The sequence below is a fragment of the Salvelinus alpinus genome, chromosome 10 (genome assembly GCF_045679555.1).
Source record: "Salvelinus alpinus chromosome 10, SLU_Salpinus.1, whole genome shotgun sequence".
Classification (NCBI taxonomy): Eukaryota; Metazoa; Chordata; class Actinopteri; order Salmoniformes; family Salmonidae; genus Salvelinus; species Salvelinus alpinus.
The window spans coordinates 70,760,163-70,832,251 of NC_092095.1; the positions used below are offsets into that span (position 1 = coordinate 70,760,163).

The 72,089-nt window shown below is 44.5% G+C and overlaps 2 protein-coding genes across 2 annotated transcripts; one reads left to right on the plus strand and one right to left on the minus strand.

The window, feature by feature from the left end:
• Positions 1 to 3,738: 3,738 nt before the first annotated feature.
• LOC139532793 (UPF0524 protein C3orf70 homolog A) lies at positions 3,739 to 37,745 on the plus strand. Its single transcript, XM_071330843.1, has 2 exons — positions 3,739 to 4,062; positions 36,926 to 37,745. The coding sequence occupies exons 1-2, from the start codon at positions 3,888 to 3,890 to the stop codon at positions 37,597 to 37,599; spliced, it is 849 nt and encodes a 282-aa protein (XP_071186944.1). The 5' UTR covers positions 3,739 to 3,887; the 3' UTR covers positions 37,600 to 37,745.
• On the minus strand, positions 34,658 to 35,735 carry LOC139531386 (glutamate-rich protein 6B-like). Its single transcript, XM_071327841.1, has one exon. The coding sequence runs from the start codon at positions 35,153 to 35,155 to the stop codon at positions 34,679 to 34,681; it is 477 nt and encodes a 158-aa protein (XP_071183942.1). The 5' UTR covers positions 35,156 to 35,735; the 3' UTR covers positions 34,658 to 34,678.
• Positions 37,746 to 72,089: the final 34,344 nt, after the last annotated feature.

Below are 72,089 nucleotides of genomic sequence, written 5' to 3' on the forward strand. Positions count from 1 at the left end.
CACCAATGCTCCTTAAAGGACACATCACTGCACTCTATATATATATTTTTTAATTGAACCTTTATTTAACTAGGCAGGAACAAATTCTTATTTACAATGATGGCCTACACCGACCAAACCCGGACGACGCTGGGCCAATTGTCTGCCACTCTATGGGACTCCCAATCCCGGCTGTTTGTGATACAGCCTGGATTCGAACCAGGGTGTCTGTAGTGACGCGTCAAGCACTGAGATGCAGTGCCTTAGACCGCTGCACCACTCGGGAGCCCTGTAAACTATACTCTTCTGTAAACTGGTCGTCTCTGTATACCCGTTGCAAGACCCACTGGTTGATACTATGTATAAAACACTCTTACTGTAGGCCTCACTGCCCCTTCCTGCAGCCCTCATCCTCCACATACAACATCCGTTCTGCCAGTCACATTCTGTTAAAGGTCCCCAAAGCACACACATCTCTGGGTCGCTCCTCTAGCGACTGGAACGAGCTGCAACAAACACTCAAACTGGACAGTTTTATCTCAATCTCTTCCTTCAAAGACTCAGTCATGGACACTCTTACTGACAGTTGTGGCTGCTTTGCGTGATGTATTGTTGTCTCTACCGTATTGCCCTTTGTGCTGTTGTCTGTGCCCAATAATGTTTGTACCATGGTTTGTGCTGCTACCATGTTGTGCTGCTGCCATGTTGTGCTGCTACCATGTTGTTGTCATGTTGTGTTGCTACCATGCTGTGTTGTCATGTGTTGCTGCCATGCTATGTTGTTGTCTTAGGTCTCTCTTTATGTAGGATTGTGGTGTCTCTCTTTATGTAGTGTTGTGGTGTCTCTCTTTATGTAGGATTGTGGTGTCTCTCTTTATGTAGGATGATGATGTCTCTCTTTATGTAGGATGGTGGTGTCTCTCTTTATGTAGTGTTGTGGTGTCTCTCTTTATGTAGTGTTGTGGTGTCTCTCTTTATGTAGGATTGTGGTGTCTCTCTTTATGTAGGATTGTGGTGTCTCTCTTTATGTAGGATTGTGGTGTCTCTCTTTATGTAGGATGGTGGTGTCTCTCTTTATGTAGGATGGTGGTGTCTCTCTTTATGTAGGATTGTGGTGTCTCTCTTTATGTAGTGTTGTGGTGTCTCTCTTTATGTAGGATGGTGGTGTCTCTCTTTATGTAGTGTTGTGGTGTCTCTCTTTATGTAGGATTGTGGTGTGTCTCTTTATGTAGTGTTGTGGTGTCTCTATGTAGGATGGTGGTGTCTCTCTTTATGTAGGATGGTGGTGTATCTCTTTATGTAGGATGGTGGTGGTCTCTCTTTATGTAGGATTGTGGTGTCTCTCTTTATGTAGTGTTGTGGTGTCTCTATGTAGGATGGTGGTGTCTCTCTTTATGTAGGATTGTGTTGTCTCTCTTTATGTAGGATTGTGGTGTCTCTCTTTATGTAGGATGGTGGTGTCTCTCTTTATGTAGGATTGTGGTGTCTCTCTTTATGTAGTGTTGTGTTGTCTCTCTTTATGTAGGATGGTGGTGTCTCTCTATATGTAGGATTTTGGTGTCTCTCTTTATGTAGGATTGTGGTGTCTCTCTTTATGTAGGATGGTGGTGTCTCTCTTTATGTAGTGTTGTGGTGTCTCTCTTTATGTAGGATGGTGGTGTCTCTCTTTATGTAGGATTGTGGTGTCTCTCTTTATGTAGGATTGTGGTGTCTCTCTTTATGTAGGATGGTGGTGTCTCTCTTTATGTAGTGTTGTGGTGTCTCTCTTTATGTAGGATGGTGGTGTCTCTCTTTATGTAGGATTGTGGTGTCTCTCTTTATGTAGGATTGTGGTGTCTCTCTTTATGTAGGATGGTGGAGTCTCTCTTTATGTAGTGTTGTGGTGTCTCTCTTTATGTAGGATGGTGGTGTCTCTCTTTATGTAGGATGGTGGAGTCTCTCTTTATGTAGGATGGTGGAGTCTCTCTTTATGTAGTGTTGTGGTGTCTCTATGTAGGATGGTGGTGTCTCTCTTTATGTAGGATTGTGTTGTCTCTCTTTATGTAGGATTGTGGTGTCTCTCTTTATGTAGGATGGTGATGTCTCTCTTTATGTAGGATTGTGGTGTCTCTCTTTATGTAGTGTTGTGTTGTCTCTCTTTATGTAGGATGGTGGTGTCTCTCTATATGTAGGATTGTGGTGTCTCTCTTTATGTAGTGTTGTGGTGTCTCTCTTTATGTAGGATGGTGGTGTCTCTCTTTATGTAGTGTTGTGGTGTCTCTCTTTATGTAGTGTTGTGGTGTCTCTATGTAGGATGGTGGTGTCTCTCTTTATGTAGTGTTGTGGTGTCTCTCTTTATGTAGGATGGTGGTGTCTCTCTTTATGTAGTGTTGTGGTGTCTCTCTTTATGTAGTGTTGTGGTGTCTCTCTTTATGTAGGATGGTGGTGTCTCTCTTTATGTAGGATGGTGGTGTCTCTCTTTATGTAGGATGGTGGAGTCTCTCTTTATGTAGGATGGTGGAGTCTCTCTTTATGTAGTGTTGTGGTGTCTCTCTTTATGTAGGATGGTGGTGTCTCTCTTTATGTAGGATGGTGGTGTCTCTCTTTATGTAGGATGGTGGAGTCTCTCTTTATGTAGGATGGTGGAGTCTCTCTTTATGTAGGATGGTGGAGTCTCTCTTTATGTAGGATGGTGGTGTCTCTCTTTATGTAGGATGGTGGAGTCTCTCTTTATGTAGGATGGTGGAGTCTCTCTTTATGTAGGATGGTGGAGTCTCTCTTTATGTAGGATGGTGGAGTCTCTCTTTATGTAGGATGGTGGAGTCTCTCTTTATGTAGTGTTGTGGTGTCTCTCTTTATGTAGGATGGTGGAGTCTCTCTTTATGTAGGATGGTGATGTCTCTCTTTATGTAGGATGGTGGTGTCTCTCTTTATGTAGGATGGTGGAGTCTCTCTTTATGTAGGATGGTGGAGTCTCTCTTTATGTAGGATGGTGGAGTCTCTCTATGTAGGATGGTGGAGTCTCTCTTTATGTAGTGTTGTGGTGTCTCTCTTTATGTAGGATGGTGGTGTCTCTCTTTATGTAGTGTTGTGGTGTCTCTCTGGTCATGATGTGTGTTTTGTCCTATATATTTTTTCTCACCTTATGTTAGGCCTTCATTGTAAATAAGATTTTTTTCTTTACTGATTGGCCTAGTTAAATAAAGGTTAAATTAATCAAATAAAAAAAATAAAAAATGAAGGATCCGTTAACAGAATTACCTATATTTATCTTGAAAAAGGTTGCTTCTGATTCAAATTATAGGCTTTGTTTACATGATTACTTTCATCTGAATCAGTCATGATTTCGGAGGAAAGGCTATTACAGCCAAAAATGAGGACAATAGACTAAATATCGGACTTCCTTTATGGCTGAGCCGAACTGGAGAGAGAGAAAGAGAGAGGAGGAGGGGATAGCCTAAGAGGAAGGAAACGGCGAGGGCTTCATCAACAGACAGAGGAGTCTCTTGTCAGGCTGATAGAAGGCTGGCTATATCAAATGAAAGCCTGACACGGGACACGCCACGGAAATCTCTCTGGCTGAGATAACCTAGTCGACGTTTACAGAAAATAATTCCAGCGGCTGGAGATCCAGATGTTTACGTAAAACAAGCTGTCAATCGTTCTTGGAACTGGAACTTTCATCGCATTTTGATTCTCTCTGTGCTGCTTGGGGGGGGGGGGGTGGCTACAACGGTGCCGCTACAACGGTGCCACATTTAACTCGTTTGCGTCACGCTTTGGAGTTTCCTCCCTGGTTAGACATTTGGCGTTTGCTGAGGTTTTGGGACCAAAACCGAAATTCCACACCATTTTTGGCTGGTGGGCTAAAGCTGCGTTCTCTGATGGGTTACATGGCGTGCGTTTGATCCTGGGGTGCGCGCTGCGCGATGGCCGCGTCGGGCGGACGGAAGAGCGAGAAGTTGGACGAGGCACAGGCGTTGGCCCGGAGCTGCGCGGGGAGACCGGACTTTCTCCCGTGCGACGGACTGTCCATCTGCGCAACACACAGCCACGGGAAGTGCTTCAAGCTCCACTGGTGCTGCCACTTGGGATGGTGTCACTGTAAGTAGCTTTGCTTAAAGCCCGTCGATGTCTCCCCCTTCTCTGGGTTCTCCATGTGCTTAGCTGTGCTCCCCTCACTCCCTGGTTGGAAGAAGAAATTCAATGTCTATAAATAGCCTGTTATATGGTCATGTTTACAAGAATAGCAGCCTAGCAGCCTATTGTTTGACTTCAGACAATTATACTGCCCTACCAAGCAAAAAGACAGTAACTGCTCATAGCGTGGAACTGAGAAAAATAGCTTTAATTTACGTTGGTTTCACAGTAACTTTATGCAGTTACTGCCAACATGACCCCTATTTTCTCCAAAACACAATAGAGGCAGGATACTTGTCCACATGATTAAGCATGTATTTAATGTAGCAATAATGACATTAACTCATTTTCGACCAAATGAGCAATTACTGCCTTTTTGCCCTCGTCCGTTTTTGTTGGCTTGTTGGAAACCAGACGTCCATCCCTTTAGCTGGATGGGACAAGTCACCACAGACATTCTGATTTGATAGACTACATATTTAAATGCACAGCCTAAATTCAGCTGATTAAAACCAGTAGCAGGCTAGAATATTGTTCCTAGTTATTCAATGTTGGCTCAGTGGTTCAGACAGACAGGCAGGCAGACAGACAGACAGACAGACAGACAGACAGACAGACAGACAGACAGACAGACAGACAGACAGACAGAGTGTGTAAGACAGACAGACAGACACGGACACACACGCACAGTATGATGAACCTCCCCCAGTGTACCATTCATGGACTGTCACCCTCACAGCTGGAAGCTGCTGATAGAGAGAGAATGAATGATGGTAACGATACTGAATTAATTCAACCTCTTATTCATCAACAGACCATGTCTGTCTTCCAGCTCAGCCTCAGCAGTGGGCTACGGAGATGACTAATAGACTACACTGTCTTACCATTTATAAGAATCTCATGACCACGTCTCCAAGAATTCAGACAGGACTGCCAGACTAGAGTACTGAGGATCTTTGTCTGGACCTTGATGTTATAAGCTACATTTGGCTCTCTCTACACCAAAATATGTTTTTGGGCAACAAACTTGTTTCTCTGCACTACACCAGACATTGCTGAAGGTATTATCTGGTTTCTCTGCACTACAACAGCTGGTGTATGATGAAGGTATTATTACATTGTTAATAATGTATTACAACACTACAACACCAAGTAGTGAAACTGTGTGAAGTTACACTCAGCCACCAGTAGAGGGCAGGCTCACTTCCTCACTGTCTGAAAGACCAGGTTACACGTGGTAAAAACAGGTGATAGAAGACCAAGCCAATACTGAGGGATAGAGAGAGCCTGTGTGTGTGTGTGTGTGTACATGTGTGTGTTGTGCGGTTGTGTGTGTGTGCGTGCCCAACATCCCCACTACACCTAATCATCAGACACACTGAACTTTATCAAGCGTCTACTGTACCTTCAGCAGCAAAGTGTTTGGAGTAAATATTACACTTTCAAAGGAGTGTCTGGAACTGTATCTGTCTAGACTAGCACCCATTAGAGTAGCATGTCTGGAACTGTATCTGTCTAGACTAGCACCCATTAGAGTAGCATGTCTGGAACTGTATCTGTCTAGACTAGCACCCATTAGAGTAGCATGTCTGGAACTGTATCTGTCTAGACTAGCACCCATTAGAGTAGCATGTCTGGAACTGTATCTGTCTAGACTAGCACCCATTAGAGTAGCATGTCTGGAACTGTATCTGTCTAGACTAGCACCCATTAGAGTAGCATGTCTGGAACTGTATCTGTCTAGACTAGCACCCATTAGAGTAGCATGTCTGGAACTGTATCTGTCTAGACTAGCCCCCATTAGAGTAGCATGTCTGGAACTGTATCTGTCTAGACTAGCACCCATTAGAGTAGCATGTCTGGAACTGTATCTGTCTAGACTAGCACCCATTAGAGTAGCATGTCTGGAACTGTATCTGTCTAGACTAGCACCCATTAGAGTAGCATGTCTGGAACTGTATCTGTCTAGACTAGCACCCATTAGAGTAGCATGTCTGGAACTGTATCTGTCTAGACTAGCACCCATTAGAGTAGAATGTCTGGAACTGTATCTGTCTAGACTAGCACCCATTAGAGTAGCATGTCTGGAACTGTATCTGTCTAGACTAGCACCCATTAGAGTAGCATGTCTGGAACTGTATCTGTCTAGACTAGCACCCATTAGAGTAGCATGTCTGGAACTGTATCTGTCTAGACTAGCACCCATTAGAGTAGAATGTCTGGAACTGTATCTGTCTAGACTAGCACCCATTAGAGTAGCATGTCTGGAACTGTATCTGTCTAGACTAGCACCCATTAGAGTAGCATGTCTGGAACTGTATCTGTCTAGACTAGCACCCATTAGAGTAGCATGTCTGGAACTGTATCTGTCTAGACTAGCACCCATTAGAGTAGCATGTCTGGAACTGTATCTGTCTAGACTAGCACCCATTAGAGTAGCATGGAGACTGAGTCCCAGAGAGTGTTTAGTTTTACTCAGTCAACTAGGGAGGGAGGGAGGGAGGGAGGGAGGGAGGGAGGGAGTGAGGAAGGGAGGGGAGGGAGGAAGAGGAGGGAGTGTTTAACCAGGGACCACAATGTGTGTGTGTGTGTGTGTGTGTGTGTGTGTGTGTGTGTGTGTGTGTGTGTGTGTGTGTGTGTGTGTGTGTGTGTGTGTGCGTCCGTGCCCGTGCGTCTTTGTCCATATGTATGTATGTTTTGGAGTAGTGAGACCCTAGAAAAGCCTGTGAAATGTGTTGTCAGTCAGTTTCCTGTATCAGTAACACAGTCATCAGTCCTGCCTCTTGACTTCACAGTACTGCTCAGTAACTGGTTGCTGCGTGGCTGTCAGCCTACATTCTCTGTAATGCTCCTCCATTCTCCTTTTGCTGCATTGTTATTGTGATGGGTAAAGTCAAGCAGGCCTGTATCTCCGGGCCGGCCGCCAAAACAACATTGAATTTGTGTCAAGCTTAAGTGACAGAGGATGGCATTTCAAAAAGTATCTCACAGTCAGACTGTATTCTATAGCCTGAACACACTAATGTTATACACAGAACACCAACACACAGCTCTCTGTGGGCTGACTGACTCTGGGCTGACCGACTCTGGGCTGACCGACTCTGGGCTGACCGACTCTGGGCTGACTGACTCTGGGCTGACTGTCTCTGGGCTGACTGTCTCTGGGCTGACTGACTCTGGGCTGACTGACTCTGGGCTGACTGACTCTGGGCTGACTGACTCTGGGCTGACTGACTCTGGGCTGACTGACTCTGGGCTGACTGTCTCTGGGCTGACTGTCTCTGGGCTGACTGTCTCTGGGCTGACTGACTCTGGTCTGACCGACTCTGGGCTGACCGACTGGGCTGACTGACTCTGGGCTGACTGACTCTGGGCTGAGTGATCACTGACAGGACAGTCTCTGGGCGGAGTGATCACTGAGAGGACAGTCTCTGGGCTGAGTGATCACTGAGAGGACAGTCTCTGGGCTGAGTGATCACTGAGAGAACAGGCAGAGAGGGGTCAGCCTCAGAAGTTATAGGTCAGCTGCCACTTGACCTCTCTGGTCCGTCAAGCCCTATCAAACCATCCGGCCCGTTGCCATTTGTGATCCCTCCACACCCAACCTCCGTCTCCTCCCATCCTAGATGATTCAGACCCTGCTGTCAGCATTAACAGAGGTATCCCACTGGGGGAAAGGAGGTATGGCAACAGCTCTCTCTCTCTCTCCTCCTATGGAAACAAACAGTGCTGAGGCTGTTACAGCCGTGTTTCCATCACCTCCACTGTTCATATTATATGAAGAGTGTCTATAGTTCTCCCGCCGCCGCCACCGCTGTTATACATAATATTATATGAAGAGTGTCTATAGTTCTCCCACCGCCGCCGCCGCTGTTATACATAATATTATATGAAGAGTGTCTATAGTTCTCCCACCACCGCCGCTGTTATACATAATATTATATGAAGAGTGTCTATAGTTCTCCCGCCGCCGCCACCGCTGTTATACATAATATTATATGAAGAGTGTCTATAGTTCTCCCACCGCCGCCGCCGCTGTTATACATAATATTATATGAAGAGTGTCTATAGTTCTCCCGCCGCCGCCACCGTTGTTATACATAATATTATATGAAGAGTGTCTATAGTTCTCCCACCGCCGCCGCCGCTGTTATACATAATATTATATGAAGAGTGTCTATAGTTCTCCCACCTCCGCCGCCGCTGTTATACATAATATTATATGAAGAGTGTCTATAGTTCTCCCACCGCCGCCGCCGCTGTTATACATAATATTATATGAAGAGTGTCTATAGTTCTCCCACCGCCGCCGCCGCTGTTATACATAATATTATATGAAGAGTGTCTATAGTTCTCCCACCGCCGCCGCCGCTGTTATACATAATATTATATGAAGAGTGTCTATAGTTCTCCCACCGCCGCCGCCGCTGTTATACATAATATTATATGAAGAGTGTCTATAGTTCTCCCACCACCGCCGTTGTTATACATAATATTATATGAAGAGTCTCTATAGTTCTCCCACCACCGCCGCTGTTATACATAATATTATATGAAGAGTGTCTATAGTTCTCCCACCGCCGCCGCCGCTGTTATACATAATATTATATGAAGAGTGTCTATAGTTCTCCCACCGCCGCCGCCGCTGTTATACATAATATTATATGAAGAGTGTCTATAGTTCTCCCACCGCCGCCGCCGCTGTTATACATAATATTATATGAAGAGTGTCTATAGTTCTCCCACCTCCGCTGTTATACATAATATTATATGAAGAGTGTCTATAGTTCTCCCACCGCCGCTGTTATACATAATATTATATGAAGAGTGTCTATAGTTCTCCCACCACCGCCGCTGTTATACATAATATTATATGAAGAGTGTCTATAGTTCTCCCACCGCCGCCGCCGCTGTTATACATAATATTATATGAAGAGTGTCTATAGTTCTCCCACCGCCGCCGCCGCTGTTATACATAATATTATATGAAGAGTGTCTATAGTTCTCCCACCTCCGCTGTTATACATAATATTATATGAAGAGTGTCTATAGTTCTCCCACCGCCGCTGTTATACATAATATTATATGAAGAGTGTCTATAGTTCTCCCACCGCCGCCGCCGCTGTTATACATAATATTATATGAAGAGTGTCTATAGTTCTCCCACCGCCCCCGTTGTTATACATAATATTATATGAAGAGTGTCTATAGTTCTCCCAACGCCACCGCTGTTATACATAATATTATATGAAGAGTGTCTATAGTTCTCCCACCGCCGCCGCTGTTATACATAATATTATATGAAGAGTGTCTATAGTTCTCCCACCGCCCCCGTTGTTATACATAATATTATATGAAGAGTGTCTATAGTTCTCCCAACGCCACCGCTGTTATACATAATATTATATGAAGAGTGTCTATAGTTCTCCCACCGCCGCCGTTGTTATACATAATATTATATGAAGAGTGTCTATAGTTCTCCCACCGCCGCCGCCGCTGTTATACATAATATTACATGAAGAGTGTCTATAGTTCTCCCACCGCCGCCGCCGCTGTTATACATAATATTACATGAAGAGTGTCTATAGTTCTCCCACCGCCCCCGTTGTTATACATAATATTATATGAAGAGTGTCTATAGTTCTCCCAACGCCACCGCTGTTATACATAATATTATATGAAGAGTGTCTATAGTTCTCCCACCGCCGCCGTTGTTATACATAATATTATATGAAGAGTGTCTATAGTTCTCCCACCGCCGCCGCTGTTATACATAATATTATATGAAGAGTGTCTATAGTTCTCCCACCGCCCCCGTTGTTATACATAATATTATATGAAGAGTGTCTATAGTTCTCCCACCGCCCCCGTTGTTATACATAATATTATATGAAGAGTGTCTATAGTTCTCCCACCGCCCCCGTTGTTATACATAATATTATATGAAGAGTGTCTATAGTTCTCCCACCGCCGCCGTTGTTATACATAATATTATATGAAGAGTGTCTATAGTTCTCCCACCGCCGCCGCTGTTATACATAATATTATATGAAGAGTGTCTATAGTTCTCCCACCGCCCCCGTTGTTATACATAATATTATATGAAGAGTGTCTATAGTTCTCCCACCGCCCCCGTTGTTATACATAATATTATATGAAGAGTGTCTATAGTTCTCCCACCGCCCCCGTTGTTATACATAATATTATATGAAGAGTGTCTATAGTTCTCCCACCGCCGCCGCTGTTATACATAATATTATATGAAGAGTGTCTATAGTTCTCCCACCGCCGCCGCTGTTATACATAATATTATATGAAGAGTGTCTATAGTTCTCCCACCACCGCCGCTGTTATACATAGTATTATATGAAGAGTGTCTATAGTTCTCCCACCACCGCCGCTGTTATACATAATATTATATGAAGAGTGTCTATAGTTCTCCCACCGCCGCCGCTGTTATACATAATATTATATGAAGAGTATGAAGTGTACATTAGACTGGGGTTATAGTTAATATAGGTCATTAATAATAAACAGGAAGTGTACATTAGACAGGGGTTATAGTTAATATAGGTCATTAATATTAAACAGGAAGTGTACATTAGACCGGGGTTATAGTTAATATAGGTCATTAATAATAAACAGGAAGTGTACATTAGACAGGGGTTATAGTTAATATAGGTCATTAATAATAAACAGGAAGTGTACATTAGACCGGGGTTATAGTTAATATAGGTCATTAATAATAAACAGGAAGTGTACATTAGACAGGGGTTATAGTTAATATAGGTCATTAATAATAAACAGGAAGTGTAAAATAGACAGGGTTATAGTTAATATAAATAATGAATAATGAATACAGCCATGAATAATAAATAGTGAATTAACAGTCTGAGAAGTAATGTGATAATAAACAGGAAGAGACATGATGTCCTCTGGGGGAGCAGGAAATGACACGTGTGTAGTTGTGTACTACTTCCTGCTTGCGTCTACAGGCTTAAAACCACCGTCTGTATGTCGTCATCCCAAATGGCACCCTATTACCTATTTAGTGCACTACCCCACGGGGCTTTTGACTCTGGTCAAAAGTGGGGGGGGGGGTGTATGTGTGTTGAGTGGGGATACCTGTCATCCTCTACATCACATATGTCAGAGTCAAGGCCCGCGAGAAGGTTTTTTACGGCCCCTGGGATGATCTTGATTTATTATTAGAACCGGCCCGCAGACCGCAGCAAGCCGGCAGCCCGCAGATCTTTTACACGCACCAATACTACATTTCCCACAATGCAACGGTGACGCACCGAGCAGTAGGCTGCTTCATTTCAATATTTATTGGCACAGCAGTCGTCAGCATCACAGTAAAATTAACTTTCAGATACCCATCAAAAATGGCAAAACGGAAGGTGGACACTGAGAACCGGGGGTTTCAAACAAGGTGGGAGTCGGAGTATATGTTCACGGAGGTAGCTGGAAAACCTGTGTGTCTTCTGTGTGGAGAAAGTGTGGCGGTACTGAAAGAGTATAATCTGAGACGACATTATGAAACGAAACACGCGGACAAAAACAAGAATATGGACATGGAACAAAGGCTACAAAAGGCAGAGGAATTAAAACGAGGCCTCAAATCTCGACAGGCTCTGTTCAAAAAAGCCAAATCACAAGGCCAGGCTGCTGTCAAGGCCAGTTTTATTTTGGCAGAAGAGATCGCTAAATCAGCCCGGCCATTTGCGGAGGGGGATTTCATCAAAAACTGCATGATTAAAGTTTGTGACGAAGTTTGCCCAGAAAAAAGGCAACTCTTTTTAAATGTGAGTCTGAGCAGAAACACCATTGCCGAGAGAGTAGACCCAGCTGCGCATCCAGGCTGCTCAAACGTTGTCTATGTTTGGCAGCACATACCTGTGTGAACAACTGTTTTCTTTGATGAACCTGAACAAAACATCACACAGAAGTCGACTTACTGCTGAACACCTCCACTCAATTCTGAGGATTTCCTCAGCTCAGAGCCTTACCCCGAACATTGATGAACTTGTGGAAAAGATGGGACACCACCAAGTATCACCCTCAACCTCAAACAAGTGAACATTACTGTGCAATCACATATTTAGAGTTTTTACTCAGTTCAAGTTTAAAAGTTCAAGTTTAATATTTGTTTTCACTGCATGTTACTTCTCCTTAAACAAAGTGTTGTTTTTGATTAATAGATTTTTGCACTTTATTTTATTGTATTTCAATCCAATTATATTTTAAAAATATTTCAGTTGAGTGGATGATAGAAAATTGCTATTATTGTTTTTTTCTTTGAAGTAAATTTAGCCCACTTTTGCTAAAATAGAAAATATAGGCTACTGATGGTGCCTTGAATACCGGTTTCTTTCATTTAATGTTCATGTTATGGGGATTTTTATATAAAGGAAATTTGTCTTTTGTGTCTGTTGAAAATTAAAGATTACTGACAGAGCCATAAGAAAATATTGCTTTATTTATCTGATCATATTGGAATATATTTGTTAGGTTTTCAGTAGGTTCAATTAGGTTCACTAGACTATATGCGTCATTTAAAAAAATTTCAATGAACATTCGAACAGTCCGGCCCTCGGCTTGTAGCTAAATTTTTTATTTGGCCCTCCGTCCATTTGACTTTGACACCCCTGCTCTACATGTACCTGTCATCCTCTACTCTACATGTACCTGTCATCCTCTACATGTACCTGTCATCCTCTACTCTACATGTACCTGTCATCCTCTACTCTACATGTAGCTGTCATCCTCTACTCTACATGTAGCTGTCATCCTCCTCTCTACATGTACCTGTCATCCTCTACTCTACATGTACCTGTCATCCTCTACTCTACATGTAGCTGTCATCCTCTACTCTACATGGAGCTGTCATCCTCTCCACTACATGTTCCTATCATCCTCTACTCTACATGTACCTGTCATCCTCTACATGTTCCTATCATCCTCTACTCTACATGTACCTGTCATCCTCTACATGTACCTGTCATCCTCTACTCTACATGTACCTGTCATCCTCTACTCTACATGTACCTGTCATCCACTACTCTACATGTACCTGTCATCCACTACTCTACATGTACCTGTCATCCTCTACATGTACCTGTCATCCTCTACTCTACATGTACCTGTCATCCTCTACTCTACATGTACCTGTCATCCACTACTCTACATGTACCTGTCATCCTCTACATGTACCTGTCATCCTCTACTCTACATGTACCTGTCATCCTCTACTCTACATGTACCTGTCATCCTCTACTCTACATGTACCTGTCATCCACTACTCTACATGTACCTGTCATCCACTACTCTACATGTACCTGTCATCCTCTACTCTACATGTAGCTGTCATCCTCTACAAGTACCTGTCATCCTCTCCTCTACATGCACCTGTCATCCTCTACATGCACCTGTCATCCTCTACATGTACCTGTCATCCTCTACATGTACCTGTCATCCTCTACTCTACATGTACCTGTCATCCTCTACATGTACCTGTCATCCTCTACTCTACATGTACCTGTCATCCTCTACTCTACAAGTACCTGTCATCCTCTCCTCTACATGTACCTGTCATCCTCTACATCAGGGGTGTCAGAGTCAAGGCCCGCGGGCCACATCCGGCCCACGAGAAGGTTTTTTACGGCCCCTGGGATGATCTTGATTTATTATTAGAACCGGCCCGCAGACCGCAGCAAGCCGGCAGCCCGCAGATCTTTTACACGCACCAATACTACATTTCCCACAATGCAACGGTGACGCACCGAGCAGTAGGCTGCTTCATTTCAATATTTATTGGCACAGCAGTCGTCAGCATCACAGTAAAATTAACTTTCAGATACCCATCAAAAATGGCAAAACGGAAGGTGGACACTGAGAACCGGGGGTTTCAAACAAGGTGGGAGTCGGAGTATATGTTCACGGAGGTAGCTGGAAAACCTGTGTGTCTTCTGTGTGGAGAAAGTGTGGCGGTACTGAAAGAGTATAATCTGAGACGACATTATGAAACGAAACACGCGGACAAAAACAAGAATATGGACATGGAACAAAGGCTACAAAAGGCAGAGGAATTAAAACGAGGCCTCAAATCTCGACAGGCTCTGTTCAAAAAAGCCAAATCACAAGGCCAGGCTGCTGTCAAGGCCAGTTTTATTTTGGCAGAAGAGATCGCTAAATCAGCCCGGCCATTTACGGAGGGGGATTTCATCAAAAACTGCATGATTAAAGTTTGTGACGAAGTTTGCCCAGAAAAAAGGCAACTCTTTTTAAATGTGAGTCTGAGCAGAAACACCATTGCCGAGAGAGTAGACCAGTTGTCCATCAATCTAAAAGAGCAGCTTGTGAAAAAGGGAAAAGATTTCATTGCATATTCCTTGGCTGTGGATGAGAGCACCGACATTTCTGACATTGCCCAGTTGTCAATTTTCATCCGCGGAGTGGACTCCAGCCTAAGCGTGACAGAGGAGTTTTTGGCTTTACGTCCTATGCATGGCACAACTACGGGGCATGATTTGTATGAAGAGGTGTCAAGATGTGTAAATGAGATGGAGCTGCCTTGGGAAAAACTCGTGGGTTTGACAACCGACGGAGCACCTGCGATGTGTGGACACAGGAGCGGACTGGTGGCGAAGATACGGGAAAAGATGCAAGAGGAAAACGCGACAGGTGAGCTGACAGCTTATCATTGTATCATACACCAGGAAGCGTTGTGCGGTAAAGCCTTGAAAATGGAGCATGTAATGAGCATCATCACGCGCACAGTTAACTTTATCAGAGCCAAAGGTTTGAATCACCGCCAGTTCAAGGCATTTCTGACGGAGTTAGAAACGGAGCATGGTGATTTGCCTTATCACACAGAGGTGCGATGGCTACTGTGCAATCACATATTTAGAGTTTTTACTCAGTTCAAGTTTAAAAGTTAAAGTTTAATATTTGTTTTCACTGCATGTTACTTCTCCTTAAACAAAGTGTTGTTTTTGATTAATAGATTTTTGCACTTTATTTTATTGTATTTCAATCCAATTATATTTTAAAAATATTTCAGTTGAGTGGATGATAGAAAATTGCTATTATTGTTTTTTTCTTTGAAGTAAATTTAGCCCACTTTTGCTAAAATAGAAAATATAGGCTACTGATGGTGCCTTGAATACCGGTTTCTTTCATTTAATGTTCATGTTATGGGGATTTTTATATAAAGGAAATTTGTCTTTTGTGTCTGTTGAAAATTAAAGATTACTGACAGAGCCATAAGAAAATATTGCTTTATTTATCTGATCATATTGGAATATATTTGTTAGGTTTTCAGTAGGTTCAATTAGGTTCACTAGACTATATGCGTCATTTAAAAATTTTTCAATGAACATTCGAACAGTCCGGCCCTCGGCTTGTAGCTAAATTTTTTATTTGGCCCTCCGTCCATTTGACTTTGACACCCCTGCTCTACATGTACCTGTCATCCTCTACTCTACATGTATCTGTCATCCTCTACTCTACATGTACCTGTCATCCTCTACTCTACATGTACCTGTCATCCCCTACTCTACATGTACCTGTCATCCACTACTCTACATGTACCTGTCATCCTCTACATGTACCTGTCATCCTCTACTCTACATGTACCTGTCATCCTCTACTCTACATGTACCTGTCATCCACTACTCTACATGTACCTGTCATCCTCTACTCTACATGTACCTGTCATCCTCTACTCTACATGTACCTGTCATCCTCTACATGTACCTGTCATCCTCTACTCTACATGTACCTGTCATCCTCTACTCTACATGTAGCTGTCATCCTCTACTCTACATGTAGCTGTCATCCTCCTCTCTACATGTACCTGTCATCCTCTACTCTACATGTACCTGTCATCCTCTACTCTACATGTAGCTGTCATCCTCTACTCTACATGTAGCTGTCATCCTCTCCACTACATGTTCCTATCATCCTCTACTCTACATGTACCTGTCATCCTCTACATGTTCCTATCATCCTCTACTCTACATGTACCTGTCATCCTCTACATGTACCTGTCATCCTCTACTCTACATGTACCTGTCATCCTCTACTCTACATGTACCTGTCATCCACTACTCTACATGTACCTGTCATCCACTACTCTACATGTACCTGTCATCCTCTACATGTACCTGTCATCCTCTACTCTACATGTACCTGTCATCCTCTACTCTACATGTACCTGTCATCCACTACTCTACATGTACCTGTCATCCTCTACATGTACCTGTCATCCTCTACTCTACATGTACCTGTCATCCTCTACTCTACATGTACCTGTCATCCTCTACTCTACATGTACCTGTCATCCACTACTCTACATGTACCTGTCATCCACTACTCTACATGTACCTGTCATCCTCTACATGTACCTGTCATCCTCTACTCTACATGTAGCTGTCATCCTCTACAAGTACCTGTCATCCTCTCCTCTACATGCACCTGTCATCCTCTACATGCACCTGTCATCCTCTACATGTACCTGTCATCCTCTACATGTACCTGTCATCCTCTACTCTACATGTACCTGTCATCCTCTACATGTACCTGTCATCCTCTACTCTACATGTACCTGTCATCCTCTACTCTACAAGTACCTGTCATCCTCTCCTCTACATGTACCTGTCATCCTCTACATGTACCTGTCATCCTCTACTCTACATGTATCTGTCATCCTCTACTCTACATGTACCTGTCATCCTCTACTCTACATGTACCTGTCATCCACTACTCTACATGTACCTGTCATCCACTACTCTACATGTACCTGTCATCCTCTACATGTACCTGTCATCCTCTACTCTACATGTACCTGTCATCCTCTACTCTACATGTACCTGTCATCCACTACTCTACATGTACCTGTCATCCACTACTCTACATGTACCTGTCATCCTCTACATGTACCTGTCATCCTCTACTCTACATGTAGCTGTCATCCTCTACAAGTACCTGTCATCCTCTCCTCTACATGCACCTGTCATCCTCTACATGTACCTGTCATCCTCTACATGTACCTGTCATCCTCTACTCTACATGTACCTGTCATCCTCTACATGTACCTGTCATCCTCTACAAGTACCTGTCATCCTCTACTCTACATGTACCTGTCATCCTCTACTCTACAAGTACCTGTCATCCTCTCCTCTACATGTACCTGTCATCCTCTACCTGTACCTGTCATCCTCTACTCTACATGTACCTGTCATCCTCTACATGTACCTGTCATCCTCTACTCTACATGTACCTGTATGTAGTCTAGTCCTGGTAGATACTGTATGTAGTCTAGTCCTGGTAGATACTGTACTGTATGTAATCTAGTCCTGTTAGATACTGTATGTAATCTAGTCCTGGTAGATACTGTATGTAGTCTAGTCCTGGTAGATACTGTATGTAGTCTAGTCCTGGTAGATACTGTATGTAGTCTAGTCCTGGTAGATACTGTACTGTATGTAGTCTAGTCCTGGTAGATACTGTATGTAATCTAGTCCTGGTAGATACTGTATGTAGTCTAGTCCTGGTAGATACTGTATGTAGTCTAGTCCTGGTAGATACTGTACTGTATGTAGTCTAGTCCTGGTAGATACTGTATGTAATCTAGTCCTGGTAGATACTGTATGTAGTCTAGTCCTGGTAGACACTGTATGTAGTCTAATCCTGGTAGATACTGTATGTAATCTAGTCCTGGTAGATACTGTATGTAATCTAGTCCTGGTAGATACTGTATGTAATCTAGTCCTGGTAGATACTGTATGTAGTCTAGTCCTGGTAGACACTGTATGTAGTCTAGTCCTGGTAGATACTGTATGTAGTCTAATCCTGGTAGATACTGTATGTAATCTAGTCCTGGTAGATACTGTATGTAGTCTAGTCCTGGTAGATACTGTACTGTATGTAGTCTAGTCCTGGTAGATACTGTATGTAGTCTAGTCCTGGTAGATACTGTATGTAGTCTAGTCCTGGTAGATACTGTATGTAGTCTAGTCCTGGTAGATACTGTACTGTATAAAGTCTAGTCCTGGTAGATACTGTATGTAATCTAGTCCTGGTAGATCCTGTATATAGTCTAGTCCTGGTAGATACTGTATGTAGTCTAGTCCTGGTAGATACTGTATGTAGTCTAGTCCTGGTAGATACTGTATGTAGTCTAGTCCTGGTAGATACTGTATGTAGTCTAGTCCTGGTAGATACTGTATGTAGTCTAGTCCTGGTAGATACTGTACTGTATGTAGTCTAGTCCTGGTAGATACTGTATGTAGTCTAGTCCTGGTAGATACTGTATGTAGTCTAGTCCTGGTAGATACTGTATGTCGTCTAGTCCTGGTAGATACTGTATGTCGTCTAGTCCTGGTAGATACTGTATGTAGTCTAGTCCTGGTAGATACTGTATGTAGTCTAGTCCTGGTAGATACTGTATGTAGTCTAGTCCTGGTAGATACTGTATGTAGTCTAGCCCTAGTAGATACTGTATGTAGTCTAGTCCTGGTAGATACTGTATGTAGTCTAGTCCTGGTAGATACTGTACTGTGTGTAGTCTAGTCCTGGTAGATACTGTATGTAATCTAGTCCTGGTAGATACTGTATGTAATCTAGTCCTGGTAGATACTGTACTGTGTGTAGTCTAGTCCTGGTAGATACTGTATGTAATCTAGTGCTGGTAGATACTGTATGTAATCTAGTCCTGGTAGATACTGTATATAGTCTAGTCCTGGTAGATACTGTATGTAGTCTAGTCCTGGTAGATACTGTACTGTATGTAGTCTAGTCCTGGTAGATACTGTATGTAGTCTAGTCCTGGTAGATACTGTATGTAGTCTAGTCCTGGTAGATACTGTATGTAGTCTAGTCCTGGTAGATACTGTATGTAGTCTAGTCCTGGTAGATACTGTACTGTATGTAGTCTAGTCCTGGTAGATACTGTACTGTGTGTAGTCTAGTCCTGGTAGATACTGTATGTCGTCTAGTCCTGGTAGATACTGTATGTAGTCTAGTCCTGGTAGATACTGTGTGTAGTCTAGTCCTGGTAGATACTGTATGTAGTCTAGTTCTGGTAGATACTGTTTTAACAGTCATTCTAGATGCTCTGTCTTGAGAGGAGCTAGCTACCTCACTGCTAGTGTAGGAAGTATGAATTATTGAACAGACAGAAAGACTGCACTGTCCACACTGACCCAGAACCAAGGGATTACCAAGGAAATTACCCAGAGAACCTAGGACAGGGGTGGGCAACTCCAGTCCTCGGGAGCCTGATTGGTGTCACAGTTTTGCTCCAGCTAACACACCTGACTCCAATAATCACCTAATCATGATCTTCAGTTCAGAATGCAATTAGTTTAATCAGCCGTCTTCGCTAGGGATGGGGGAAGTGGTTGACACCACTTCAGAGGTGAACTTGAACCCAACCTGAGAGCTACACCCTGAGAACTACACTCTGAGAGCTACACCCTGAGAACTACACCCTGAGAACTACACTCTGAGAGCTACACCCTGAGAACTACACTCTGAGAGCTACACTCTGAGAGCTACACTCTGAGAGCTACACCCTGAGAGCTACACTCTGAGAGCTACACCCTGAGAACTACACCCTGAGAGCTACACCCTGAGAGCTACACTCTGAGAGCTACACCCTGAGAGCTACACTCTGAGAGCTACACCCTGAGAACTACACCCTGAGAGCTACACTCTGAGAGCTACACTCTGAGAGCTACACCCTGAGAGCTACACCCTGAGAACTACACCCTGAGAGCTACACCCTGAGAGCTACACCCTGAGAGCTACACCCTGAGAGCTACACCCTGAGAGCTACACTCTGAGAGCTACACCCTGAGAGCTACACTCTGAGAGCTACACCCTGAGAGCTACACCCTGAGAGCTACACTCTGAGAGCTACACTCTGAGAGCTACACCCTGAGAGCTACACCCTGAGAGCTACACCCTGAGAGCTACACTCTGAGAGCTACACCCTGAGAGCTACACCCTGAGAGCTACACTCTGAGAGCTACACTCAGAGCTACACCCTGAGAGCTACACTCTGAGAGCTACACTCTGAGAGCTACACCCTGAGAGCTACACCCTGAAAGCTACACCCTGAGAGCTACACCCTGAGAGCTACACCCTGAGAACTACACTCTGAGAGCTACACCCTGAGAGCTACACCCTGAGAGCTACACTCTGAGAGCTACACTCTGAGAGCTACACTCTGAGAGCTACACCCTGAGAGCTACACCCTGAGAGCTACACTCTGAGAGCTACACCCTGAGAGCTACACCCTGAGAGCTACACTCTGAGAGCTACACTCCGAGAGCTACACCCTGAGAGCTACACCCTGAGAGCTACACCCTGAGAGCTACACTCTGAGAGCTACACCCTGAGAGCTACACCCTGAGAGCTACACTCTGAGAGCTACACTCTGAGAGCTACACCCTGAGAGCTACACTCTGAGAACTACACCCTGAGAGCTACACCCTGAGAGCTACACCCTGAGAGCTACACCCTGAGAGCTACACCCTGAGAGCTACACCCTGAGAGCTACACTCTGAGAGCTACACTCTGAGAGCTACACCCTGAGAGCTACACCCTGAAAGCTACACCCTGAGAGCTACACCCTGAGAGCTACACCCTGAGAACTACACTCTGAGAGCTACACCCTGAAAGCTACACCCTGAGAGCTACACTCTGAGAGCTACACCCTGAGAGCTACACCCTGAGAGCTACACCCTGAGAGCTACACCCTGAGAGCTAGAATAGAAATATATTCATACAGTGTGTATGTCTGTTTCCTTATTAGTCCCTGGAGGCTGGGTTGGAGTGGTTCTATGCATGTTCTCCTCTGCGATTACTCAGAGGGACAGGAAGTGAAACTAGGGCTGAAAATAGGAATGGATTTGGCACTCGTGGTTTTTGTGAATATTTTTTATTAAAAGTAAAAAAAAACTGTGGCCTCATTTTACATTAGAGTGTCTGAAATGTTTCATTCTGAAAACAGTTTTTCTACCCCTCTTCAAAAACAGTGGCCTCATTTTAAATTAGAGTGTCTGAAATGTTTCATTCTGAAAACAGTCACTACACAACTGTAGTTTTATGAAACCTGTAAGATGCAACAATTATGACAGTATTGTAAGTATTTCGGACTGTTTGTACTATACAATATGACATACAATACGTTCTGTCTCTACATGCGCTCCAGAGGTGTTTCCTCAACAACTTAATATGTTGTGTAATGTTCATGACTGTTGTTGAGATGGAAAGGGACCGTTGGTGAAGGACAATCACTCACAGCTAGTGATGTTAGATAGAAAGGGACCGTTGGTGAAGGACAATCACTCACAGCTGGTGATGTTAGAGAGAAAGGGACCGTTGGTGAAGGACAATCACTCACAGCTAGTGATGTTAGATAGAAAGGGACCGTTGGTGAAGGACAATCACTCACAGCTGGTGATGTTAGAGAGAAAGGGACCGTTGGTGAAGGACAATCACTCACAGCTGGTGATGTTAGATAGAAAGGGACCGTTGGTGAAGGACAATCACTCACAGCTAGTGATGTTAGATAGAAAGGGACATGTTGGTGAAGGACAATCACTCACAGCTGGTGATGTTAGATAGAAAGGGACCGTTGGTGAAGGACAATCACTCACAGCTGGTGATGTTAGAGAGAAAGGGACCGTTGGTGAAGGACAATCACTCACAGCTGGTGATGTTAGAGAGACAGGGACCGTTGGTGAAGGACAATCAGTCACAGCTGGTGATGTTAGATAGAAAGGGACCGTTGGTGAAGGACAATCACTCACAGCTGGTGATGTTAGATAGAAAGGGACATGTTGGTGAAGGACAATCACTCACAGCTGGTGATGTTAGATAGAAAGGGACCGTTGGTGAAGGACAATCACTCACAGCTGGTGATGTTAGAGAGACAGGGACCGTTGGTGAAGGACAATCACTCACAGCTGGTGATGTTAGATAGAAAGGGACATGTTGGTGAAGGACAATCAGTCACAGCTGGTGATGTTAGATAGAAAGGGACATGTTGGTGAAGGACAATCAGTCCCAGCTAGTGATGTTAGTCATGTCACCAGATCTGCATATTACTGGGACTTATCTGTTTAATGTCGCTGCCAGAGCCAATAGTGTATGTCATCTCTCATTAGACAGTGCGTATGTATGTGTCAAATCAAAGTTTATTGGGGTGTGCATGTGATTAGCAGAGGTAGATTCCCAGCTGTGCTTGAGAGCTCAGCCTAATCACCTGTAAATGTCTCTAAATACCACCAGTCCCTATGATGCATCTCTTCACAGCATCTCTGTGAATTCATTATTCATGACATAACATCCAATCAGGTGGGAGGGAGGCTGACGACCAGGAAACTCCCTGTTGAGGGTAACTGTCTCTGTATGTAGTGTCTATAGTATGACATTAGCATGTTTATAGCATGTATTACATCGCTAGCCCTGCACCCCTTTATGTGGGTTAAAATCCCTTTAGACGGCTAAGCGTAGCTAAGCTAACAACACTGAAACAGCCCCAGGAAGTCTTCAGTGGACCATCTGAAATGCTTCTTTAGCAGGCTATGAGTCTTCCTATAGTGCTCAAAGCCAAACTTCATATCCAACCTTTACATCCCATCTCAACTTATATGAATTGAGAGGCTAAGACCCTGAAATGCTGCCTTCCTGCCTGCCTGCCTGTCTGTCTGTCTGTCTGTCTGTCTGTCTGTCTGTCTGTCTGTCTGTCTGTCTGTCTGTCTGTCTGTCTGTCTGTCTGTCTGTCTGTCTGCCTGCCTGCCTGCCTGCCTTCCTGTCTGCCATCCTGCCTGCCTGCCTGCCTGCCTGCCTGCCTGCCTGCCTGCCTGCCTTCCTTCCTTCCTTCCTTCCTTCCTTCCTGTCTGCCATCCTGCCTTCCATCCGTGTCTCTCTGTGTGACTGACTCTGATCCTGGTAAACTGGAGGACTAGTGTTTTCCCAGACTCTCATCCATCTTACAGCTCCTCTGCAGCCCTGAACACACACACACACCACACACACCACACACCACACACACACACACACAGAGCAACCCTGAAAGTCGCAGCACATTCAGCCCAGAAAAGGACATTAGCAAAGTGGAGCGAAAAGCCAAAGTCTTCAACCTTCCACAATATACAGTACAATAACACACATCCACAATATACACTACAATAACACACATCCACAATATACAGTACAATAACACACATCCACACTATACAGTACAATAACACACATCCACAATATACAGTACAATAACACACATCCACAATATACAGTACAATAACACACATCCACAATATACAGTACAATAACACACATCCACAATATACAGTACAATAACACACATCCACAATATACAGTACAATAACACACATCCACAATATACAGTACAATAACACACATCCACAATATACAGTACAATAACACACATCCACAATATACAGTACAATAACACACATCCACAATATACAGCACAATAACACACATCCACAATATACAGCACAATAACACACATCCACAATATACAGTACAATAACACACATCCACAATATACAGTACAATAACACACATCCACAATATACAGTACAATAACACACATCCACAATATACAGTACAATAACACACATCCACAATATACAGTACAATAACACACATCCACAATATACAGTACCATAACACACATCCACAATATACAGTACAATAACACACATCCACAATATACAGTACAATAACACACATCCACAATATACAGTACAATAACACACATCCACAATATACAGTACAATAACACACATCCACAATATACAGTACAATAACACACATCCACAATATACAGTACAATAACACACATCCACAATATACAGTACCATAACACACATCCACAATATACAGTACATTAACACACATCCACAATATACAGTACATTAACACACATCCACAATATACAGTACAATAACACACATCCACAATATACAGTACAATAACACACATCCACAATATACAGTACAATAACACACATCCACAATATACAGTACAATAACACACATCCACAATATACAGTACAATAACACACATCCACAATATACAGTACAATAACACACATCCACAATATACAGTACCATAACACACATCCACAATATACAGTACATTAACACACATCCACAATATACAGTACATTAACACACATCCACAATATACAGCACAATAACACACATCCACAATATACAGCACAATAACACACATCCACAATATACAGTACCATAACACACATCCACAATATACAGTACATTAACACACATCCACAATATACAGTACAATAACACACATCCACAATATACAGTACCATAACACACATCCACAATATACAGTACCATAACACACATCCACAATATACAGTACAATAACACACATCCACAATATACAGTACAATAACACACATCCACAATATACAGTACAATAACACACATCCACAATATACAGTACAATAACACACATCCACAATATACAGTACATTAACACACATCCACAATATACAGTACAATAACACACATCCACAATATACAGTACCATAACACACATCCACAATATACAGTACCATAACACACATCCACAATATACAGTACATTAACACACATCCACAATATACAGTACAATAACACACATCCACAATATACAGTACAATAACACACATCCACAATATACAGTACAATAACACACATCCACAATATACAGTACAATAACACACATCCACAATATACAGTACATTAACACACATCCACAATATACAGTACCATAACACACATCCACAATATACAGTACAATAACACACATCCACAATATACAGTACAATAACACACATCCACAATATACAGTACCATAACACACATCCACAATATACAGTACAATAACACACATCCACAATATACAGTACAATAACACACATCCACAATATACAGTACATTAACACACATCCACAATATACAGTACCATAACACACATCCACAATATACAGTACCATAACACACATCCACAATATACAGTACAATAACACACATCCACAATATACAGTACCATAACACACATCCACAATATACAGTACAATAACACACATCCACAATATACAGTACAATAACACACATCCACAATATACAGTACATTAACACACATCCACAATATACAGTACAATAACACACATCCACAATATACAGTACCATAACACACATCCACAATATACAGTACCATAACACACATCCACAATATACAGTACAATAACACACATCCACAATATACAGTAAATTAACAGGCAAACATCTCCATGCCTTGTCCTTCAACACAATAAAACAGTGGTTGTCAGGAAACAGTCCCAGCCTTGGAACTTCCTGTCAGAGGAAAATCCCTGAGAGGGCCGTCTTCACACCGAGTGGATGGATGGATGGATGGATGGATGGATGGATGGATGGATGGATGGATAATTTGAATCTTATTTATTTTTGACAATAGATCAGGCTAGACATTTACATTTACATTTAAGTCATTTAGCAGACGCTCTTATCCAGAGCGACTTACAAATTGGTGCATTCACCTTATGATATCCAGTGGAACAACCACTTTACAATAGTGCATCTAACTCTTTTAAGGGGGAGGGGGGGGTTAGGAGGATTACTTTATCCTATCCTAGGTATTCCTTAAAGAGGTGGGGTTTCAGGTGTCTCCGGAAGGTGGTGATTGACTCCGCTGACCTGGCGTCGTGAGGGAGTTTGTTCCACCATTGGGGTGCCAGAGCAGCAAACAGTTTTGACTGGGCTGAGCGGGAACTGTACTTCCTCAGAGGTAGGGAGGCGAGCAGGTCAGAGGTGGATGAACGCAGTGCCCTTGTTGGGGTGTAGGGCCTGATCAGAGCCTGAAGGTACGGAGGTGCCGTTCCCCTCACAGCTCCGTAGGCAAGCACCATGGTCTTGTAGCGGATGCGAGCTTCAACTGGAAGCCAGTGGAGAGAGCGGAGGAGCGGGGTGACCTGAGAGAACTTGGGAAGGTTGAACACCAGACGGGCTGCGGCGTTCTGGATGAGTTGTAGGGGTTTAATGGCACAGGCAGGGAGCCCAGCCAGCAGCGAGTTGCAGTAATCCAGACGGGAGATGACAAGTGCCTGGATTAGGACCTGCGCCGCTTCCTGTGTGAGGCAGGGTCGTACTCTGCGAATGTTGTAGAGCATGAACCTACAGGAACGGGTCACCGCCTTGATGTGAGTTGAGAACGACAGGGTGTTGTCCAGGATCACGCCAAGGTTCTTAGCGCTCTGGGAGGAGGACACAATGGAGTTGTCAACCGTGATGGCGAGATCATGGAACGGGCAGTCCTTCCCCGGGAGGAAGAGCAGCTCCGTCTTGCCGAGGTTCAGCTTGAGGTGGTGATCCGTCATCCACACTGATATGTCTGCCAGACATGCAGAGATGCGATTCGCCACCTGGTTATCAGAGGGGGGAAAGGAGAAGATTAATTGTGTGTCGTCTGCATAGCAATGATAGGAGAGGCCATGTGAGGATATGACAGAGCCAAGTGACTTAGTGTATAGCGAGAATAGGAGAGGGCCTAGAACAGAGCCCTGGGGGACACCAGTGGTGAGAGCACGTGGTGCGGAGACAGATTCTCGCCACGCCACCTGGTAGGAGCGACCTGTCAGGTAGGATGCAATCCAAGCGTGGGCCGCGCCGGAGATGCCCAGCTCGGAGAGGGTGGAGAGGAGGATCTGATGGTTCACAGTATCAAAGGCAGCCGATAGGTCTAGAAGGATGAGAGCAGAGGAGAGAGAGTTAGCTTTAGCAGTGCGGAGCGCCTCCGTGACACAGAGAAGAGCAGTCTCAGTTGAATGACTAGTCTTGAAACCTGACTGATTTGGATCAAGAAGGTCATTCTGAGAGAGATAGCAGGAGAGCTGGCCAAGGACGGCACGTTCAAGAGTTTTGGAGAGAAAAGAAAGAAGGGATACTGGTCTGTAGTTGTTGACATCGGAGGGATCGAGTGTAGGTTTTTTCAGAAGGGGTGCAACTCTCGCTCTCTTGAAGACGGAAGGGACGTAGCCAGCGGTCAAGGATGAGTTGATGAGCGAGGTGAGGTAAGGGAGAAGGTCTCCGGAAATGGTCTGGAGAAGAGAGGAGGGGATAGGGTCAAGCGGGCAGGTTGTTGGGCGGCCGGCCGTCACAAGACGCGAGATTTCATCTGGAGAGAGAGGGGAGAAAGAGGTCAAAGCACAGGGTAGGGCAGTGTGAGCAGAACCAGCGGTGTCGTTTGACTTAGCAAACGAGGATCGGATGTCGTCGACCTTCTTTTCAAAATGGTTGACGAAGTCATCCTCAGAGAGGGAGGAGGGGGGAGGAGGGGGAGGAGGATTCAGGAGGGAGGAGAAGGTGGCAAAGAGCTTCCTAGGGTTAGAGGCAGATGCTTGGAATTTAGAGTGGTAGAAAGTGGCTTTAGCAGCAGAGACAGAAGAGGAGAATGTAGAGAGGAGGGAGTGAAAGGATGCCAGGTCCGCAGGGAGGCGAGTTTTCCTCCATTTCCGCTCGGCTGCCCGGAGCCCTGTTCTGTGAGCTCGCAGTGAGTCGTCGAGCCACGGAGCAGGAGGGGAGGACCGAGCCGGCCTGGAGGATAGGGGACATAGAGAGTCAAAGGATGCAGAAAGGGAGGAGAGGAGGGTTGAGGAGGCAGAATCAGGAGATAGGTTGGAGAAGGTTTGAGCAGAGGGAAGAGATGATAGGATGGAAGAGGAGAGAGTAGCGGGGGAGAGAGAGCGAAGGTTGGGACGGTGCGATACCATCCGAGTAGGGGCAGTGTGGGAAGTGTTGGATGAGAGCGAGAGGGAAAAGGATACAAGGTAGTGGTCGGAGACTTGGAGGGGAGTTGCAGTGAGATTAGTGGAAGAACAGCATCTAGTAAAGATGAGGTCAAGCGTATTGCCTGCCTTGTGAGTAGGGGGGGAAGGTGAGAGGGTGAGGTCAAAAGAGGAGAGGAGTGGAAAGAAGGAGGCAGAGAGGAATGAGTCAAAGGTAGACGTGGGGAGGTTAAAGTCACCCAGAACTGTGAGAGGTGAGCCATCCTCAGGAAAGGAACTTATCAGGGCGTCAAGCTCATTGATGAACTCTCCAAGGGAACCTGGAGGGCGATAAATGATAAGGATGTTAAGCTTGAAAGGGCTGGTAACTGTGACAGCATGGAATTCAAAGGAGGCGATAGACAGATGGGTCAGGGGAGAAAGAGAGAATGTCCACTTGGGAGAGATGAGGATCCCAGTGCCACCGCCCCGCTGACCAGAAGCTCTCGAGAAGGGTGGGTGTGATTGTATCACTGTGCTGCTAGTCAGTCAGTCAGACAGCCAATCAGCCAGCCAGTCAGTCAGTCAGCCAGTCAGCCAGCCAATCTGTCAGCCAGCCAATTAGCCAGCCAGTCATCCAGTAAGCCAGGCAGTCATCCAGTCAGCCAGCCAATCAGCCAGTCAGCCATTCAGCCAGCCAGTCATCCAGCCAGCCAGCCAATCAGTCAGCCAGTCAGAGGTGTGCTGCTCTCACACATAATGTTAACATGTGGGCAGTGAGTGTGACTGTGCATGAGCTACTGGTACAGTACGTAACATGGTGGGCAGTCGTGCTGACAGACATGAGCTACTGGTACAGTACGTAACATGGTGGGCAGTCGTGCTGACAGACATGAGCTCTCTCGCTCAATTTTCTTTTCAATTCAAATTGTTTTATTGGCATGATGTAACAATGTACAGTAACAGTCAAAAGTTTGGACACACCTACTCATTCAAGGGTTTTTCTTAATTCTTACTATTTTCTACATTGTAGAATAATAGTGAAGACATCAACACTATGAAATAACACACATGGAATTAATTTGTAACCAAAAAAGTGTTAAACAAATCTAAATATATTTGAGATTTGAGATTTTTCAAAGTAGCCACCATTTGCCTTGATGACAGCTTTGCACACACTTGGCATTCTCTCAACCAGCTTCACCTGGAATGCTTTTCCAACATGCTTGAAGGAGTTCCCACATATGCTGAGCACTGCTTTTCCTTCACTCTGCAGTCCAACTCATCCCAAACCATCTCAATTGGGTTGCGTTCGGGTGATTGTGGAGGCCAGGTCATCTGATGCAGCACTCCATCACTCTCCTTCTTGGTGAAATAGTCCTTACACAGCCTGGAGGTGCGTTGGGTCATTGTCCTATTGAAAAACAATAGGACAAAGCGCAAACCAGATGGGATGGCGTATCACTGCAGAATGCTGTGGTAGCCATGCTGGTTAAGTGTGCCTTGAATTCTAAATAAATCACTGACAGTGTCACCAGCAAAGCACCATCACACCTCCTCCTCCATGCTTCACGGTGGGAACCACACATGCAGAGATGATCTGCTCACCTACTCTGCATCTCACAAAGACACGGCGGTTGGAACCAAAAATCTAAAAAATCTCAGACCAAAGGACAGATTTCCACCGGTCTAATGTCCATTGCTCGTGTTTCTTGGCCCAAGCAAATCTCTTCTTATTATTGGTTTCTTTGCAGCAATTCGACCATGAAGGCCTGATTCACTCAGTCTCCTCTGAACAGATGATGTTGAGATGTGTCTGTTACTTGAACTCTGTGAAGCATTTATTTAGGCTGTAATTTCTGAGGCTGGTCACTCTAATGAGCTTATCCTCTGCAGCAGAGGTAACTCTGGGTCTTCCTTTCCTGTGGCGGTACTCATGAGAGACAGTTTCATCATAGCGCTTGATGGTTTTTGCGACTGCAATTGATGTAATGTTTCCAAAACGTAATTGCTATTTTTTGAGTTTTTATAATTAGTTGATATTGGCCTACTTCTGCCCTGCATGCATTGTTTGTAGTTTTCCTCTGGACATGTAGGAGAATCTTACAGAACTCTGCATGCAGGGTTTCAATGGGGTGTTTGTCCCATTGGGTGAAATCTTGTTTTGCAAGTGGACCCCACACCTCGCTGCCGTAAAGTGCAATTGGTTCAATGACACAATCAATTAGTTCTAGCCACATTTGTATAGGTATATTCCTTTGTATTTGTTTTTTAATGGCGTAGAATACCCTGCTTGCTTTCTCTCTCAGTTAATTTACTGCCTCATTTCGGTTTCCCTTTTAGCTTCATTTTAAACCTGATAGTGTGTGGGTATTTACTACCAGGGCCCAGGTCTGACAGGTCCAGGCTCTGCTGTAGGCCATGTGCTGTGGGTGACAGCAGGCACAGGTCATCTGGGTAGAGCAGGCATTTAACCTCTGCATTGTGGAGACTAACACCAGGGGCTGAGGATTCTACTAGAACAGTGACCAAGTCGTTGATGTACAGAGCCTTCAGAAAGTATTCAGGCCCCTTGACTTTTTCCACATTTTGTTAGGTTACAGCCTTATTCTAAAATGGATTAAATCGTTTTTTCTCCTCATCGATCTATACACAATACCCCATAATGACAAAGCATAAACAGGTTTTAGAAGTTTGAGTAAATGTGTTAAGAAAATATATTCAAATTTACATAAACATTCAGACCGTTTACTCAGTACTTTGTTGAAGAACCTTTGGCAGCGATTACAGCCTCGAGTCCTCTTGGTTATGATGCTACAAGCTTGGCACACCTGTATTCGGGGAGTTTCTCCCATTCTTCTCTACAAATCCTCTCAAGCTCTGTCAGGTTGGATGTGGAGTGTTGTTTCTCATGGTCTGAGATGCCTTTAGGTTCTTTGGCAAACTCCAAGCGGGCTGTCATGTGCCTTTTACTGAGGAGTGGCTTCCGTCTGGCCACTCTACCATAAAGGACTGTTGGAGTGCTGCAGAGATGGTTGTCCTTCTGGAACGTTCTCCCATCTCCACAGAGGAACTCTGGAGCTCTGTCATAGTGACCTTCGGGTTCTTGGTCACCTCCCTGACCAAGGCCCTTCTCCCCCGATTGCTCAGTTTGACTGAGCGCCAGCTGTAGGAAGAGTCTTGGTGGTTCCAAACTTCTTCCATTAAAGAATGATGGAGGCCACTGTGTTCTTGGGGACCTTCAATGCTGCAGGAATGTTTTGGTACCCTTCCCCAGATCTGTGCCTCGACACAATCCTGTCTCGGAGCTCTAAGGACAATTCCTTTGACATCATGGCTTGGTTTTTGCTCTGACATGCACTGTCAACTGTGAGACCTTATGTAGACAGGTGTGTGCCTTTCCAAATCATGTCCAATCAATTGAATTTACCACAGGTGGACTCAAATCAAGTTGTAAAAACATCTCAAGGATGATCAATGGAAACAGGACGCACCTGAGCTCAATTTAGCTTCTCATAGCAAAGGGTCTGAATACTTATGTAAATAAGGTATTTCATTTGCACACAAAAAAAACGGTTGTGTGTAGATTCATGAGGAAAAAAATAAATGTAAACAATTTTAAAATCAGACTGTAACGTAACAAAATGTGGAAAAAGTCAAGGGGTCTGAATGCACTGTAGATTGATTTAATTATGTCATATGTTTTACTCCCTACACTGCTTTCAATAACTTTGTAGAACAGTCCTGTATGCCAAACTTATGATTACCCATATGTAACCTGTGGGACAGTGACAGCATGATTACCTCTCTGTCCTGTAGCCTGTGGAACAGTGACAGCAAGATTACCTCTCTGTAGCCTGTGGGACAGTGACAGCAGGATTACCTCTCTGTAGCCTGTGGGACAGTGACAGCAGGATTACCTCTCTGTAGCCTGTGGGACAGTGACAGCATGATTACCTCTCTGTAGCCTGTGGAACAGTGACAGCATGATTACCTCTCTGTAGCCTGTGGAACAGTGACAGCATGATTACCTCTCTGTAGGCTGTGGGACAGTGACAGCAGGATTACCTCTCTGTAGCCTGTGGGACAGTGACATCATGATTACCTCTCTGTAGGCTGTGGGACAGTGACAGCATGATTACCTCTCTGTAGCCTGTGGGACAGTGACAGCAGGATTACCTCTCTGTAGCCTGTGGGACAGTGACAGCATGATTACCTCTCTGTAGCCTGTGGAACAGTGACAGCATGATTACCTCTCTGTAGCCTGTGGGACAGTGACAGCATGATTACCTCTCTGTAGCCTGTGGGACAGTGACAGCAGGATTACCTCTCTGTAGCCTGTGGGACAGTGACATCATGATTACCTCTCTGTAGGCTGTGGAACAGTGACAGCATGATTACCTCTCTGTAGCCTGTGGGACAGTGACAGCAGGATTACCTCTCTGTAGCCTGTGGGACAGTGACAGCATGATTACCTCTCTGTAGCCTGTGGGACAGTGACAGCAGGATTACCTCTCTGTAGCCTGTGGGACAGTGACAGCATGATTACCTCTCTGTAGCCTGTGGGACAGTGACAGCAGGATTACCTCTCTGTAGCCTGTGGGACAGTGACATCATGATTACCTCTCTGTAGCCTGTGGGACGGTGACAGCATGATTACCTCTCTGTAGCCTGTGGGACAGTGACAGCATGATTACCTCTCTGTAGCCTGTGGAACAGTGACAGCATGATTACCTCTCTGTAGGCTGTGGGACAGTGACAGCATGATTACCTCTCTGTAGGCTGTGGAACAGTGACAGCATGATTACCTCTCTGTAGGCTGTGGGACAGTGACAGCATGATTACCTCTCTGTAGGCTGTGGGACAGTGACAGCATGATTACCTCTCTGTAGGCTGTGGACCAGTGACAGCATGATTACCTCTCTGTAGGCTGTGGAACAGTGACAGCATGATTACCTCTCTGTAGCCTGTGGAACAGTGACAGCATGATTACCTCTCTGTAGCCTGTGGGACAGTGACAGCATGATTACCTCTCTGTAGCCTGTGGGACAGTGACAGCATGATTACCTCTCTGTAGCCTGTGGAACAGTGACAGCATGATTACCTCTCTGTAGCCTGTGGGACAGTGACAGCATGATTACCTCTCTGTAGCCTGTGGAACAGTGACAGCATGATTACCTCTCTGTAGCCTGTGGGACAGTGACAGCATGATTACCTCTCTGTAGCCTGTGGGACAGTGACAGCATGATTACCTCTCTGTAGCCTGTGGGACAGTGAGTAACAATGTCTTACACCATGTCTCCTGCAGAATGATGACATTTACAACTACAGTGCTAAACTCTCCAGTCCAAAGGTTCACTAGTGTAGGCCCTGAATGTCCCACATGCTAACTGATAGCGATTTAATATTGCAAAATACAGTAACTACTAAAATACAGTAACTACAAAAATACAGTAACTACAAAAATACAGTAGCTACTAAAATACAGTAACTATAAAGCTCTCTCTATCTATCTCTCCTAGTGGAATCAAAATCACACTAGATAAAATCACACTCTCCCTTCACCATGATGATGCAGGGATGAACTGCATTCCCTCCACTAGGGACTAGCTACAGAGAGTAAAGGACAACGCTCTGTCTCTCTCTAGCTACAGAGAGTAAAGGACAACGCTCTGTCTCTCTCTAGCTACAGAGAGTAAAGGACAACGCTCTCTCTCTGTCTCTCTCTAGCTACAGAGAGTAAAGGACAACGCTCTGTCTCTCTCTAGCTACAGAGAGTAAAGGACAACGCTCTGTCTCTCTCTAGCTACAGAGAGTAAAGGACAACGCTCTGTCTCTCTCTAGCTACAGAGAGTAAAGGACAACGCTCTGTCTCTCTCTAGCTACAGAGAGTAAAGGACAACGCTCTCTCTCTGTCTCTCTCTAGCTACAGAGAGTAAAGGACAAAGCTCTGTCTCTCTCTAGCTACAGAGAGTAAAGGACAACGCTCTGTCTCTGTCTCTCTCTAGCTACAGAGAGTAAAGGACAACGCTCTGTCTCTGTCTCTCTAGCTACAGAGAGTAAAGGACAACGCTCTGTCTCTGTCTCTCTAGCTACAGAGAGTAAAGGACAACGCTCTGTCTCTCTCTAGCTACAGAGAGTAAAGGACAACGCTCTGTCTCTCTCTAGCTACAGAGAGTAAAGGACAACGCTCTCTCTCTGTCTCTCTCTAGCTACAGAGAGTAAAGGACAACGCTCTCTCTCTGTCTCTCTCTGTGTCTCTCTCTCTCTGTCTCTCTCTAGCTACAGAGAGTAAAGGACAAAGCTCTGTCTGTGTCTCTCTCTGTCTCCAACTCTCTCTCTGTGTCTCTCTCTGTCTCCAACGCTCTCTCTGTGTCTCTCTCTCTGTGTCTCCAACTCTCTCTCTAGCTACAGAGACTAAAAGCTAAAGCTCTCTAATGTTATTTTCCTGACATCTTTAGAAGGCAGAATCTTACCCACTGCCCCTCCCCTCCCCTCCTCTCCTCCCTCCTCTCCTCTCCTCCTCTCTTCCCTCCTCTCCTCCCCTCTCTTTTCTAGTCTGATCTCTCTTAAGGACATACATCTTGAAACAGGCACAGCTCTCCGGGAGCGCCACATCACTAAAGAAAATACTGAGAGAAAAGGAGTCATTATGTCATGTTGTAACCTTGATTTCACCACTTCCCCTGTCTGTTCTCTGTACCCACGTTTCATTTCATTTCTGTACCGACTACATCACAGTGACTTTGATCTTGGATATAGTCTATATTTTCTAACCTCTTTTATCCCCTCCTCCTGTAGAATCTCCTCCTCCTGTGGAGGTAGAATCTCCTCCTCCTGTAGAATCTCCTGCTCCTGTAGACTCTCCCCCTCCTGTAGACTCTCCTCCTCCTGTAGAATCTCCTCCTCCTGTAGACTCTCCTCCTCCTGTAGACTCTCCCCCTCCTGTAGACTCTCCTCCTGTAGAATATCCTCCTCCTCCTGTAGACTCTCCTCCTGTAGAATCTCCTCCTCCTCCTGTAAAATCTTCTCCTCTTGTAGAATCTCCTCCTCCTGAAGAATCTCCTCCTCTTGTAGAATCTCCTCCTCTTGTAGAATCTCCTCCTCCTGTAGAATCTCTGTCCTCCTGTAGAATCTCCTCCTCCTGTAGAATATCTTGCTCCTGTAGAATCTCCTCCTCCTGTAGAATCTCCTCCTCTTGTAGAATATCATCCACCTGTAGACTCTCCTTCTCTTGTAGAATCTCCTCCTCCTGTACAATCTCCTCTTCTTGTAGAATCTCCTCCTCCTGTAGAATCTATCCTTCTGTAGAATATCCTGCTCCTGTAGAATTTCCTCCTCTTGTACAATCTCCTCCTCTTGTAAAATCTCCTGCTCCTGTAGAATCTCGTCCTCCTGTAGAATCTCCTCCTCCTGTAGAATCTCCTCCTCCTATAAAACCTATCCTCTTGTAGAATCTCCTCCTGTAGAATCTCCTCCTCTTGTAGAATCTCCTCCTCCTGTAGAATCTCCTGCTCCTGTAGAATCTCCTGCTCCTGTAGAATCTCCTGCTCCTGTAGAATCTCCTCCTCCTGTAGAATATACTGCTCCGGTAGAATCTCCTCTTGTAGAATCTCCCACTCCTGTAGAATCTCCTCCTCTTGTAGAATTTCCTCCTCCTGTAGAATCTCCTCCTCTTGTAGAATCTCCTGCTCCTGTAGAATCTCCTCCTCCTGTAGAATATCCTCTTCCTCCTGTAGAATCTCCTCCTCTTGTAGAAAGCCTGCTCCTGTAGAATCTCCTCCTCCTCCTCTTGTAGAATATCCTCCTCTTGTAGGATCTCCTCCTATAAAACCTCTCCTCCTGTAGAACCTCCTCCTCCTGTAGAATCTCCTCCTCCTGTAGAATCTCCTCCTCTTGTAGAATCTCCTCCTGTAGAACTCCTCTTGTAGAATTCCCTCCTCCTGTAGAATATCCTGCTCCTGTAGAATATCCTGCTCCTGTAGAATCTCCTCCTCCTGTAGAATCTCCTCCTCTTGTAGATTCTCATCCTCCTGTAGAATCTCCTCTTGTAGAATCTCATCATCCTGTAGAATCTCATCCTCTTGTAGAATCTCTTCCTCCTGTAGAATTTCCTCCTCTTGTAGAATCTCCTCTTGTAGAGTCTCACCCTCTTGTGTGTTTGTGATGCTCCAGTTCTCAGTGGAGGAAAGGAGGGAGGGGAGGAGGACGGAGAGAGAGAGGGAGAGGAGGTGAGGGAAGAGGGAGAGGGAGGGAGGGAGGAGTGCAAGGAGGAGAGGAGAGGAGGGAGGGAAGGCATGAGAAGGGAAGAGAGGAGAACATGTTATACTGGAGATGCCCATGGTAACACACAGTAGGGTGGAAAGAATGAGGGAGAGAGAGAGATTCTGAAAGTATTTAGACCCCTTCACTTTTTCCACATTTTGATATTTTACAGCCTTATTCTAAAATGGATTAAATAAAATAAAAAATCCTCAGCAATCTACACACAATACCCCATAATGACAAAAACAGAAATACCTTATTTACATAAGTATTCAGACCCTTTGCTATGAGACTCCACATTGAGCTCAGGTGCATCCTGTTTCCACTGATCATCCTTGAGATGTTTCTACAACTTGATTGGAGTCCACCTGTGGTAAATTCAATTGATTGGACATGATTTGGAAAGACACACACCTGTCTATATAAGGTCCCACAGTTGACAGTGCATGTCAGAGCAAAAACCAAGCCATGATGTCAAAGGAATTGTCCTTAGAGCTCCGAGACAGGATTGTGTCGAGGCACAGATCTGGGGAAGGGTACCAAGGGTACCAAAACAGTTGACAGTGAAAGAGTAATGTATTTGTTGGGTTACATAAAGTAACCCCGTCTCTATCCCCTTTTCTCTCTCTCCCCTTCTCTCTCTCTCCCCTTCTCTCTCCCCCCTTCTCTCTCCCCCCTTATCTCTCTCTCTCCCCTTCTCTCTCTCCCCTCCTCTAGGTAAATATGTGTACCAGCCGATGACCAACGTGTGCCGCCTGCCCAGCACCCCAGTGCCTGCCACGCCCACAGACCACCCCCATACCATGGACCTGACAGTCTCATTGGCCGAACGCTTCCTCATGACTGCCGCCTCCTTCCAAGCCCCGCCCTGTCTGGAGTCGCCCAAGTTCTGCATGATCTCAGACCTCTTCGTGGACGACTACATGGTCAAACGCATCAATGGGAAGATGTGCTATGTTCAGAGACCTCAACCTTCCACCATGCCCAGCCCGCCTCAATCACATCCCCCTCACCCACGTAACCCCCAGCCCCGGTCCAAACCCCATCCCCACCCCCAACGGACCCCCAGACACCACCCACACCCCCAGGGCACCAAGCCCAGTGCCCTGGGGGAGAAGGTCACCACCCCCAAAATAGACCACTGCTCCTCCCCGTCCAGCTCTGAGGATTCTGGGATAAATGCGCTGGGCGGCCATTACATGGAGTCATGTGACGAGGGTTCTGATGAAGAGGAGGAAGACGAGGAGGAGGAGGAAGTGGAGGAGGATGAAGAGTTAAGTAGTGATGGAGAGTCTAGTCCACTAAGCATGTGGAATCAAGATGAGAGTTCTCTGCTCTCTCCGTCCAAGTCTATGGTGGAGATTATTGAGAAGATTGAGACAACTGTGTGAGACAACTTGCACTGTCACGTTGAAATAGAGACGATGAGACAGTGATCTAGCCGGTTCAGCTTAGAGCCACACACTCAAACACACACACACTAGCCTGTCAACGTTCCTCTAACTACAGTATACTAATCGTACAACACCAAAACAGTGACCTGTTACATATGAACTTTGACCTTTCACCTGTTATAGCATGGTTACCTACGACCTTTCACCCTGTTATAGCATGGTTACCTACGACCATTCACCCTGTTATAGCATGGTGTACCTACGACCTTTCACCCTGTTATAGCATGGTGTACCCACGACCTTTCACCCTGTTATAGCATGGTTACCTACGACCTTTCACCCTTTTATAGCATGGTGTACCTACCCCATTCTACTCTACTCTGGAGGGATTTCACTTATCTTTCCAAACCAGTAGTCAGCTGAAAGAACTCACAAATGAACCAGAGCAGAAATGTAGGAATAAGTGAAGTGATCTAGTCTATGACCCGACACACTTAAAGAAGAGATGTGACCAAACAGATTCTGAGGATTCTAAATCATGAGGCTACTACTTTTTATACAACAATCAAGGTTCCAAATGGCACCCGATTCCCTATGTAGTGCACTACTGTTGACCAGGGCCCATAGGGGATAGTGCACTACTTTAGACCAGGGCCCATAGGGGATAGTGCACTACTTTAGACCAGGGCCCACAGGGGATAGTGCACTACTGTTGACCAGGGCCCATAGGGGATAGTGCACTACTGTTGACCAGGGCCCATAGGGGATAGTGCACTACTTTAGACCAGGGCCCATAGGGGATAGTGCACTACTTTAGACCAGGGCCCATAGAGGATAGTGCACTACTTTTGACCAGGGCCCATAGGGGATAGTGCACTACTTTAGACCAGGACCCATAGGGGATAGTGCACTACTGTTGACCAGGGCCCATAGTGGATAGTGCACTACTTTAGACCAGGGCCCATAGAGGATAGTGCACTACTTTAGACCAGGGCCCATAGTGGATAGTGCACTACTTTAGACCAGGGCCCATAGGGGATATGTAGAAAAAAGGGTGCCATTTGACACAGATTCCACGTGTTACATCACTAGTGTACTAAGAAGTATCTTCACAAGCTTACATCACAAACACAGGAGAGGAGAGGGAGGGGTGGGGGGGGGGGGGAGGGGGGGGGGGAGAGGGAGGGCGGGGGAGGAGATGGGGGTTAAGAAAGGAAGGGGACATGTGTGATGATGAATCTGTGACATCACGAGCATATTAACATCTGAAGTCTTTTACAACACTGCACATGTTTACAGGCCACACCCACAAACAACACAGACAACATGGATGACTAGTAACAGGACTTATCTACACAGGTGGAGGGAGGGGTTACAACGATCCAGACACACCCAGTGTCCTGCCAAGGCTTTCTGACAATCATCTGACTAGAATCACCCACCTGAAATGTGAACATAGACCCTGTACATGTAGCGTCGGAGCTTGAGGAGTCACAGCCCAGGACAGTGACCTCAGTGTGTTACAGACACAGTGCAGAGCAGCAGCAGTGGGTCTAGGACATTGTTCTGACCACCACAAGACAAGGAGGAGAAGACCCGCTGTGTGTCTTGTCTGTCTCTAAATGATTGCTCCAATCACATGTTGAGGGTCTTGAACAAAGCACACCTTTCTGATCTATTAACACACAGAAACTATAGACACACACACACACACACGCATACACACACACACACGCTTTGTGGGTGAATTTCTATTCCTCTCTGATTGAAAGAGAATCGTAACATCAGGGATAAAAAATATATACGCTTTAAAACATCACTGTAAATACAGATGTAGGATCTTAATTTGATCACCCTGTTGCAGGACAACTTGTAGTGTATTTGAGGTTAAAAAAGGCTTCTGAAGTTTGTAATTTCCACTTTGAAATTTCAGACTTGATTTTTCACTTACAAAACATCTATCAACCCCTACAAAAATGTAAATTCATTATAAGCCACATAATAATTCACATTTCCTGTTGATGCAGGGTTCATTTCATACTGTAGCAAACTGGCTCAAATGAAGATCCTACATCTGTACACATACAGTCAAATGATCACATATTATAGAGGGTATATCAAGCCAACCATTGTTTTCTTATGTCTTCAGTATATTGTTGCTATTCTGATTTTTCTAATAAATGATTTCACTAAAAAGAGGCTGCCTGGTGTGCTTTGTGAGGTGATTGAGTCCCAAGAAGTGAGTTTGTTAAATTAACATTTCTATCAGCATTATCAACGGTATATATCATTTCTATCAGCATTATCAATGGTATATATCATTTCTATCAGCATTATCAACGGTATATATCATTTCTATCAGCATTATCAATGGTATATATCATTTCTATCAGCATTATCAACGGTATATATCATTTCTATCAGCATTATCAACGGTATATATAATTTCTATCAGCATTATCAACGGTTTATATAATTTCTATCAGCATTATCAACGGGATATATCATTTCTATCAGCATTATCAACGGGGTATATCATTTCTATCAGCATTATCAACGGTATATATCATTTCTATCAGCATTATCAACGGTATATATCATTTCTATCAGCATTATCAACGGTATATATCATTTCTATCAGCATTATCAACGGTATATATCATTTCTATCAGCATTATCAACGGTATATATAATTTCTATCAGCATTATCAACGGTATATATCATTTATATCAGCATTATCAACGGTATATATCATTTCTATCAGCATTATCAACGGTATATATAATTTCTATCAGCGTTATCAACGGTATATATCATTTCTATCAGCATTATCAACGGTATATATCATTTATATCAGCATTATCAACGGTATATATAATTTCTATCAGCATTATCAACGGTTTATATAATTTCTATCAGCATTATCAACGGGATATATCATTTCTATCAGCATTATCAACGGGATATATCATTTCTATCAGCATTATCAACGGTATATATCATTTCTATCAGCATTATCAACGGTATATATCATTTCTATCAGCATTATCAACGGGATATATCATTTCTATCAGCATTATCAACGGGATATATCATTTCTATCAGCATTATCAACGGTATATATCATTTCTATCAGCATTATCAACGGTATATATCATTTCTATCAGCATTATCAACGGGATATATCATTTCTATCAGCATTATGAACGGGATATATCATTTCTATCAGCATTATCAACGGTATATATCATTTCTATCAGCATTATCAACGGTATATATCATTTCTATCAGCATTATCAACGGTATATATCATTTCTATCAGCATTATCAACGGGATATATCATTTCTATCAGCATTATGAACGGGATATATCATTTCTATCAGCATTATGAACGGTATATATCATTTCTATCAGCATTATCAATGGTATATATCATTTCTATCAGCATTATCAACGGTATATATCATTTCTATCCGCATTATCAACGGTATATATCATTTCTATCCGCAGTATCAACGGTATATATAATTTCTATCAGCATTATCAATGGTATATATCAGTTCTATCAGCATTATCAACGGTATATATCATTTCTATCAGCATTATCAATGGTATATATCTCTAAAACAGCATTACAATACATCCATCAGCTACAGTAGAGACATGGGATTAATACAGTACAATATTACCTCACTGTCAACAGTAGAGACAGAGGATTAATACAGTACAGTATTACCTCACTGTCAACAGTAGAGACAGAGGATTAATACAGTACAGTATTACCTCACTGTCAACAGTAGAGACAGAGGATTAATACAGTACAGTATTACCTCACTGTCAACAGTAGAGACAGAGGATTAATACAGTACAGTATTACCTCACTGTCAACAGTAGAGACATGAGATTAATACAGTACAGTATTACCTCACTGTCAACAGTAGAGACAGAGGATTAATACAGTACAGTATTACCTCACTGTCAACAGTAGAGACAGAGGATTAATACAGTACAGTATTACCTCACTGTCAACAGTAGAGACATGGGATTAATACAGTACATTATTACTTCACTGTCAACAGTAGAGACATGGGATTAATACAGTACAGTATTACCTCACTGTCAACAGTAGAGACAGAGGATTAATACAGTACAATATTACCTCACTGTCAACAGTAGAGACATGGGATTAATACAGTACAGTATTACCTCACTGTCAACAGTAGAGACATGGGATTAATACAGTACAGTATTACCTCACTGTCAACAGTAGAGACAGAGGATTAATACAGTACAATATTACCTCACTGTCAACAGTAGATACATGGGATTAATACAGTACAGTATTACCTCCCTGTCAACAGTAGAGACAGAGGATTAATACAGTACAATATTACCTCACTGTCAACAGTAGAGACATGGGATTAATACAGTACAGTATTACCTCCCTGTCAACAGTAGAGACAGAGGATTAATACAGTACAGTATTACCTCACTGTCAATAGTAGAGACATGGGATTAATACAGTACAATATTACCTCACTGTCAACAGTAGAGACATGGGATTAGTACAGTACAGTATTACCTCACTGTCAACAGTAGAGACATGGGATTAATACAGTACAGTATTACCTCACTGTCAACAGTAGAGACAGAGGATTAATACAGTACAATATTACCTCACTGTCAACAGTAGAGACATGGGATTAATACAGTACAGTATTACCTCCCTGTCAACAGTAGAGACAGAGGATTAATACAGTACAGTATTACCTCCCTGTCAACAGTAGAGACAGAGGATTAATACAGTACAATATTACCTCACTGTCAACAGTAGAGACATGGGATTAATACAGTACAGTATTACCTCCCTGTCAACAGTAGAGACAGAGGATTAATACAGTACAGTATTACCTCACTGTCAATAGTAGAGACATGGGATTAATACAGTACAATATTACCTCACTGTCAACAGTAGAGACATGGGATTAATACAGTACAGTATTACCTCACTGTCAACAGTAGAGACATGGGATTAATACAGTACAGTATTACCTCACTGTCAACAGTAGAGACAGAGGATTAATACAGTACAATATTACCTCACTGTCAACAGTAGAGACATGGGATTAATACAGTACAGTATTACCTCCCTGTCAACAGTAGAGACAGAGGATTAATACAGTACAATACTACCTCACTGTCAACAGTAGAGACATGGGATTAATACAGTACAGTATTACCTCCCTGTCAACAGTAGAGACAGAGGATTAATACAGTACAGTATTACCTCACTGTCAACAGTAGAGACATGGGATTAATACAGTACAGTTATACCTCACTGTCAACAGTAGAGACATGGGATTAATACAGTACAATATTACCTCACTGTCAACAGTAGAGACATGGGATTAATACAGTACAGTATTACCTCACTGTCAACAGTAGAGACATGGGATTAATACAGTACAGTATTACCCCACTGTCAACAGTAGAGACATAGGATTAATACAGTACAATATTACCTCACTGTCAACAGTAGAGACATGGGATTAATACAGTACAGTATTACCTCACTGTCAACAGTAGAGACATGGGATTAATACAGTACAGTATTACCTCACTGTCAACAGTAGAGACAGAGGATTAATACAATACAGTATTACCTCACTGTCAACAGTAGACATGGGATTAATACAGTACAATATTACCTCACTGTCAACAGTAGAGACAGAGGATTAATACAGTACAATCTTACCTCACTGTCAACAGTAGAGACAGAGGATTAATACAGTACAGTATTACCTCACTGTCAACAGTAGAGACATGGGATTAATACAGTACAGTATTACCTCACTGTCAACAGTAGAGACATGGGATTAATACAGTACAGTATTACCTCACTGTCAACAGTAGAGACAGAGGATTAATACAGTACAGTATTACCTCACTGTCAACAGTAGAGACATGGGATTAATACAGTACAGTATTACCTCACTGTCAACAGTAGAGACAGAGGATTAATACAGTACAGTATTACCTCACTGTCAACAGTAGAGACATGGGATTAATACAGTACAGTATTACCTCACTGTCAACAGTAGAGACATGGGATTAATACAGTACAGTATTACCTCACTGTCAACAGTAGAGACAGAGGATTAATACAGTACAGTATTACCTCACTGTCAACAGTAGAGTTCATTGACCTTGCCACCCCTCTCTCTTCCCTCCCATCCACCACTTCCTCCTTCCCTCACCCTTTCTCTCTAATCCCCCCCCCTCCTTCCCCTCTACTCCCCTCCCCCTCCCTCCTTCCTCTCTACTCCCCTCCCCCTCCCTCCTTCCTATCTACTCCACTCCACTCCCCCTCCCTCCTTCCCCTCTACTCCCCTCCCCCTTCCTCCCTCCTTCCTCTCTGCTCCCATGAAGCATTCATCCTTTCCACTCTAGTGTGTTTCTCACCACCATGCATGAGATGGCAGCCAGAACCATCAGGAGATAGCAGGCAGAACCACCATACAGGAGATAGCAGCCAGAACCACCATACAGGAGATAGCAGCCAGAACCACCATACAGGAGATAGCAGCCAGAACCACCAGGAGATAGCAGCCAGAACCACCATGAGATAGCAGCCAGAACCACCATACAGGAGATAGCAGCCAGAACCACCAGGAGATAGCAGCCAGAACCACCATACAGGAGATAGCAGACAGAACCACCAGGAGATAGGAGCCAGAACCACCAGGAGATAGCAGAGAGAACCACCAGGAGATAGCAGCCAGAACCACCAGGAGATAGCAGCCAGAACTACCAGGAGATAGCAGCCAGAACCACCAGGAGATAGCAGCCAGCACCACCAGGAGATAGGAGCCAGAACCACCAGGAGATAGCACCCAGAACCACCAGGAGATAGCAGCCAGAACCACCAGGAGATAGCAGCCAGAACCACCAGGAGATAGCAGCCAGAACCACCAGGCGGTATGAGATAGAGACATCTGCTCTACAAAGACACCTCTCTCTCTCTCTATATCCACCCATCATGATGTGAGTCATGTGTCCAAAGGGAGAATTATCGGTCCCCTGGGGCCCTTTGGTAAATATGCTAATTGTTTTCTTCACATGCCTGCCAGTAAAAGGAATAAAACATGTTGGTAATGGATGACAGTTACTCCAAATGAACTGAAGTTTTCCACCTCCAGTGATGTGTGTGTTGCTGTTGTTTTCTTGTCTCTGTTTTTGTCCTGCTTCAATAACACACGTCACCAGATTGGGTCTGTTGGATGGAGGGGATTTCTCCCTGAGGATTAGCCCTCTAACTCCCTGACCTGTAACTCTGTAACGAGATTATAAACGGAGATGTCTTTCCTTCTCAAAACAAGGTCTGTGCGTACCGCCAAACTGCAGAACCTGATAAGTGAGGATTCGTTCAATCAGTCACTTGCATGAACACAGAAATTGTCTATTAGAACAGCACAAAACATTTCCATCATATTCTATCCTCTTATCACGAGAGTCACACTGGAGTGGAAAGGATGAATGCTTCATGGGAGCAGAGAGGAAGGAGGGGAGTGTGACCTCTCTCTCAAAAGACACCTGGTCTCTCTCTTTATCTTCTGGAGAGAAAGAACGAGAGGGAGAAATAGAATGAGAGAGAGAGTGCCTGGGAGACAGGAGAGAGAGTGCCTGGGAGACAGGAGAGAGAGTGCCTGGGAGACAGGAGAGAGAGTGCCTGGGAGACAGGAGAGAGAGTGCCTGGGAGACAGGAGAGAGAGTGCCTGGGAGACAGGAGAGAGAGTGCCTGGGAGACAGGAGAGAGAGTGCCTGGGAGACAGGAGAGAGAGTGCCTGGGAGACAGGAAAGAGATGGAGTTACTCCCTAGAGGGGAGAAAGCCATTCACATCGCTTGTCAATCATAATAGGTGCCCAAACCGTCTCAGCCCAGAAGGCTTGGCTAGCCACTCAGAAAAACACCCTCTTATCAGACTCCTGTTTCCCAACTCAAACCCACAACAATTATTTGAACGTATTTCCATTTAATTGGTCCGCCGACACGCTTCGCACACAGGAGAATAAAAGACAACATCATTTCCCCGGTTTTCTCTCAACCTATCAAAATCTACCTCAGGCGGGGAAAATGAGAGGAAAAATAAGACAACTGTAATTGTTAATGGGCTCATGAATATTCTCCCTAATGGCAGTGAAATGAAGTGGTTCTCTCTGTGTGGTGGGTTGTCTGGAGGTAAGAAGGAAATATGCTGATGGTGGAGAGAAGGGTGGATGGAGGGAGGAGAAGGGTGGATGGAGGGAGGAGAAGGGTGGATGGAGGGAGGAGAAGGGTGGATGGAGGGAGGAGAAGAGGGGGAAGGAATATAATGATAAACAGATACACCCACACACCCACTGTTACAGTAGCAGCCTCCTGCATGGAAAGCCTCGGGGAGTATATCTCTCTGTTTTCTCTCTCTTTACTGTATCTCTCTCTGTTTTCTCTCCCTTTACTGTATCTCTCTCCCTCTGTTTTCTCTCTTTTTACTGTATCTCTCTCCCTCTGTATCTCTTTCTCCCTCTCTGTTTTCTCTCTCTTTACTGTATCTCTCTCCCTCTGTTTTCTCTCTCTTTACTGTATCTCTCTCCCTCTGTATCTCTTTCTCCCTCTCTGTTTTCTCTCACTTTACTGTATCTCTCTCTCTCTGTTTTCTCTCTCTTTACTGTATCTCTCTCCCTCTGTTTTCTCTCTCTCTGTTTTCTCTCTCTTTACTGTATCTCTCTCCCTCTGTTTTCTCTCCCTTTACTGTATCTCTCTCCCTCTCTGTTTTCTCTCCCTTTACTGTATCTCTCTCTCCCTTTACTGTATCTCTCTCTCTCTCTGTTTTATCTCCCTTTACTGTATCTCTCTCCCTCTGTTTTCTCTCTCTTTACTGTATCTCTCTCTCTCTCTGTTTTCTCTCGCTTTACTGTATCTCTCTCCCTCTGTTTTCTCTCTCTTTATTGTATCTCTCTCTCTCTCTGTTTTCTCTCCCTTTACTGTATCTCTCTCCCTCTCTGTTTTCTCTCCTTTTACTGTATCTCTCTCTCCCTTTACTGTATCTCTCTCTCTCTCTGTTTTCTCTCCCTTTACTGTATCTCTCTCCCTCTGTTTTCTCTCTCTTTACTGTATCTCTCTCTCTCTCTGTTTTCTCTCGCTTTACTGTATCTCTCTCTCTCTGTTTTCTCTCTCTTTACTGTATCTCTCTCGCTCTGTTTTCTCTCTCTTTACTGTATCTCTCTCTCTCTCTGTTTTCTCTCGCTTTACTGTATCTCTCTCTCTCTGTTTTCTCTCTCTTTACTGTATCTCTCCCTCTCTGTTTTCTCTCTCTTTACTGTATCTCTCTCTCCCTTTACTGTATCTCTCTCTCTCTCTGTTTTCTCTCGCTTTACTGTATCTCTCTCTCTCTGTTTTCTCTCTCTTTACTGTATCTCTCTCTCCCTCTGTTTTCTCTCTCTTTACTGTATCTCTCTCTCTCTGTTTTCTCTCTCTTTACTGTATCTCTCTCCCTCTGTTTTCTCTCCCTTTACTGTATCTCTCTCCCTCTCTGTTTTCTCTCCCTTTACTGTATCTATCTCTCTCTCTGTTTTCTCTCCCTTTACTGTATCTCTCTCCCTCTGTTTTCTCTCTCTTTACTGTATCTCTCTCCCTCTGTTTTCTCTCTCTTTACTGTATCTCTCTCCCTCTGTTTTCTCTCCCTTTACTGTATCTCTCTCCCTCTCTGTTTTCTCTCCCTTTACTGTATCTCTCTCTCCCTTTACTGTATCTCTCTCTCCCTTTACTGTATCTCTCTCTCTCTCTGTTTTCTCTCCCTTTACTGTATCTCTCTCCCTCTGTTTTCTCTCTCTTTACTGTATCTCTCTCTCCCTCTGTTTTCTCTCTCTTTACTGTATCTCTCTCCCTCTCTGTTTTCTCTCCCTTTACTGTATCTCTCTCCCTCTCTGTTTTCTCTCTCTTTACTGTATCTCTCTCTCTCTCTGTTTTCTCTCCCTTTACTGTATCTCTCTCTCTCTCTGTTTTCTCTCCCTTTACTGTATCTCTCTCCCTCTGTTTTCTCTCTCTTTACTGTATCTCTCTCCCTCTCTGTTTTCTCTCTCTTTACTGTATCTCTCTCCCTCTGTTTTCTCTCTCTTTACTGTATCTCTCTCCCTCTGTTTTCTCTCCCTTTACTGTATCTCTCTCTCTCTGTTTTCTCTCTCTTTACTGTATCTCTCTCCCTCTGTTTTCTCTCTCTTTACTGTATCTCTCTCCCTCTGTTTTCTCTCCCTTTACTGTATCTCTCTCCCTCTGTTTTCTCTCCCTTTACTGTATCTCTCTCTGTTTTCTCTCCCTTTACTGTATCTCTCTCCCTCTCTGTTTTCTCTCTCTTTACTGTATCTCTCTCTGTTTTCTCTCTCTCTGTTTTCTCTCTCTTTACTGTATCTCTCTCTCTCTCTGTTTTCTCTCGCTTTACTGTATCTCTCTCTCTCTCTGTTTTCTCTCTCTTTACTGTATCTCTCTCCCTCTGTATCTCTCTCTCCCTGAGGCAGAATAACACATTTGGAAAAACAAACCAGATGCACTTCTAAAGAACTGTGTTAGCTTTGCCTCTTTGCTTAGCACCTAGTTCTTTTTCGGGATATAACACACACACACACACACACACACACACACACACACACACACACACACACACACACACACACACACACACACACACACACACACACACACACACACACACACACACACACACACACACACACACACACACACACACACACACACACACACACACACACACACACACACACACACACACACACACACACACACACAAAGACACAAAGACACAACGACACAAAGACACACAAACACACTGCATCCAAGACTTGCGTCAAGTCATGTGTAAATACTTTACAGAAATAAACACCATTTTGAGAAGAGAAAATGTTCTATGATTCAGAGCCAATAAGACAGAGATCTATCCAGTTTAATACAGTGTTTAGTTCCATACACTCAGAGAGAGATCTATCCAGTTTAATACAGTGTTTAGTTCCATACACTCAGAGATCTATCCAGTTTAATACAGTGTTTAGTTCCATACACTCAGACAGAGATCTATCCAGTTTAATACAGTGTTTAGTTCCATACACTCAGACAGAGATCTATCCAGTTTAATACAGTGTTTAGTTCCATACACTCAGACAGAGATCTATCCAGTTTAATACAGTGTTTAGTTCCATACACTCAGACAGAGATCTATCCAGTTCAATACAGTGTTTAGTTCCATACACTCAGAGATCTATCCAGTTTAATACAGTGTTTAGTTCCATACACTCAGACAGAGATCTATCCAGTTTAATACAGTGTTTAGTTCCATACACTCAGAGATCTATCCAGTTTAATACAGTGTTTAGTTCCATACACTCAGACAGAGATCTATCCAGTTTAATACAGTGTTTAGTTCCATACACTCAGAGATCTATCCAGTTTAATACAGTGTTTAGTTCCATACACTCAGAGATCTATCCAGTGTAATACAGTGTTTAGTTCCATACACTCAGAGATCTATCCAGTTTAATACAGTGTTTAGTTCCATACACTCAGAGATCTATCCAGTTTAATACAGTGTTTAGTTCCATACACTCAGAGATCTATCCAGTTTAATACAGTGTTTAGTTCCATACACTCAGACAGAGATCTATCCAGTTTAATACAGTGTTTAGTTCCATACACTCAGACAGAGATCTATCCAGTTTAATACAGTGTTTAGTTCCATACACTAAGACAGAGATCTATCCAGTTTAATACAGTGTTTAGTTCCATACACTCAGAGATCTATCCAGTTTAATACAGTGTTTAGTTCCATACACTCAGACAGAGATCTATCCAGTTTAATACAGTGTTTAGTTCCATACACTCAGAGATCTATCCAGTTTAATACAGTGTTTAGTTCCATACACTCAGAGATCTATCCAGTTTAATACAGTGTTTAGTTCCATACACTCAGACAGAGATCTATCCAGTTTAATACAGTGTTTAGTTCCATACACTCAGACAGAGATCTATCCAGTTTAATACAGTGTTTAGTTCCATACACTCAGACAGAGATCTATCCAGTTTAATACAGTGTTTAGTTCCATACACTCAGACAGAGATCTATCCAGTTTAATACAGTGTTTAGTTCCATACACTCAGAGATCTATCCAGTTTAATACAGTGTTTAGTTCCATACACTCAGACAGAGATCTATCCAGTTTAATACAGTGTTTAGTTCCATACACTCAGAGATCTATCCAGTGTAATACAGTGTTTAGTTCCATACACTCAGACAGAGATCTATCCAGTTTAATACAGTGTTTAGTTCCATACACTCAGAGATCTATCCAGTTTAATACAGTGTTTAGTTCCATACACTCAGAGATCTATCCAGTTTAATACAGTGTTTAGTTCCATACACTCAGACAGAGATCTATCCAGTTCAATACAGTGTTTAGTTCCATACACTCAGAGATCTATCCAGTTTAATACAGTGTTTAGTTCCATACACTCAGACAGAGATCTATCCAGTTTAATACAGTGTTTAGTTCCATACACTCAGACAGAGATCTATCCAGTTTAATACAGTGTTTAGTTCCATACACTCAGACAGAGATCTATCCAGTTTAATACAGTGTTTAGTTCCATACACTCAGACAGAGATCTATCCAGTTTAATACAGTGTTTAGTTCCATACACTCAGAGATCTATCCAGTTTAATACAGTGTTTAGTTCCATACACTCAGAGATCTATCCAGTTTAATACAGTGTTTAGTTCCATACACTCAGAGATCTATCCAGTTTAATACAGTGTTTAGTTCCATACACTCAGACAGAGATCTATCCAGTTTAATACAGTGTTTAGTTCCATACACTCAGACAGAGATCTATCCAGTTTAATACAGTGTTTAGTTCCATACACTCAGAGATCTATCCAGTTTAATACAGTGTTTAGTTCCATACACTCAGACAGAGATCTATCCAGTTTAATACAGTGTTTAGTTCCATACACTCAGAGATCTATCCAGTTTAATACAGTGTTTAGTTCCATACACTCAGACAGAGATCTATCCAGTTTAATACAGTGTTTAGTTCCATACACTCAGAGATCTATCCAGTTTAATACAGTGTTTAGTTCCATACACTAAGACAGAGATCTATCCAGTTTAATACAGTGTTTAGTTCCATACACTCAGAGATCTATCCAGTTTAATACAGTGTTTAGTTCCATACACTCAGACAGAGATCTATCCAGTTTAATACAGTGTTTAGTTCCATACACTCAGACAGAGATCTATCCAGTTTAATACAGTGTTTAGTTCCATACACTAAGACAGAGATCTATCCAGTTTAATACGGTGTTTAGTTCCATACACTCAGAGATCTATCCAGTTTAATACAGTGTTTAGTTCCATACACTCAGACAGAGATCTATCCAGTTTAATACAGTGTTTAGTTCCATACACTCAGACAGAGATCTATCCAGTTTAATACGGTGTTTAGTTCCATACACTCAGACAGAGATCTATCCAGTTTAATACAGTGTTTAGTTCCATACACTCAGAGATCTATCCAGTTTAATACAGTGTTTAGTTCCATACACTAAGACAGAGATCTATCCAGTTTAATACAGTGTTTAGTTCCATACACTCAGAGATCTATCCAGTTTAATACAGTGTTTAGTTCCATACACTCAGACAGAGATCTATCCAGTTTAATACAGTGTTTAGTTCCATACACTCAGAGATCTATCCAGTTTAATACAGTGTTTAGTTCCATACACGCAGACAGAGATCTATCCAGTGTAATACAGTGTTTAGTTCCATACACTCAGAGATCTATCCAGTTTAATACAGTGTTTAGTTCCATACACTCAGACAGAGATCTATCCAGTTTAATACAGTGTTTAGTTCCATACACTCAGAGATCTATCCAGTTTAATACAGTGTTTAGTTCCATACACTCAGACAGAGATCTATCCAGTTTAATACAGTGTTTAGTTCCATACACTAAGACAGAGATCTATCCAGTTTAATACAGTGTTTAGTTCCATACACTCAGAGATCTATCCAGTGTAATACAGTGTTTAGTTCCATACACTCAGACAGAGATCTATCCAGTTTAATACAGTGTTTAGTTCCATACACTCAGAGATCTATCCAGTTTAATACAGTGTTTAGTTCCATACACTCAGAGATCTATCCAGTTTAATACAGTGTTTAGTTCCATACACTCAGACAGAGATCTATCCAGTTTAATACAGTGTTTAGTTCCATACACTCAGAGATCTATCCAGTTTAATACAGTGTTTAGTTCCATACACTCAGAGATCTATCCAGTTTAATACAGTGTTTAGTTCCATACACTCAGAGATCTATCCAGTTTAATACAGTGTTTAGTTCCATACACTCAGAGATCTATCCAGTTTAATACAGTGTTTAGTTCCATACACTCAGACAGAGATCTATCCAGTTTAATACAGTGTTTAGTTCCATACACTCAGACAGAGATCTATCCAGTTTAATACAGTGTTTAGTTCCATACACTCAGACAGAGATCTATCCAGTTTAATACAGTGTTTAGTTCCATACACTCAGAGATCTATCCAGTTTAATACAGTGTTTAGTTCCATACACTCAGACAGAGATCTATCCAGTTTAATACAGTGTTTAGTTCCATACACTCAGAGATCTATCCAGTTTAATACAGTGTTTAGTTCCATACACTCAGAGATCTATCCAGTTTAATACAGTGTTTAGTTCCATACACTAAGACAGAGATCTATCCAGTTTAATACAGTGTTTAGTTCCATACACTCAGAGATCTATCCAGTGTAATACAGTGTTTAGTTCCATACACTCAGACAGAGATCTATCCAGTTTAATACAGTGTTTAGTTCCATACACTCAGAGATCTATCCAGTTTAATACAGTGTTTAGTTCCATACACTCAGAGATCTATCCAGTTTAATACAGTGTTTAGTTCCATACACTCAGACAGAGATCTATCCAGTTCAATACAGTGTTTAGTTCCATACACTCAGAGATCTATCCAGTTTAATACAGTGTTTAGTTCCATACACTCAGACAGAGATCTATCCAGTTTAATACAGTGTTTAGTTCCATACACTCAGACAGAGATCTATCCAGTTTAATACAGTGTTTAGTTCCATACACTCAGACAGAGATCTATCCAGTTTAATACAGTGTTTAGTTCCATACACTCAGACAGAGATCTATCCAGTTTAATACAGTGTTTAGTTCCATACACTCAGAGATCTATCCAGTTTAATACAGTGTTTAGTTCCATACACTCAGAGATCTATCCAGTTTAATACAGTGTTTAGTTCCATACACTCAGAGATCTATCCAGTTTAATACAGTGTTTAGTTCCATACACTCAGACAGAGATCTATCCAGTTTAATACAGTGTTTAGTTCCATACACTCAGACAGAGATCTATCCAGTTTAATACAGTGTTTAGTTCCATACACTCAGAGATCTATCCAGTTTAATACAGTGTTTAGTTCCATACACTCAGACAGAGATCTATCCAGTTTAATACAGTGTTTAGTTCCATACACTCAGACAGAGATCTATCCAGTTTAATACGGTGTTTAGTTCCATACACTCAGACAGAGATCTATCCAGTTTAATACAGTGTTTAGTTCCATACACTCAGAGATCTATCCAGTTTAATACAGTGTTTAGTTCCATACACTAAGACAGAGATCTATCCAGTTTAATACAGTGTTTAGTTCCATACACTCAGAGATCTATCCAGTTTAATACAGTGTTTAGTTCCATACACTCAGACAGAGATCTATCCAGTTTAATACAGTGTTTAGTTCCATACACTCAGAGATCTATCCAGTTTAATACAGTGTTTAGTTCCATACACTCAGACAGAGATCTATCCAGTGTAATACAGTGTTTAGTTCCATACACTCAGAGATCTATCCAGTTTAATACAGTGTTTAGTTCCATACACTCAGACAGAGATCTATCCAGTTTAATACAGTGTTTAGTTCCATACACTCAGAGATCTATCCAGTTTAATACAGTGTTTAGTTCCATACACTCAGACAGAGATCTATCCAGTTTAATACAGTGTTTAGTTCCATACACTAAGACAGAGATCTATCCAGTTTAATACAGTGTTTAGTTCCATACACTCAGAGATCTATCCAGTGTAATACAGTGTTTAGTTCCATACACTCAGACAGAGATCTATCCAGTTTAATACAGTGTTTAGTTCCATACACTCAGAGATCTATCCAGTTTAATACAGTGTTTAGTTCCATACACTCAGAGATCTATCCAGTTTAATACAGTGTTTAGTTCCATACACTCAGACAGAGATCTATCCAGTTTAATACCGTGTTTAGTTCCATACACTCAGAGATCTATCCAGTTTAATACAGTGTTTAGTTCCATACACTCAGAGATCTATCCAGTTTAATACAGTGTTTAGTTCCATACACTCAGAGATCTATCCAGTTTAATACAGTGTTTAGTTCCATACACTCAGAGATCTATCCAGTTTAATACAGTGTTTAGTTCCATACACTCAGACAGAGATCTATCCAGTTTAATACAGTGTTTAGTTCCATACACTCAGACAGAGATCTATCCAGTTTAATACAGTGTTTAGTTCCATACACTCAGACAGAGATCTATCCAGTTTAATACAGTGTTTAGTTCCATACACTCAGAGATCTATCCAGTTTAATACAGTGTTTAGTTCCATACACTCAGAGATCTATCCAGTTTAATACAGTGTTTAGTTCCATACACTCAGAGATCTATCCAGTTTAATACAGTGTTTAGTTCCATACACTCAGAGATCTATCCAGTTTAATACAGTGTTTAGTTCCATACACTAAGACAGAGATCTATCCAGTTTAATACAGTGTTTAGTTCCATACACTCAGAGATCTATCCAGTGTAATACAGTGTTTAGTTCCATACACTCAGACAGAGATCTATCCAGTTTAATACAGTGTTTAGTTCCATACACTCAGAGATCTATCCAGTTTAATACAGTGTTTAGTTCCATACACTCAGAGATCTATCCAGTTTAATACAGTGTTTAGTTCCATACACTCAGACAGAGATCTATCCAGTTTAATACAGTGTTTAGTTCCATACACTCAGAGATCTATCCAGTTTAATACAGTGTTTAGTTCCATACACTCAGAGATCTATCCAGTTTAATACAGTGTTTAGTTCCATACACTCAGACAGAGATCTATCCAGTTTAATACAGGGTTTAGTTCCATACACTCACACCACTCTGACAGTAGGGTCCAGCAGGCTTCAGTGTTATCTATCCATCCACACACCACTCTGACACCATCAGTTACCATTGCAATCCTGTTTCTAACCACTGAGCATTACATTGTCTCTGACCTTTAGAGGGATGGGTATTGTTCCATATAATGCATAGCATTATTCCATTGGAAAAAATGTTTTTTACGCAATCAATCAATCCACAAACCACTCAGACTACACCAGACAGACAAGTATCATTCACCTGACACCCCTCCACTCAACCAGCCACTTCATACCACTTCAAGCCTGTTTCTGAACACTGAGCATACTCCTGTTGAGAGGTGCATTGTTCCATTGTTTCATGGTAGACAGTCTCATTCTCCTGTTGAGAGGTGCATTGTTCCATTGTTTCATGGTAGACAGTCTCATTCTCCTGTTGAGAGGTGCATTGTTCCATTGTTTCATGGTAGACAGTCTCATTCTCCTGTTGAGAGATGCATTGTTCCATTGTTTCATGGTAGACAGTCTCATTCTCCTGTTGAGAGATGCATTGCTTCATGGTAGACAGTCTCATTCTCCTGTTGAGAGGTGCATTGTTCCATTGTTTCATGGTAGATCGTCTCATTCTCCTGTTGAGAGGTGCATTGTTCCATTGTTTCATGGTAGATCGTCTCATTCTCCTGTTGAGAGGTGCATTGTTCCATTGTTTCATGGTAGACAGTCTCATTCTCCTGTTGAGAGATGCATTGTTCCATTGTTTCATGGTAGACCGTCTCATTCTCCTGTTGAGAGGTGCATTGTTCCATTGTTTCATGGTAGACCGTCTCATTCTCCTGTTGAGAGGTGCATTGTTCCATTGTTTCATGGTAGACCGTCTCATTCTCCTGTTGAGAGGTGCATTGTTCCATTGTTTCATGGTAGACCGTCTCATTCTCCTGTTGAGAGGTGCATTGTTCCATTGTTTCATGGTAGACAGTCTCATTCTCCTGTTGAGAGGTGCATTGTTCCATTGTTTCATGGTAGACAGTCTCATTCTCCTGTTGAGAGGTGCATTGTTCCATTGTTTCATGGTAGACCGTCTCATTCTCCTGTTGAGAGATGCATTGTTTCATGGTAGACAGTCTCATTCTCCTGTTGAGAGATGCATTGTTCCATTGTTTCATGGTAGACCGTCTCATTCTCCTGTTGAGAGGTGCATTGTTCCATTGTTTCATGGTAGACAGTCTCATTCTCCTGTTGAGAGGTGCATTGTTCCATTGTTTCATGGTAGACAGTCTCATTCTCCTGTTGAGAGGTGCATTGTTCCATTGTTTCATGGTAGACAGTCTCATTCTCCTGTTGAGAGATGCATTGTTTCATGGTAGACAGTCTCATTCTCCTGTTGAGAGGTGCATTGTTTCATGGTAGACAGTCTCATTCTCCTGTTGAGAGATGCATTGTTCCATTGTTTCATGGTAGACCGTCTCATTCTCCTGTTGAGAGGTGCATTGTTCCATTGTTTCATGGTAGACAGTCTCATTCTCCTGTTGAGAGATGCATTGTTCCATTGTTTCATGGTAGACCGTCTCATTCTCCTGTTGAGAGGTGCATTGTTCCATTGTTTCATGGTAGACAGTCTCATTCTCCTGTTGAGAGGTGCATTGTTCCATTGTTTCATGGTAGACAGTCTCATTCTCCTGTTGAGAGGTGCATTGTTCCATTGTTTCATGGTAGACAGTCTCATTCTCCTGTTGAGAGGTGCATTGTTCCATTGTTTCATGGTAGACAGTCTCATTCTCCTGTTGAGAGGTGCATTGTTCCATTGTTTCATGGTAGACAGTCTCATTCTCCTGTTGAGAGGTGCATTGTTCCATTGTTTCATGGTAGACCGTCTCATTCTCCTGTTGAGAGATGCATTGTTTCATGGTAGACAGTCTCATTCTCCTGTTGAGAGATGCATTGTTCCATTGTTTCATGGTAGACCGTCTCATTCTCCTGTTGAGAGGTGCATTGTTCCATTGTTTCATGGTAGACAGTCTCATTCTCCTGTTGAGAGGTGCATTGTTCCATTGTTTCATGGTAGACAGTCTCATTCTCCTGTTGAGAGGTGCATTGTTCCATTGTTTCATGGTAGACAGTCTCATTCTCCTGTTGAGAGATGCATTGTTTCATGGTAGACAGTCTCATTCTCCTGTTGAGAGGTGCATTGTTTCATGGTAGACAGTCTCATTCTCCTGTTGAGAGATGCATTGTTCCATTGTTTCATGGTAGACCGTCTCATTCTCCTGTTGAGAGGTGCATTGTTCCATTGTTTCATGGTAGACAGTCTCATTCTCCTGTTGAGAGATGCATTGTTCCATTGTTTCATGGTAGACCGTCTCATTCTCCTGTTGAGAGGTGCATTGTTCCATTGTTTCATGGTAGACAGTCTCATTCTCCTGTTGAGAGGTGCATTGTTCCATTGTTTCATGGTAGACAGTCTCATTCTCCTGTTGAGAGGTGCATTGTTCCATTGTTTCATGGTAGACAGTCTCATTCTCCTGTTGAGAGGTGCATTGTTCCATTGTTTCATGGTAGACAGTCTCATTCTCCTGTTGAGAGGTGCATTGTTCCATTGTTTCATGGTAGACAGTCTCATTCTCCTGTTGAGAGGTGCATTGTTCCATTGTTTCATGGTAGACAGTCTCATTCTCCTGTTGAGAGGTGCATTGTTCCATTGTTTCATGGTAGACAGTCTCATTCTCCTGTTGAGAGGTGCATTGTTCCCCTGTTTCATGGTAGACAGTCTCATTCTCCTGTTGAGAGGTGCATTGTTCCATTGTTTCATGGTAGACAGTCTCATTCTCCTGTTGAGAGGTGCATTGTTCCATTGTTTCATGGTAGACAGTCTCATTCTCCTGTTGAGAGGTGCATTGTTCCATTGTTTCATGGTAGACAGTCTCATTCTCCTGTTGAGAGGTGCATTGTTCCATTGTTTCAATGTAGACAGTCTCATTCTCCTGTTGAGAGGTGCATTGTTCCATTGCTTCATGGTAGACAGTCTCATTCTCCTGACACCACCACTCAGCCAGACTCACCTCAGACACACCTTTCATTTCCAAACACTTCCAATCCAGCAATGTATTTACTTTTCTTGTTGTAAAACAATATCCCAAGAATAATTACAGTAATGTACACACACTTATTGGTAAAACAATATCCCAAGAATAATTACAGTAATGTACACACACTTAATGGTAAACCAATACGTTTTGAGCAAAATATTGTTTTTAAACACAAGTGCAAACTTGAAGGAGCAGGTCTGATTTAAAAATATATATATATTTAACTAGGTAAGTCAGTTAAGAACACATTCTTATTTACAATGACGGCCTACCCTTGCCAAACCCGGACGACACTGGGACAATTGTGCGCCACCCTATGGGACTCCCAATCACGGCCGGTTGTGATACAGCCTGGATGGTAACCTGCGATATCATCGCTCCCCCCTCCTCTTCTTCAGGATCAGTGTCCCTTCCAAGGGACAGTTGAGCTAACGTAGGGCTAATGCAATTAGCATGAGGTTGTAAGTAACAAGAACATCATCCAGGACGTAGACATATCTGATATTGGCAGAAAGCTTAAATTCTTGTTAATCTAACTGCACTGTCTAATTTACCTTAGCTATTGCAGTGAAATAATACCCTGCTATTGTTTGAGGAGAGGCACAGTTTTGAACATTAACAGTTATTAATAAACAAATGAGGCACATTTGGGCAGTCTTGATACAACATTTTGAACAGTAATGCAATGGTTCATAGGATCAGTCTAAAACTTTGCACATACACTGCTGCCATCTAGTGGCCAAAATCTAAATTGCAGCTGGGCTGGAATAATACATTATGGCCTCTCTTGCATTTAAAAGATGGTACAATTTTTTTTTTCTTTGTATCATCTTTTACCAGATCTATTGTGTTATATTCTCCTACATTCCTTTCACATTTCCACAAACGTCAAAGTGTTTCCTTTCAAATGATACCAAGAATATGCATATCCTTGCTTAAGGGCCTGAGCTATAGGCAATTAGACTTGGGTATATCATTTTAGGTGAAAATTGAAAAAAAAGTGCCGGATCCTTAAGAGGTTTTAAAACAAAGGCACATTCCACTGGTGAACATTGGAGAGGGAGATGCTGAATGTTCTGTCCTTGGTTTACAACAGGGTGTGAGGTGTTAACCCCAACCAGTTCCCTCGTCCCCCTCTGCAAAGCTCATCTGACCTTCTGTATTTGGATCCTCACAAGACAGTCATGCCAATATTGATGCTGTGACAGACTGTCATACCAGCCCTAATGGACAGAACATGTCACCTCCATCCCAGAGATCACTCTCTCCACAGCCAGAGGAGAGGACATGGAGAGGACGGGGTCACAGCCAGAGGAGAGGACATGGAGAGGACGGGGTCACAGCCAGAGGAGAGGACATGGAGAGGACGGGTTCACAGCCAGAGGAGAGAACATGGAGAGGACGGGGTCACAGCCAGAGGAGAGGACATGGAGAGGACGGGATCACAGCCAGAGGAGAGGACATGGAGAGTACAGGGTCACAGCCAGAGGAGAGGACATGGAGAGGACGGGGTCACAGCCAGAGGAGAGGACATGGAGAGGACGGGGTCACAGCCAGAGGAGAGGACATGGAGAGGACTGGGTCACAGCCAGAGGAGAGGACGGGGTCACAGCCAGAGGAGAGAACATGGCGAGGACGGGGTCACAGCCAGAGGAGAGGACATGGAGAGGACGGGGTCACAGCCAGAGGAGAGGACATGGAGAGGACGGGGTCACAGCCAGAGGAGAGGACATGGAGAGGACAGGGTCACAGCCAGAGGAGAGGACATGGAGAGGACTGGGTCACAGCCAGAGGAGAGGACATGGAGAGGACGGGGTCACAGCCAGAGGAGAGGACATGGAGAGGACGGGGTCACAGCCAGAGGAGAGGACATGGCGAGGACGGGGTCACAGCCAGAGGAGAGGACATGGAGAGGACTGGGTCACAGCCAGAGGAGAGGACATGGCGAGGACGGGGTCACAGCCAGAGGAGAGGACATGGAGAGGACGGGGTCACAGCCAGAGGAGAGGACATGGAGAGGACTGGGTCACAGCCAGAGGAGAGGACATGGAGAGGACGGGGTCACAGAGTGTAGATAGAGAGAGAGAACAGAACTATTAAAGAAATGGTTGTGTAGCTACAGTACTACAGATCAGGGTCTGGTAGAAGAGTGCTGTGTAGTAGGCTAAACCCCTCCTCCCTCTCTCCCTCCTTTAACATCCCTCCTCCCTTCTCTCTCCTTTAACATCACTCCTCCCTTCTCCCTCCTTTAACATCCCTCTCCCTTCTCTCTCCTTTAACATCCCTTCTCCCTCCTTTAACATCCCTTCTCCCTTCTCTCTCCTTTAACATCCCTTCTCTCTCCTTTAACATCCCTTCTCCCTTCTCTCTCCTTTAACATCCCTTCTCCCTCCTTTAACATCCCTTCTCCCTTCTCTCTCTAACATCCCTTCTCCCTTCTCTCTCCTTTAACATCCCTTCTCCCTTCTCTCTCCTTTAACATCCCTTCTCCCTTCTCTCCTTTAACATCCCTTCTCCCTTCTCTCTCCTTTAACATCCCTTCTCACTCCTTTAACATCCCTTCTCACTCCTTTAACATCCCTTCTCCCTTCTCTCTCCTTTAACATCCCTTCTCCCTTCTCTCTCCTTTAACATCCCTCCTCCCTTCTCTCTCCTTTAACATCCCTCCTCCCTTCTCTCTCCTTTAACATCCCTTCTCCCTTCTCTCTCCTTTAACATCCCTTCTCCCTTCTCTCTCCTTTAACATCCCTTCTCCCTTCTCTCTCCTTTAACATTCCTTCTCCCTCCTTTAGCATCCCTTCTCCCTTCTCTCTCCTTTAACATCCCTTCTCCCTTCTCTCTCCTTTAACATCCCTTCTCCCTTCTCTCTCCTTTAACATCCCTTCTCCCTCCTTTAACATCTCTTCTCCCTTCTCTCTCCTTTAACATCCCTTCTCCCTTCTCTCTCCTTTAACATCCCTTCTCCCTCCTTTAGCATCCCTTCTCCCTCCTTTAGCATCCCTTCTCCCTCCTTTAACATCCCTTCTCTCTCCTTTAACATCCCTTCTCCCTTCTCTCTCCTTTAACATCCCTTCTCTAACATCCCTTCTCCCTTCTCTCTCCTTAAACATCCCTTCTCTCTCCTTTAACATCCCTTCTCTCTCCTTTAACATCCCTTCTCCCTCCTTTAACATCTCTTCTCCCTTCTCTCTCCTTTAACATCCCTTCTCCCTTCTCTCTCCTTTAACATCCCTTCTCCCTCCTTTAGCATCCCTTCTCCCTCCTTTAGCATCCCTTCTCCCTCCTTTAACATCCCTTCTCTCTCCTTTAACATCCCTTCTCCCTTCTCTCTCCTTTAACATCCCTTCTCCCTTCTTTAACATCCCTTCTCCCTTCTCTCTCCTTTAACATCCCTTCTCTCTCCTTTAACATCCCTTCTCTCTCCTTTAACATCCCTTCTCCCTTCTCTCTCCTTTAACATCCCTTCTCCCTCCTTTAACATCCCTTCTCCCTTCTCTCTCCTTTAACATCCCTTCTCCCTTCTCTCTCCTTTAATATCCCTTCTCTCTCCTTTAACATCCCTTCTCCCTTCTCTCCTTTAACATCCCTTCTCCCTTCTCTCTCCTTTAACATCCCTTCTCACTCCTTTAACATCCCTTCACCCTTCTCACTCCTTTAACATCCCTTCTCCCTTCTCTCTCCTTTAACATCCCTTCTCCCTTCTCTCTCCTTTAACATCCCTCCTCCCTTCTCTCTCCTTTAACATCCCTCCTCCCTTCTCTCTCCTTTAACATCCCTCCTCCCTTCTCTCTCCTTTAACATCCCTTCTCCCTTCTCTCTCCTTTAACATCCCTTCTCCCTTCTCTCTCCTTTAACATTCCTTCTCCCTCCTTTAGCATCCCTTCTCCCTTCTCTCTCCTTTAACATCCCTTCTCCCTTCTCTCTCCTTTAACATCCCTTCTCCCTTCTCTCTCCTTTAACATCCCTTCTCCCTCCTTTAACATCCCTTCTCCCTTCTCTCTCCTTTAACATCCCTTCTCCCTTCTCTCTCCTTTAACATCCCTTCTCCCTTCTCTCTCCTTTAACATCCCTTCTCCCTTCTCTCCTTTAACATCCCTTCTCCCTTCTCTCTCCTTTAACATCCCTTCTCACTCCTTTAACATCCCTTCACCCTTCTCACTCCTTTAACATCCCTTCTCCCTTCTCTCTCCTTTAACATCCCTTCTCCCTTCTCTCTCCTTTAACATCCCTCCTCCCTTCTCTCTCCTTTAACATCCCTCCTCCCTTCTCTCTCCTTTAACATCCCTCCTCCCTTCTCTCTCCTTTAACATCCCTCCTCCCTTCTCTCTCCTTTAACATCCCTTCTCCCTTCTCTCTCCTTTAACATCCCTTCTCCCTTCTCTCTCCTTTAACATCCCTTCTCCCTCCTTTAACATCTCTTCTCCCTTCTCTCTCCTTTAACATCCCTTCTCCCTTCTCTCTCCTTTAACATCCCTTCTCCCTCCTTTAGCATCCCTTCTCCCTCCTTTAGCATCCCTTCTCCCTCCTTTAACATCCCTTCTCTCTCCTTTAACATCCCTTCTCCCTTCTCTCTCCTTTAACATCCCTTCTCCCTTCTTTAACATCCCTTCTCCCTTCTCTCTCCTTTAACATCCCTTCTCTCTCCTTTAACATCCCTTCTCTCTCCTTTAACATCCCTTCTCCCTCCTTTAACATCTCTTCTCCCTTCTCTCTCCTTTAACATCCCTTCTCCCTTCTCTCTCCTTTAACATCCCTTCTCCCTCCTTTAGCATCCCTTCTCCCTCCTTTAGCATCCCTTCTCCCTCCTTTAACATCCCTTCTCTCTCCTTTAACATCCCTTCTCCCTTCTCTCTCCTTTAACATCCCTTCTCCCTTCTTTAACATCCCTTCTCCCTTCTCTCTCCTTTAACATCCCTTCTCTCTCCTTTAACATCCCTTCTCTCTCCTTTAACATCCCTTCTCCCTTCTCTCTCCTTTAACATCCCTTCTCCCTCCTTTAACATCCCTTCTCCCTTCTCTCTCCTTTAACATCCCTTCTCCCTTCTCTCTCCTTTAATATCCCTTCTCTCTCCTTTAACATCCCTTCTCCCTTCTCTCCTTTAACATCCCTTCTCCCTTCTCTCTCCTTTAACATCCCTTCTCACTCCTTTAACATCCCTTCACCCTTCTCACTCCTTTAACATCCCTTCTCCCTTCTCTCTCCTTTAACATCCCTTCTCCCTTCTCTCTCCTTTAACATCCCTCCTCCCTTCTCTCTCCTTTAACATCCCTCCTCCCTTCTCTCTCCTTTAACATCCCTCCTCCCTTCTCTCTCCTTTAACATCCCTTCTCCCTTCTCTCTCCTTTAACATCCCTTCTCCCTTCTCTCTCCTTTAACATTCCTTCTCCCTCCTTTAGCATCCCTTCTCCCTTCTCTCTCCTTTAACATCCCTTCTCCCTTCTCTCTCCTTTAACATCCCTTCTCCCTTCTCTCTCCTTTAACATCCCTTCTCCCTCCTTTAACATCCCTTCTCCCTTCTCTCTCCTTTAACATCCCTTCTCCCTTCTCTCTCCTTTAACATCCCTTCTCCCTTCTCTCTCCTTTAACATCCCTTCTCCCTTCTCTCCTTTAACATCCCTTCTCCCTTCTCTCTCCTTTAACATCCCTTCTCACTCCTTTAACATCCCTTCACCCTTCTCACTCCTTTAACATCCCTTCTCCCTTCTCTCTCCTTTAACATCCCTTCTCCCTTCTCTCTCCTTTAACATCCCTCCTCCCTTCTCTCTCCTTTAACATCCCTCCTCCCTTCTCTCTCCTTTAACATCCCTCCTCCCTTCTCTCTCCTTTAACATCCCTCCTCCCTTCTCTCTCCTTTAACATCCCTTCTCCCTTCTCTCTCCTTTAACATCCCTTCTCCCTTCTCTCTCCTTTAACATTCCTTCTCCCTCCTTTAGCATCCCTTCTCCCTTCTCTCTCCTTTAACATCCCTTCTCCCTTCTCTCTCCTTTAACATCCCTTCTCCCTTCTCTCTCCTTTAACATCCCTTCTCCCTCCTTTAACATCTCTTCTCCCTTCTCTCTCCTTTAACATCCTTTCTCCCTTCTCTCTCCTTTAACATCCCTTCTCCCCCCTTTAGCATCCCTTCTCCCTCCTTTAACATCCCTTCTCCCTTCTCTCTCCTTTAACATCCCTTCTCCCTTCTCTCTCCTTTAACATCCCTTCTCTCTCCTTTAACAACCCTTCTCTCTCCCTGCCTGCCTCCCTTCTCCCTCTCCCTACCTCCCTGCCTGCCTCCCTTCTCCCTCTCTCCCTACCTCCCTGCCTGCCTCCCAAATTCTTATTTACAATGACGGCCTACCCCGGCCAAACCCTCCCCTAACCCGGACGATACTGGGCGTCACCCTACCTCCATGCCTGCCTCCCTTCTCCCTCCCTCCCTACCTCCATGCCTACCTCCCTCTCTCTCTCCTCTATACCTCTCTCTCTCCTCTATACCTCCCTCCCTCTCTCTCTCCTCTATACCTCCCTCCCTCTCTCTCTCCCTACCTGCCTCCCTCTCTCCCTACCTGCCTCCCTCTCTCTCTCTCTCTCTCCCTACCTGCCTCCCTACCTGCCTCCCTCTCTCTCTCCCTACCTGCCTCCCTCTCTCTCTCCCTACCTGCCTCCCTCTCTCTACCTGCCTCCCTCTCTCTACCTGCCTCCCTCTCTCTCTCTCTCTCTCTCTCCCTCTCTCTCTCTCTCCCTACCTGCCTCCCTCTCTCTCTCTCTCCCTACCTGCCTCCCTCTCTCTCTCTCCCTACCTGCCTCCCTCTCTCTCTCTCTCCCTACCTGCCTCCCTCTCTCTCTACCTGCCTCCCTCTCTCTCTACCTGCCTCCCTCTCTCTCTACCTGCCTCCCTCTCTCTCTACCTGCCTCCCTCTCTCTCTACCTGCCTCCCTCTCTCTCTACCTGCCTCCCTCTCTCTCTACCTGCCTCCCTCTCTCTCTACCTGCCTCCCTCTCTCCCTACCTGCCTCCCTCTCTCCCTACCTGCCTCCCTCTCTCTCTCTCTCCCTACCTGCCTCCCTCTCTCTCTCTCTCCCTACCTGCCTCCCTCTCTCTCTCTCTCCCTACCTGCCTCCCTCTCTCTCTCTCTCCCTACCTGCCTCCCTCTCTCTCTCTCCCTACCTGCCTCCCTCTCTCTCTCTCTCCCTACCTGCCTCCCTCTCTCTCTCTCTCCCTACCTGCCTCCCTCTCTCTCTCTCTCCCTACCTGCCTCCCTCTCTCTCTCCCTGCCTGCCTCCCTCTCTCTACCTGCCTCCCTCTCTCTCTACCTGCCTCCCTCTCTCCCTACCTGCCTCCCTCTCTCTCTCTCTCCCTACCTGCCTCCCTCTCTCTCTCTCTCCCTACCTGCCTCCCTCTCTCTCTCCCTACCTGCCTCCCTCTCTCTCTCTCTCTCTCTCTCCCTACCTGCCTCCCTCTCTCTCTCTCTCCCTACCTGCCTCCCTCTCTCTCTCTCTCCCTACCTGCCTCCCTCTCTCTCTCTCTCTCTCCCTACCTGCCTCCCTCTCTCTCTCCCTACCTGCCTCCCTTTCTCCCTACCTCTATGCCTGCTTCCCTCTCAGGCATTCAAGCTGCCTCTGAGGGAAATGACCAGAGTATTAATCACAATTACCACCTCATAGAGAACAGCCTGGTGATGTCTGCACCTACTCTCTGCCACGCTGCCGCCCGCCCGGGTGATCCATGCTGGCTGGGGGTCATGTTTGACATCTTTGAGGGCAGATTCGCTCTGTCTCTCTCTGCTCACAGATGGGGGAAAGCGAGAGAGTGAGAGAAAGAGAGAGACTGAGAGAGGATGGGGGAAAGAGTGAGAGAGTGATAAATAGGAAGAGCCAGAGAGAGAGAAGAGAGAGAGAGACAGAACAGGCCAATTTGGATGGTAGCAGTCAGGCAGGCAGAGATATTTAAAGTGTCTCTCTGTGCGTGACACAGAAGGCCGCTCTGACTTGATGAATAAATAACAGTTTGAGAGAACTGAGTGTGCCACCCAAATTACACCCTATTCCCTATATAGTGCACGACTCTTGACCAGGGCGCTATGGGTTAGGGTAGGGCATAGGGTGCCATTTGGGACGCATCCTGAGAATGACTCATCGCATGAAGTGAACCGAAGGAGACAAGCTACAACAACCTCTGGAATTAGACTTCAACTAAAACCCCAAACCCCAGAGACCGACCCATTCCTCTGGCCTTTTAAACGAGTAGCAGAGTCATGGAGAACCCATCATATAATTGCACACTGTTTACATGTATTAGACCTTAGAGGCTTTTCTCTCAGTTGTCAGAACCAGGAATGCTGAGAACTGTCAGGTGTGTGTCCTTCTCAGACCCGACCCAAAGCTCTGGAGTGTGAATGTGTCCTTCTCAGACCCGACCCAACGCTCTGGAGTGGGAATGTGTCCTTCTCAGACCCGACCCAACGCTCTGGAGTGGGAATGTGTCCTTCTCAGACCCGACCCAAAGCTCTGGAGTGTGAATGTGTCCTTCTCAGACCCGTCCCAAAGCTCTGGAGTGTGAATGGGTCCTTCTCAGACCCGACCCAAACCTCTGGAGTGTGAATGGGCCCTTTGAGGACCAGAACAATCCTGTCTCTCAGCTCAGAGGACACCCGCAAGCACACACGCCCCACGCGCACACACTCCTCAGTCTTCAACCCATTCAGGGTCTCAGTGAGTCAGTCTTTGTTCACCACGTTACAGACCCACAGACAGCTGTTTTCTCTGACAACACTGCAACAATAGGGTTTCTACATCTGAAAACAAGGATGGTCCAACTGGGGCCATCATGGAGCTACAGTCAAGTCTTCCATCTCCTCCCGTCTCTCTCCTGTTCTCCCCACTGCCCATGAACCTTGGCACCCATGTTTTGATTCCCATTGTCCAGAACTCCCTGAAGATCTGGTCCCAATTCCGAAGACACTTCAGCCTTTAACAAGCTGCTTCTCTCCATGAACATCTAATCATCTCTTCCCAGCGTCGCAGATTGACACGGCCTTCCAGTTCTGGAATACGAACGCTCTGGTGTTTTTTTGTGACCTATTTGTTGATAACACATTAGTCTCATTCCATACTCTGAGAGTTGACCATAATATTCCCAATACCCACTTTATTAGATATCTGCAAACTGGCAGCTTTGTTTTTTGGGGAACTTCCTCTAGACCAGAATGCTACCACTCATCAGGTGAATGTGATAGAATTTACCTCGCTGCCAACTCACCGCCTTGTCCTCTTTCACCGGAAGGCTGCACAGCCGCCTTGTTTTATGCAGTGGGATAAGGAGGTGATGTCATCGCTCTCTCTGGCAGGGATGCAAACTAGTCACCTTTTGGCGAGATGTGTCATTTTGAATCCAAAATAGGTGACCTACGTGAGTTGTGTAGATCTGAACGAGTTTGAGCGAGGGGGTAGGGTGGGGTAGGGTGGGGTGGGGTGGGGTGGGGTAGGGTGGGGTGGGGTGGGGTGGGATAGGGTGGGGAGGCTCTGGAAAGAGCGGGAGAGTGGAAAGGCAGTTTGCCAGTTAACTTACAGCAGCGCGTCCCCTGAACAATAACGAAGAGGTAGGTGAGAAGCCTGACCACGGAGACGGGGGTGAGAAGCCTGACCACGGAGACGGGGGGGAGCAGCCTGACCACGGAGACGGGGGTGAGAAGCCTGACCACGGAGACGGGGGTGAGAAGCCTGACCACGGAGACGGGGGTGAGAAGCCTGACCACGGAGACGGGGGTGAGAAGCCTGACCACGGAGACGGGGGTGAGAAGCCTGACCACGGAGACGGGGGTGAGAAGCCTGACCACGGAGACGGGGGTGAGAAGCCTGACCACGGAGACGGGGGTGAGGAGCCTGACCACGGAGACGGGGGTGAGGAGCCTGACCACGGAGACGGGGGTGAGAAGCCTGACCACGGAGACGGGGGTGAGAAGCCTGACCACGGAGACGGGGGTGAGAAGCCTGACCACGGAGACGGGGGTGAGCAGCCTGACCACGGAGACGGGGGTGAGAAGCCTGACCACCGAGACGGGGGGGAGCAGCCTGACCACGGAGACGGGGGTGAGAAGCCTGACCACCGAGACGGGGGGGAGCAGCCTGACCACGGAGACGGGGGTGAGAAGCCTGACCACCGAGACGGGGGGGAGCAGCCTGACCACGGAGACGGGGGTGAGAAGCCTGACCACGGAGACGGGGGTGAGAAGCCTGACCACGGAGACGGGGGTGAGAAGCCTGACCACGGAGACGGGGGTGAGAAGCCTGACCACGGAGACGGGGGTGAGAAGCCTGACCACGGAGACGGGGGTGAGGAGCCTGACCACGGAGACGGGGGTGAGGAGCCTGACCACGGAGACGGGGGTGAGAAGCCTGACCACGGAGACGGGGGTGAGAAGCCTGACCACGGAGACGGGGGTGAGAAGCCTGACCACGGAGACGGGGGTGAGAAGCCTGACCACGGAGACGGGGGTGAGAAGCCTGACCACCGAGACGGGGGGGAGCAGCCTGACCACGGAGACGGGGGTGAGAAGCCTGACCACGGAGACGGGGGTGAGAAGCCTGACCACCGAGACGGGGGGGAGCAGCCTGACCACGGAGACGGGGGTGAGAAGCCTGACCACCGAGACGGGGGGGAGCAGCCTGACCACGGAGACGGGGGTGAGAAGCCTGACCACGGAGACGGGGGTGAGAAGCCTGACCACGGAGACGGGGGTGAGAAGCCTGACCACGGAGACGGGGGTGAGAAGCCTGACCACGGAGACGGGGGTGAGAAGCCTGACCACGGAGACGGGGGTGAGAAGCCTGACCACGGAGACGGGGGTGAGCAGCCTGACCACGGAGACGGGGGTGAGAAGCCTGACCACGGAGACGGGGGTGAGAAGCCTGACCACGGAGACGGGGGTGAGAAGCCTGACCACGGAGACGGGGGTGAGAAGCCTGACCACGGAGACGGGGGTGAGAAGCCTGACCACGGAGACGGGGGTGAGAAGCCTGACCACGGAGACGGGGGTGAGGAGCCTGACCACGGAGACGGGGGTGAGAAGCCTGACCACGGAGACGGGGGTGAGAAGCCTGACCACGGAGACGGGGGTGAGAAGCCTGACCACGGAGACGGGGGTGAGAAGCCTGACCACCGAGACGGGGGGGAGCAGCCTGACCACGGAGACGGGGGTGAGAAGCCTGACCACCGAGACGGGGGGGAGCAGCCTGACCACGGAGACGGGGGTGAGAAGCCTGACCACCGAGACGGGGGGGAGCAGCCTGACCACGGAGACGGGGGGGAGCAGCCTGACCACGGAGACGGGGGTGAGAAGCCTGACCACGGAGACGGGGGTGAGAAGCCTGACCACGGAGACGGGGGTGAGAAGCCTGACCACGGAGACGGGGGTGAGAAGCCTGACCACGGAGACGGGGGTGAGAAGCCTGACCACGGAGACGGGGGTGAGAAGCCTGACCACGGAGATGGGGGTGAGAAGCCTGACCACGGAGACAAGGGTGAGAAGCCTGACCACGGAGACGGGGGTGAGCAGCCTGACCACGGAGACGGGGGTGAGCAGCCTGACCACGGAGACGGGGGTGAGAAGCCTGACCACGGAGACGGGGGTGAGAAGCCTGACCACGGAGACGGGGGTGAGAAGCCTGACCACGGAGTCGGGGGTGAGAAGCCTGACCACGGAGACGGGGGTGAGGAGCCTGACCACGGAGACGGGGGTGAGGAGCCTGACCACGGAGACGGGGGTGAGAAGCCTGACCACGGAGACGGGGGTGAGAAGCCTGACCACGGAGACGGGGGTGAGAAGCCTGACCACGGAGACGGGGGTGAGAAGCCTGACCACGGAGACGGGGGTGAGAAGCCTGACCACGGAGACGGGGGTGAGAAGCCTGACCACGGAGACGGGGGACTTAACTGATCAAACTGAGTTTATGGTGTGAAAATTAGCTGGCTGATAAAGTCAGACAGCTACAGTAACGTTACGACATCAGATGGGCTAACGTTAGTAACCTAACCAATTCACTATAGTATTAACTGTCACAGTAACGTTAGTAACCTAACCAATTCACTATAGTATTAACTGGTACAGTAACGTTAGTAACCTAACCAATTCACTATAGTATTAACTGTCACAGTAACGTTGGTAACCTAACCAATTCACTATAGTATTAACTGTCACAGTAACGTTGGTAACCTAACCAATTCACTATAGTATTAACTGTCACAGTAACGGTAGTAACCTAACCAATTCACTATAGTATTAACTGTCACAGTAACGTTAGTAACCTAACCAGTTCACTATAGTATTAACTAGTACAGTACGTTAGTAACCTAACCAATTCACTATAGTATTAACTAGTACAGTAACGTTAGTAACCTAACCAATTCACTATAGTATTAACTGGTACAGTAACGTTAGTAACCTAACCAGTTCACTATAGTATTAACTAGTACAGTACGTTAGTAACCTAACCAGTTCACTATAGTATTAACTAGTACAGTACGTTAGTAACCTAACCAATTCACTATAGTATTAACTAGTACAGTAACGTTAGTAACCTAACCAATTCACTATAGTATTAACTGTCACAGTAACGTTAGTAACCTAACCAATTCACTATAGTATTAACTGGTACAGTAACGTTAGTAACCTAACCAATTCACTATAGTATTAACTGTCACAGTAACGTTAGTAGCCTAACCAATTCACTATAGTATTAACTAGTACAGTAACGTTAGTAACCTAACCAATTCACTATAGTATTAACTGGTACAGTAACGTTAGTAACCTAACCAATTCACTATAGTATTAACTGTCACAGTAACGTTAGTAGCCTAACCAATTCACTATAGTATTAACTGTCACAGTAACGTTAGTAACCTAACCAATTCACTATAGTATTAACTAGTACAGTACGTTAGTAACCTAACCAGTTCACTATAGTATTAACTGTCACAGTAACGTTAGTAGCCTAACCAATTCACTATAGTATTAACTGTCACAGTAACGTTAGTAACCTAACCAATTCACTATAGTATTAACTGTCACAGTAACGTTGGTAACCTAACCAATTCACTATAGTATTAACTGTCACAGTAACGTTAGTAACCTAACCAATTCACTATAGTATTAACTGTCACAGTAACGTTAGTAACCTAACCAATTCACTATAGTATTAACTAGTACAGTACGTTAGTAACCTAACCAATTCACTATAGTATTAACTAGTACAGTACGTTAGTAACCTAACCAATTCACTATAGTATTAACTGTCACAGTAACGTTAGTGACCTAACCAATTCACTATAGTATTAACTGTCACAGTAACGTTAGTAACCTAACCAATTCACTATAGTATTAACTAGTACAGTACGTTAGTAACCTAACCAATTCACTATAGTATTAACTGTCACAGTAACGTTAGTAACCTAACCAATTCACTATAGTATTAACTGTCACAGTAACGTTAGTAACCTAACCAATTCACTATAGTATTAACTAGTACAGTACGTTAGTAACCTAACCAATTCACTATAGTATTAACTGTCACAGTAACGTTAGTAACCTAACCAATTCACTATAGTATTAACTGTCACAGTAACGTTAGTAACCTAACCAGTTCACTATAGTATTAACTGTCACAGTAACGTTAGTAACCTAACCAATTCACTATAGTATTAACTGTCACAGTAACGTTGGTAACCTAACCAATTCACTATAGTATTAACTGGTACAGTAACGTTAGTAACCTAACCAGTTCACTATAGTATTAACTGTCACAGTAACGTTAGTAACCTAACCAATTCACTATAGTATTAACTGGTACAGTAACGTTAGTAACCTAACCAATTCACTATAGTATTAACTGTCACAGTAACGTTAGTAACCTAACCAGTTCACTATAGTATTAACTGTCACAGTAACGTTAGTAACCTAACCAGTTCACTATAGTATTAACTGTCACAGTAACGTTAGTAACCTAACCAATTCACTATAGTATTAACTAGTACAGTAACGTTAGTAACCTAACCAATTCACTATAGTATTAACTGTCACAGTAACGTTAGTGACCTAACCAATTCACTA

Excerpts from the sequence above, each read along its gene's own strand:
- LOC139531386 (XM_071327841.1), bottom strand. The coding sequence starts at position 35,155 with ATGATATTCTACAAGAGGAGGAGATTCTACAGGAGGAGGAGATTCTAC.
- LOC139532793 (XM_071330843.1), top strand. The coding sequence starts at position 3,888 with ATGGCCGCGTCGGGCGGACGGAAGAGCGAGAAGTTGGACGAGGCACAG. Across the intron at positions 4,063-36,925 it reads CCACTTGGGATGGTGTCACT|GTAAATATGTGTACCAGCCG; the intron begins GTAAGTAGCTTT and ends CCCCTCCTCTAG.